This window comes from Solea senegalensis, linkage group LG2 (assembly GCF_019176455.1).
Source record: "Solea senegalensis isolate Sse05_10M linkage group LG2, IFAPA_SoseM_1, whole genome shotgun sequence".
In the NCBI taxonomy this organism is placed as follows: Eukaryota; Metazoa; Chordata; class Actinopteri; order Pleuronectiformes; family Soleidae; genus Solea; species Solea senegalensis.
In genome coordinates this window covers 22,778,907-22,846,570 of record NC_058022.1, presented here as the reverse complement: position 1 = coordinate 22,846,570, position 67,664 = coordinate 22,778,907, and the positions used below count along the sequence as shown (strand labels likewise).

The 67,664-nt window shown below is 38.3% G+C and overlaps 3 protein-coding genes across 4 annotated transcripts in view; 2 read left to right on the top strand and 1 right to left on the bottom strand.

The window, feature by feature from the left end:
* Positions 1-8,107: 8,107 nt before the first annotated feature.
* Positions 8,108-49,449, bottom strand: ccdc93 (coiled-coil domain containing 93). Of its 2 annotated transcripts, none has more exons than XM_044016081.1 (23): positions 49,318-49,449; positions 42,435-42,548; positions 40,830-40,924; positions 39,133-39,244; positions 38,596-38,694; positions 35,278-35,334; positions 33,295-33,395; positions 30,895-30,931; positions 29,604-29,702; positions 29,285-29,335; positions 28,778-28,864; positions 27,048-27,161; positions 23,527-23,589; positions 22,816-22,889; positions 18,181-18,262; positions 17,872-17,946; positions 16,454-16,525; positions 14,994-15,102; positions 14,766-14,848; positions 14,623-14,660; positions 12,042-12,126; positions 11,608-11,721; positions 8,108-9,007 (listed from the first exon to the last, which is right to left on the bottom strand). In XM_044016081.1, exons 1-23 carry the CDS (start codon positions 49,402-49,404, stop codon positions 8,951-8,953), a joined length of 1,905 nt encoding a protein of 634 aa, XP_043872016.1. In that variant the 5' UTR covers positions 49,405-49,449; the 3' UTR covers positions 8,108-8,950. The 2 variants fall into 2 exon arrangements, with proteins under 2 accessions (XP_043872016.1, XP_043872007.1); XM_044016072.1 differs by having other exon boundaries at positions 27,048-27,164; positions 49,318-49,448.
* Positions 49,450-50,410: 961 nt separating this feature from the next.
* On the top strand, positions 50,411-53,641 carry si:dkey-251i10.3 (uncharacterized protein LOC553498 homolog). Its single transcript, XM_044020022.1, has one exon. It carries the CDS (start codon positions 50,481-50,483, stop codon positions 52,932-52,934), a length of 2,454 nt encoding a protein of 817 aa, XP_043875957.1. The 5' UTR covers positions 50,411-50,480; the 3' UTR covers positions 52,935-53,641.
* A 10,890-nt stretch (positions 53,642-64,531) lies between these two features.
* insig2 (insulin induced gene 2) overlaps positions 64,532-67,664 on the top strand; it is a 12,707-nt gene continuing 9,574 nt past the window's right edge. Inside the window, exons 1-2 of the mRNA XM_044019446.1 lie at positions 64,532-64,664; positions 65,072-65,228. Coding sequence (XP_043875381.1) covers positions 65,152-65,228 — 77 coding nt within the window. The 5' untranslated portion in view covers positions 64,532-64,664; positions 65,072-65,151. The remainder of the gene's footprint in view (positions 64,665-65,071; positions 65,229-67,664) is intronic.

The window sequence follows — 67,664 nt, the reverse complement described above, 5'->3', positions numbered from 1 at the left end:
GCGAGCCACACATCCAAACCCTCCTCCAACCTACGTCCCCTGTGCCAAGCTTGACCACTGTTGCCTGGGATTTAAACTGGCTACCCTCTGGTTTACTGCCACAGGGTGTATTTTCAAATTAAAATGTATATTGTCTTGACCACTGGTGACAACAAATCGGCCTCAAACAGCTGCTGTGTGCAAAAAAAGTTAAGGCCTACCATTCCAGGCTAATAATAATAATGACAATAATAACAATAATAATATGATTGAGAGGCCATCAATAGGGTTATCACATAATAACCAACGTAATAACCTCGGGCCTCTGGACCTAGGCCCTTTTAGCAATCCATCCTAGCAACCAACATTTATCATCCTTCACTTTACCTTTCCGAAGGGATTCCCTTGTGTGCTGCTTCCAGAGGCCTCGGAGGTGAGTGCTGAAATTCTCAGGTGAAACTGCTGTTTTTTGTGCCTTCGCTCCAACTGGCCAAAGACTCACACTGAAAACCAGCAGCAGAAGGAGGGAAACATTCATAGTGAAAAAGCCGACAGCAAAGCACACACCCTACAAACAGGCATGTCCAGTGAGAAACAGCCACAGGCTCAGAAGGAGTGAATGTGTCCAGCAGGGCCAGGTGAGGCCTCTTCGTTCTCTTACTCTCACACTGAACTCACTGCCTCCTCTGTTCATCTCCTTCACACCCACTTACTCCTTTTATCTCTTTAGTGCCTCTGCCTGCTCTGACTGACAGGGACACAGTGAGATTTGCCAAACTTTCATACATAATCAGTGATCCTACCAACAACCTTGACACATGATGGTCTCTGAAGCTGCTGCTAAAAACACCACTTTAAACCTGGTTTAAGTGATCTAGGTCATAGTTTCTCTTCAAACAGTGAGCGATGGGAACACAGAATCAAACACAGTCAACCACAGTAGAACTGTTTGGGTGCAGCTTGCGTACATGATTATGTTTTATGATTCCCAATCAGACCTCTGACGGTTAAGAGCCATGGATACTGTCTGTTCAGTATCAGTGAGATTGTAGAAAGAGCTGAGCTGATAGACTCATGCATCACACACACACACACACACACACACACACACACACAGGGTCTGGGCTCTTGTGACAAGTGAACTAAACCGAAACATCCTTAATTTAATTGAACTTCACACAGTATTTTATACCTTGGCAAACACTTCAAAGTGTTAAAGTGTTAAAACCAGCAATCCTGTGCTGTCTGTCTGATGCTAAACCTAATGAAGATTGGCTCTTCAGGTTCATCTCATATACAGTGCGCTCCAAAAGTATTGGAACAGTGAGGCAATTTATTTTATTTTTGACTGAACACATTTGGGTTTGACATCAAAAGATGAATATGATCAACATTTCAGCTTTTATTTCCAGGTATTTAGAAGATAGGTCATTTAGAAGTAATTAATTTGAATACTTAAAAAAATCAATAATAATTGAATGCTGTAGTTACTATTGGATTGTGTATTTTTTTTTAATACACGTATTAAAACGTGGCGACGGAAGCCTGGCCCTCTTTCCTCTGCCGTGTGAAAAACAAAATGATTTGCTCACGTACGACCCTCGCAGAACAATAAAGTTTTCTGAATCACAACAATCTCATGTTCTGTCAGAAATGGATGACGGCAGTAAAACACCCACGAGATCACCACAGGCAAGAAAAACGTCTGTTAAATGACATGTAATGTAATGTAATGTAATGTAATGTAACATCTCGTAGGGGTCCGGTTTCAAAGACTTTATCCAAGAGCTTGAGTCAGGCTACACGATTCTGAGCCGCGTGACCATAGACGACAGAATTACCACGGAAGCACATGTGACAGTCACCGTACATTTCATAGACATAGATATAATTCTCTAAACGACCCAAGCTCAGATGAGCCGCACTGCGGAAAAAGCTCGGGAGTCGGTTCTCTCATCACTATGGACAGCACGGCTAACTATATTAACGCTGTCGAGAGGCACCTACAGGCCACCAGTGTCCCTGCATGGCCTAGTGGACAGAACGTATAACAGACACATGATATTAAGTTAAAAGGTATTAAAATTTTATTTAAAAATTCAAATATAATTCAAATAATAAAAATAATTAGTAATGCAATTTGATTCGGTGTTATAGAGGAAAATTGACAGCCCTAGTGAAGATTGACTTGGTCAGTCTAAAACCTTCCACTTATTGCCCCTGCTGAGCTCTTTGTGTGTTTGGGGTCGTTATCTTGCTGCATGATGAGGGATCTCCCAATCAGTTTGGTTGAATTTTTTCAAGAACAATTCAGTATATTGTATCACACCGTATCATAATTTGAAGGTGTTGTTGAGGTGTTATTCCTGGTTTCGAAATAAGAAAAAGCTTTGTTGTCATTGTAGGCACATATTTACTTCAATCAAATCAATAATACATCAATAAAATCTGAAACATTTGCACTTAAAAGATTGTGGGCCTTGTATATTTTCTCAAACTTGCAAAATTTCACAATTTATGATTATGGTCAGTGTTATCTGAAATATGTATTAAAGGATTGTTCTCTTTCGTAAGTTGATGCATCTTTCCCTCAACAAAAACTAATCACTGAAATGCACTGCTGCAATTTGATGCTGCTCCATTGCACATTGCACTAAATCTGTACTGGAGTCAGATGATGAGTGTTGCCTGGTTGTTCCAAACTTTTCATAGACATTACTGGGGCTGAATACATGAAGTTGTGGACATAACAGTGTTGTTTTTTTTCTATATGTGAAAGTTTTAGTCCAGTTTTAGTTGACGAAAACTCAAAAAGGTTGTAGTTTAGTGAGGTTTATTTCTGGGTTGTGCGTACTGCCTCTCGCCATTGTGAACAAGCCGTCCGTGTTCTCATTTGAGCTAACGTCCAGCGCGGCCGCCATCTTGGATGGGTCTCTTGTTCGCCCCAGTGCATTTATCTGTACTAAAGAAGGTGTCACCCATCTACATTATCTACAATAAATCCCTGAGTTTTAACCCAATTTCCACACTGTTTGGTTCGTTAGAAGCGGCAGAGAAGCAGTTATGATACAGGATGCTGTCACACATTAAAAATACATGCTTTCATGTTGACATACTTTGTATTATGCTCTTACTCACTTTTCTCAGACGTGGTGTGGCACGTGGCTATAAATATTAGATTTATATTTTAATAAATAAAACAAGTTTGACTTTTAATTTGAATTTATAGTACACACACACAGACACACACACACAAACACACACACACACACACACACACAAACGGCGTATGCATTGAACCAAAAGCTGTCAGATCATTGACATTCATCCAATGACATTGCATCCAATGACAAATTTCAAGTGTATTTTAGCACATATTGATAAAATCAAATCCTGGTTGGAACAAGGGCATGGAGTTTGCATGTTCTCTCCGTGTGTGCGTGGGTTATCTCCGGGTTCTCCGGCTTCCTCCCACATTCCAAAAACATGCAATGTGGGGATTAGGTGAATTGGACACTCTAAATTGACCGTAGGAGTGAGTGTGAGAGTGAATGGTTGTTTGTCTCTATCTGTGTGTGGCCCTGCGATGGACTGGCGAACTGTCCAGGGTGTACCCCGCCTATCGCCCGATGTAGCTGAGACCCTGTGACCCTCTGGTGGAGGATAAAGCGGTAGATGATGACTGACTGACACTATGATATACAATTTAAAAAAGCTTATTCAATTGAAAATTAAAAGCTCATTCAACCCTTTGTTGTTCAAAACACTTACTGTCAATGACAAGAAAATACATATTTCTAGCTGTATATCTAATTTTTTGAAAACAAAATTTGGACACCTTTTAAACATCTTTGATAAATAGTCTACCTGTGGATAACATCTTTGGATAAACTTCATTGAACATTAAACCAGAAAATGTTTTAAATGACAAAAAAGAATAATTTGAAACATGACAGTGAATGTGAATGTCTACATGCATCTCAATTCTTCACATATAATTATCATGCTTATACAAAATAATATCACGTTTATACAATATAATTTTCACGTTTATACAATATAATTATCACGTTTATACAATATAATATCACGTTTATACAATATAATCATCACGTTTATACAATATAATATCACGTTTATACAATATAATTATCACGTTTATATAATATAATATCACCTTTATACAATATAATTATCACGTTTATACAATATAATATCACGTTCATACAATATAATTATCACATTTATACAATATAATATCACGTTTATACAATATAAATATCACGTTTATACAATATAATATCACGTTTATACAATATAATTATCACGTTTATACAATATAATTATCACATTTATAAAATATAATATCACGTTCATACAATAAAATATCACGTTCATACAATATAATTATCACATTTATACAATATATTTATCACGTTTATACAATATAATTATCACGTTTATACAATATGACTATCACGTTTATACAATATAATTATCCGTTTATACAATATATACAATATTATCCGTTTATACAATATAATATCCGTTAATACAATATAATATCATGTTTATACAATATAATTATCCGTTAATACAATATAATATCATGTTTATACAATATAATATCATGTTTATACAATATAATTATCACGTTAATACAATATAATATCATGTTTATACAATATAATTATCACGTTTATACAATATAATATCACGTTTGTACAATATAATATCATGTTTGTAAAATATAATTATCACGTTTATAAAATACAATATCACTTTATACAATATAATTATCATGTTTATACAATATAATATCATGTTTATACAATATAATATCATGTTTATACAATATAATTATCACGTTAATACAATATAATATCATGTTAATACAATATAATATCATGTTTATACAATATAATTATCACGTTTATACAATATAATATCACGTTTGTACAATATAATATCATGTTTATACAATATAATTATCACATTTATACAATATTATATCACATTTATACAATATAATTATCACGTAGCTCCAAGTAACCCTGGTGTTAGCCTAGCCTGAGGAGACCCATCCAATATGTCGGCGACGTTGGACGTAGTGAAGCATGTAATGAGGCGTCTACGTATATTATGTCTATGGGCGCACCCATGTACAGGGAAAGGCATGATGGGACTACGCACACGGATTTCATGAATACCGATTGCACGTTTGCTTCGGGCTTTAAACCATGGATTTGTAAATGAATGTCAAAACCAATGATAATAAATACAGTAAACTGAAAAGTATGACTTAATTACAGGTTAAGATTATCAATTTAATGGTTCATTTAATTGACCGTGAATATTAGTTTATATGTGATGTAACAGGAATTTTGTTGTTTTCTTGGCCGCTTTTTGCTTGATTTTCCATTTGCTGATATACTGTATGCTAATCATCAAAATTTTGCTGTCACAAAACTCAGGGATTTGATATATTATTGTCCAATAAAATAATAATGACAACATTAAGTACTTTTATGATGATTAAAAAAACAATTCCATTGAATATTAACCATGAATATGATTTTTGGTCTCATTGCTATGCTTTGTATTTTGGTTTAAATTTCGAAGTTCAAATTTGTAACTGTTTTGTCGGTGGTCTACAAATAAAGTTAACTTATCGTTATAATAAAAATGTGTGGTTAATATTATAATCAGAAAATATTCAAATAAAGACAGGCCAGAAAACCTGCAGACTCACGATCATATTATTAGGAACAATAACAACGTGTTACACGTAATTTATAACTCCAGATTCTTTCACTGAATATCTTTATCTTCAACTCTTATTCATGTGTCAAATTTATCAGTAACTTTATGAACGATAAAGACAAGCGACGTTAAGACAAGCAGCCTCCCTGGGAATCAGTGGTGAAGTGACGGCAGGTCTCAGTGCATCACACGGTCACAGCTCCACATTCCACACCGTCATCTGCCCCGTGTTCACGAGTCAGTATGAATCCACACAGCAGCTCATTAACACATCGATAATAAATTTGAAAATAAATGCAAATGAGTCATTAATAAATAAATAAAACCTGCGTTGTCCTAATATTTTAAAAAATGTAAAAGAAAGTCTTCATTGCCTTCATTTATTCACATTTCTCATAAAGTTTTCACACCTGTGGGAAATAAGATGTTTATGGCCTTTTTATAGCATTTAGGAAGATTTTACAAATGTGAAACTCCATGAATTAAAAATATAGTATATAAAGCAGTACTACGAGTGGCCACCATGACAAAATTGTCTTCAAGGCAGAGGGGGCGGTGCTGTATCAAGTTCTTATAATATATTCATGGTGGGAGCGGCCCACGTAAATCAGGTGCCAGGGGTCGGAGGCGATGTCGCAACCCACCCGACCCGTTTTGAAACACAGACAAAGGATTTTTTAGGTTTTAAATGACAGATTACACGCATAATATGCAGAAATGTCATGCATTTTGAATGTCTGACAGACCACCCACTAACATTTACGTCCATTTTAGTCTCGTCATGTTTTAGTCATCAAAGATCCATGTTTATCTCGGCACCGACAAATAATTTCGTCATCGTTGACGAAAAACAACACTGGGACATAAGTGGGCAAAGAAATTAGTTTAACAAACCTCTGCAGCTCATCTCAGGTGTATGTTAGCAACAACTATCGTCTGTAGCTGGAGTGTGGGTAATATACAAGTCCATTCAGTTTAATTAAACACAGCTGGACTCCAATGAAGAAGCAGAACCATCTCAAGGAGGATCAGAAGAAATGGACAGCATGTGAGTTAAATATGAGTGTCACAGCAAAGGGTGTGACTACTTATGACCATGTGATATTTCAGTTTTTCATTTTTAATAAATTTGCAAACATTTCTACATTTCTGTCAAGATGGGGTGCTGAGTGTACATTAATGAGAAATAAAATTAACTTTTTTGATTTTAGAAAATGGCTGCAATGAAATAAAGAGTGAAACATTTAAAGGGGTCTGAATACTTTCCATACCCATACCGTAGGTGAGTCTTGAACACAAAGAGTGTACAGAAAAAAGGACAACATTTTCAGGGCTGTTGTTGTTGTTGTATCAACTTTGGCCTTTTTTTTCAACAGTGTGTCCATCATCAGTCTGCAAATGTCTTAGGGCACTACCAGCTTAGTTGTTTTTATGTCATATATTAGCAAACTGTCAACAAGTTTCACTCATACAACATGTGTATGTGCATGTCTTGAATAAACCTGTTTTAAAAGCAGATATTTTTTTCACTCCACTTGGATTTGGTTACATTTCCACTTAAAAATGATAATTGAGAATAAAAATTTTTCAAAGCAGTGCAATTGTATGTAAATGTTACTGTTAAAAAACAGTAAATCTTCACATGGAAATGATGTACTTCATGTATTACATGAAGAGAAATGTTCAATGTAACTGTTTGATGTGACCAGTGACCCTTTGTACTATTTTAGGACACATTTAAGGTATTGAATATATACTCAATGTTATCACTTTCTACAATGTGAGTGATTCCTGTAAATACAGAATGGCAGGGTGATAACATACCCACAGAGACAGATAAATAGACAGCGAGTCTTCACTTTGTAACAGGCCCGTGTGTGTTGCTTTGTGAATGCTCCTCTTGTACAAAATTTAACCTTTGTTTGGATGTTGAGCTGACTCCGATCTCCTCCCTCCAGTTCTAAATTATTCCAGAATTATTTGAACACGTTATCCGTATTTTCTTTATGTGTTCCAATAGTTATTGAAAAATAATGATACTGTACTGAATGGTCTTTATTACATTGCTAAAACAACATATCAAATGATAGCCAATGATTTTAGCACAGCCTGGAGAGAGTTATTTTTCTTCCCACAACTGCTGGATGTTTTGTGTTTTCTGTGTTAGAAAACATGCATCTCTTTGGCAGCTTGTTCATGAACAGCAGCACATCGGAAGTTCTTTGCTGATACACAAAATGTTTTCTTCACATATTCATCATGTGACTTTTGATTTGTCTTTTGTGATAGTTGCCGTGTCTTCAGTAAGCACACAGTGTCTGATAGCACATGACCCATCAGACATGAGTTAACACCAGAGCCAGGGTTTTATGAACTATTTAGAGTATTTATTAAGAACGGCACATAATTCAATGGTGATAGAGGCAAATAAACTGATTGGATAATTATGATAACATTAATACACAAGGAATTAAGCTGCATGAATGGTTCAAACTTCACACATGACTGTACTATGATGGAATATCTGAACTATGTCATCAACATTTGTATCAACAAACATGTTAAGGCACCCCTGGGGATGACATGGTGTTATTTTAACTACAAATGAGGTCTAGTGCACTGTAAAACAGTGATTGTCAAACACAGTTGCGTCACAGGGGATTTTCTTGGGTCCCCAAGCAGATTTATGTGTGTATTAATGTTAGAGCATGCATACAATTACGTTTTAATTAATTTACCAATCATGTGTTGGAAATAATTATTTTACCAAATAAACATTTATAACAGGTAAATGCTGTGAATGATATTGTGATTTGGGTTATGACAGTTTGCTATCTTTAAAAAGTGGGTCTCTACATAGAAAGTTTGGGAAACACTGATAAAAGTTGTTAATCAGTGTCGGAATTTGATGTGGGGACAGTTTTCAAGAGAGTAGTTAAAAAAAAGTCATCACTTCGATGATGGTTACAAAGCTCCAACTTATTGTTAATTTGAAGACCAGTTATCAGAACATGTGGCTTTGTAATCACACCATAACCAAGGCTTGTTTATTCAGGCAGCTAAATTTGGCACATGTGAATGGCTAAGTGTACATTTTACAGAAAGAAGAATGGCGACAGAGCGTGGAATGCTGAGAAGAAGAGATACATATTTCATAACATATACGTTAATCTGTGATCACCAGCTCATCACCAGAGTAGTTTCACAACTAAGATGCACCTTTAGCTCTCAGTTTTGACAGCAGCATTTCATTCTTCCGACATTCCTGGAGGGAGAAAGAGAGAGACATCTGTGTGAATCACTGTGGCCCAGGGACTGTGATTCACAAGTTCAAATAAAATAATTTCATATATACACGGTCTTTCAAAATAATCTTATATGATGCTTTTTTGCTGTATTGATTTGCTAACTATTAATCACTAAATAAATTAATGGGCAACTATTTTGTGCTCAATTTTTTTCTTTTATAAAATATCAACAAATCAATAAAGCAAACTTTATTTGTGTAGCACTTCACAGGATGACAACCTACCACCCAACAACCATCTCAACTGACATATGGCTGGTACTATGCATTAAAACAGTAATGAGGAAGTAAAGAAGTAAGGAAGAGAAGGAAGTGAAGAAAGGAAGTAAATTGAGGAAACACTATCATGGAACACATAAAACAGCCACGAGGAAATACATTGGAGACAAAAAATACAAATGGGTGATCAGAACAGGAGGTAAAAATAAAATAAAATAAAAACGTAAATAGTAATAGATACACACGGACACAATTCTTGGTACCCTTCCGTTGAAGAAAGAAAAACCCACAGTGGTCAGTGAAATAGCTTGATACTGACAAGTGATAAAACAAAATTACGATATCAAAATCAGACATTGCTTTTGAATTGTGGTTCATTAGAATTCAAAAAATGCACCCTTCAGACAGAGGTCTACATTTACATTAACGTCTGCTATTGTGTTATAATAAGGTTAATTTAAGATTGTGTTCAATCAATATATAAAATAACCCTGAATACATTTACTCACTGATTATATTTTTATTTATTTGAAATTATTGTTCAATTTAGACTGCTCCTCTCAGCTGTTAAGTATGACTGGGTATCGCAGGGTAACTCACAATACGATGCGAGATATATGACTCATGATAACTTTAAAATCATGGTTTCAGCAAGTCAAATTCAAGACCTTTTTAAGACCTTTTTAATGCCACGGTGAATTAAATTTAAGACCGAAAACACTACAAATATAGAGCATGCTCGAGCAAGAGCAAGCAAAGGACATTGCTCTCACATGGGACCACTGGACTTCTGTGAACAACGACAACTACTTGGGCGTCACAGCGCATTTCATTGATAAAGACTGGACTCGTCTTGAGTTGTTTGCACTATGAGCAAAACATTGGAGCAACATTATGGCGAGGCATGTGCTAACCAGGCTTTTAGCTATCAGGGCATCCGGGCGTCCTGGGGAAAATAATAAGAAATTAGACGCCCCAAAGACGCCCTATTTTTAACTTTGCTGAATGTGATCAAAATTCGCTGATGGGGTAAAATAACTGTCAAAAAAATGTGCACATACACTACCAGTCAAAGTTTGGACACACCTTTCCATTTACTTGAATGAGGAAGTGTGTCCAGACTTTTGACTGGTAGTGTACAACCGTCAGAATACGATTCAAAAAAGTGACGACTTAAAAAATACGAATCCACAGTTATGGATTGACGAATCTGCAGCTGTCACATAACTCTCAAAAATACGTTATGATCTTCTGCTCAATACACAACGCCTGGGGCCTCGTGTATTGAGCAGAAGATTCATCGATTCACAGCTAGCACTGAGCTTATTAAATTAGTAATAAATGAGTAAAATAAAACATTTGTTTCAGGTTGCATATTCAACGAACATTCGCACCCTCCATTTCCACCCAATGATAGCTGCATGATCACGGCTTGTTCAATGTCTGACCCATCGCTCTTTTGCTATTGCGGCCTCATTTAGGTCATGTGACCTAATGACTATTTGAAATATAGTCCATCTAATAGTATTTAATTTTAAAAAACAATCCTGTCAACAACAGGGTCTAAACTTTATGCAATGCATTTAATTTGACGTTATACCAAAAACAGAGAAGATGACGTTGTAAACATTAGATATAATAACAGAAACAGACTGGACCGAGCCAGGAGAAAGACATGGAAATAATGTTTAACTAGCAAAACTTTTTCTCCTCTCCGCCGTGTGTGTGAGGCTCACGGAGGAGAAAAGGTACTGTGAGCACTGTGCATGCGCAGCTTTCACTGCTGATTGGCTGTTATGGTGTATTTCCAGTGGCTCTACGGATTAAAAAAAAGGCAAATGCTGATTTGTGTCAAAATGCCGAATATCAGCCCGGTCGATAATTAGTCTATCCCTAGTTCACAGCATAAATTACGATGGTGATATGGGTTAAAAGAGAGTACTTTGGTTGAGTTAAGGTAAAAAAAACTACTTGGGTAGATGTGAGAAAATATCACTGACATCACCTAGTGATATTTCTTTCTTCTTTTTTTTGGCACACACACAACAATCAGTGATAGTGAATTTGACCTCTGCATTTACCCCATCAGACAAACCGAGAACACTTATCTGCACCTAGGGAGCAATGGGGGGAGGTTGGATAACTTGCTCAGGCGCACCCCAGCCCTTGACCTATCAGGGGATTTGAACCTGCTACCTTCCAGTTACAAGCCCAATTCCATTCCACTTGGTCTATGGGCTGCCTAAATGAGTCTAATGAGTCAGGATGACCAGACACATCAATCTGTTCCACCTCTACTGGAACTTGTTTCATAACTAAAGAGGCTCTGATTTTCTCACCTCCTTGAAGTCCTTCACTGTTTTGAAGTAGAGCCTCTGCTTATCGAGCAGCTCCAGGTATTCGTCATTTAGCTGATCTCTCCTCATTTTGTTCTCCTGCTTCTTCTTCTCCATCTGGAAATGTTTACAAACAGAAAGCTCTGCATCGTTCTTTTTTTTTTTTTAACTCAGTCCACTACTGGTTTTTGTTGCCAACTAGTGTGACTGTTGTTGTTTGGAAGGTTGTTTGTTTTGGGCTTCTAACCTCTGCACAAAGTCTTATCTACATTGACTTCTATGTTTTCTGTTATATAATGTGCAAATGAACAAAACTCAACTAAACTATTACGTTTCCAGATCTCAGTAAGTAACGTAAATATGAAAATAATTCAAATTAAACTTAGGTTGAAACAGAGTGATATCATTCTTTACAAGAGCCAGAGTTGGAGAGTTACCTTGATGCAGCTTTGTTTGATTCCCTCCACAATTTGCTCCATCTGTCTGAGGAACTGCTCTTTGGCTGCTGAAGATGACATGGCCCTGGACAGAAGTACAGCACAGTAGAGCTATGACGATGTGTTGACAGAGGAAACAGGTGACCCGTACTCTCCACATCACAAGCACTTCATATACAATACTGTGCAAAAATCTCAGGGCACCACCAGCTTTGATGTTTTTATATCAGTTGAATTCTGTGATCATTGACAAACCAGCTTGTAAGAGGAAAAACAAAAGAAACATAAGAAAGAGATGGCAATTTGTTACATTTATTATATATTCAACAAAGAAAGGTGTGAATTACAAAATAAACTGGCTAAGCCAAGAAAAAACTATCATACTCTGAAGAAAATCTGCCTATTCACTTATGAGAACAGCACCCCTCACCTAGTGTTGACACTAGACAAAAAAAAAAAGGCACCAACATGGTGTGTATTTGGAATCAGTTTTTTAGGGTTCGAGCAAAAAGGTTGCAAGAACCCCCTTGAAACTGGATGGATCAATCCTGGTGTAAATTTATGTCTGAAAAATGTTCGTGGGAATGTACGTCGAAAATTGGATGTGGGAGGGGCCAATACGGCAAAATCACCATGAACCACACAATTATCGCACATGCACAAAAATTGGTACACATGTGTAGAAGGTCGGCATGAAGAAAAAATTACATTATGACCATGATCCAAACCCAACAGGAAGTTCGCCATCTTAGGTTGATCTGCCATTTTTGGGCGATTTTGGCGAATTCGCAGCAATGGTATTTCAACTAACTCGTCCTAGAGCTTTTGTGCGATCACCTTCAAACTTGGTGATAGGGGGCAGCAAATTTCGCAAAGATTCTGATGTTTCGCATCAGAAAAACGCAGCTCTTATAACTCAAGTTTGAAAACAGTGCCTCCTTGTGGTGAAAGAAAATACACAAAAAAAAAATTTTATTTACGGTTTTGGGAATAACTCTTACAAAGATCATCGTATCGAACTCATTGGGGAAATTGGTGAAAACACTCAAAACACTAGGTAGAGGATGCGTGATGAATATGGCGACAAATCGCTTAACGATGCTGCCGTGGCAACGATGCAAAGTCGGATTTTTGAAAAAAAAAATGCTACAACTACACGAATCCTGATCCAATCTGAACCAAACTTGCTAGGATTGATGATAGTCCGGCCCTAAAGACGTCTATATGAAAATATTATTTTTCAAAAACAGCAGACAATATGATGTATTTCAATTAGCTCGTCCCAGAGCTTTTGTGCGATCACCTTGGCGAGGTCATTGTGGACAAGTTGAGGAGCATAAGTTATGGAAAGTTTTTTTAAATGTCGCATGGTGTACGAGATAGGGGGCGCCAAAGTTGGCGATAGTTGTGATTTTTCACAACAGACAGCGAAACTCTTATAATTTTGCGATGGAAGGTCCGATCCCTACCAAACTTGCAATGATTGATGATGGGTAGTTGCTGAAGACGACTATGTTGCTGAAACGGTACATTTTGAAAACAGCACCTCCTGGTGCTTGCTAGGATTGATGATAGTCCGACCCTGAACACGTCTATATGAAAATATTCATTTTCGAAAACAGCGCCCCCTGGTGACAGCAGACAGAATTTCATCTATAGTTTTTGATCCTGCTCTAGCAGGGATTGTTGTATCCAACTAAAACTTGGTACGTGGGACCCCAGACCCTTTCTCAACATGTCCATAAAAGGAACACCCAAAACAGGAAGTCAAGTCTTACATTGTCCGACAAAACTAGATATGTGAGTTATGGGACCTTCCCTCTACACGTTTACGGAGACGCCGTTGACCAAACAGGAAGTCGGCCATTTTAAACAGGAAGTGCCCTCTAACTTTGCCGTACGTTTTCCGATTTGCACAAAACCTTGTATGTGACACCAGGGACCTGTTCTGAATATGTGTGCAAAAGATCACCTCCCAACAGGAAGTGGAATTCCTGAAACGTAAACTCTAAGATTGTCCGATCTGCACAAAACTTGATATGTAAGACAAGGGAAGTTCCCTGAACACGTTTACAGACACGCATTTGACCTTACAGGAAGTCGGCCATTTTAAAAAGGAAGTGCCTTATAACTTTGCCATACGTTGCCCGATCCCCCTGAAATTTGGAACGACATGCACATGGACGCTGCTGAAAATAACTAGTATTGAAAATAACTAGTACCGCGCGCGGTTAATGAATTCACACATGAGGCTTGAACCCGTTCAGAACTGCGCGCGGTACTAGTTATTTTTTATTATTATTACTTGGCCCCATGGAGTGAAAGTGAAATATTGTTTTTGGTGGCTCTTGAAACACGCATTCTTCTGATCTGGAGTCAAATGCTCTACTGTTGCGGCACAGAGCCTGTTACACATATAGACCAAGATAAGCTTATTGCGTGAATGGGGCAAGTCTGCCATTAAAGCGCGCTTTAATGACCATTAAAACACCAAATCTAATGTTAGCTTAAAACATTTGCACAGAACTCTACCTGTTTTCAACATTACAGACATACAACAGACAAGCACACTTCTACTTACTGTTGGAAGTTGTCATGAATGGAATTCAGCAGATTTACCTACAGAAATGACAGCACATTCTTATGAAATATATGTTTGCGCAATACTGCAGGTGAATACAGGTGCTTGGGTTGATAATGACTGATAATTATATGGCAACTGACCTCCTTCTCTAGATAGATCTTCTTGTCATCTAATGTGTTATACAGAGTGAAGAACTGCTTGGTCTCTTTGTGTGTTGCAGAAACTGAAAGGCACAAGAGGAATCAGTCATTTGTTTTTTTAATTTTCTAAACACATTTAGTGTCACTCATTTCTAACTGGACATTCAGTGTCTCTGAACATTTATTTGGTGTAAGTCTGGGTAGAGCAGCTACAGAGGATGAACCCACCTTGGCTATAGAGTTCGATGAATCTTTTCTGGTACTGGGTCAGCTCAGCCCGGCTTGGGACCTCATCAATCTTCCTCTGCAGGATGGCAATCTCACGGTTCCTCCGAGCCTGAAAAATGTAAGTCCGGAGTGATTTAGCTACAACAGCTGAACCTCAGGAGTTCTGGGGCTGCAACTAATAGACTCATGGACAACACACACGGAAGGAGGAAAGTGATCCCCAGGTACACAACTATATCCACTTTATCTGTTTCCAGAATATCTGGAGAAAATGCACAAGAGTAAAACATAAAATACGGCCTAATTTCCTGTGTTCTGGCTATACCCTACCTGATGGAACACAACCCTAACCCATCCATCATGGATGGCTTCAATAGCTTTCAATGTGCTGTCAGTTCTAAAAAGAATCACTAGGTCAATCTGTATTTTTAAACTTATCGGTTTAATCCGTTTAAAAAACATACTATTAATGGGATATAATATAAAATTATATTTAAATTGGCCCTGCTTTTCTCTATGTTTCACTAAAACAATGTGAAATCAAGTCAATTAACGTGATGTAACTGAACCCAAACCAAGTCTGTTGATCATTTCTGGATTTAAGTTCCTGACAAGCTCAGGTTGGGTATCCATGCATATCTTTTTCCTACAAGGTGTCTCACTCAAAACAATGACAAAAGCCAGAGTCTGGACTGGGAAAATTGTGAAGCAGCGTCACTAACTGTCTTAATTCAGGGACGCTCTCCTCATTGCATTACAGATGTGGGCTGGATGCAGTACAGATCACTAATGGCATGCAATGCAATGCAATGCAACAGCTGTTTTTCCACTATTAGCTATTCAATTGTAATGTGAAAGTGCACTTTGTGAACCAATGAACTAAGAGCTGTGATGAGATCAGTGTCATAGTCTCACTTTAACAGCTAGTTCACCTCTTTAACAAATTAAAAATTATTAAAAAGAAAAAAAAGAGGAGATTACTTCTTTTTCAATTGCCAGTACTAGTTTGTTTTTCAGTTATTTCATCCAATAAGTTGCATTCGACACACAACGTTCAAGCAACATGGAGAACACCGACTATGTTATGGGGGTTACACTTTAATATCTTTCACTTTAGTCTGTCATTCAAGCTCAGCAAAAAGAAGAGAGTATCATAATGTCATGCTGACAATGGTGCAGACTGTAGACCACCCAAAAAAAGTAGCAGAAGAAATACAAGTCAGAACCAGTAACCAGCTTCTGTAGCAGAATAATTTGACCCAAGGGTAAAAGCTGATTGTGTCTCACAGTGACTAATGAGCTGGAAAAAATCATAACAAGCCAAGCTGTTCATTAGTGTATTTTGTGTGCTTTCATTTTTGAATCACTAATCAGTGTTGTAACCTGCAACACTGACCTAGTACCTCACAAAGATCACTCCAGTTTCAGCTAATCTTTGTTATGGTCATTGAAGCAATTACCATGAGCAGACGGATCTTCTGTAGTTTCTCTCTGTCTGTGTTATACTGTTTGTCTATCAGCTGGTTCCTCTCCTGAGAAAAGAGAATCAGGAGAAAACATACGTCACTGTTGGGTTTCACTTTGAGATATTTTTCTTAAGAAGGAATGGCTACTAACAAATGATAATATATGTGACCCACCATTGCAAAATCAGCAACAAGTCGGCCCAGTGCAAACCGAGTAAACAAAGAAAAAAAGTTTTTTTTTTTACAAATGTTTGTGTTTTTCAAAATTATGCAAGTTGAAGTGTCGAAAAAGCCACTACATGTTTCAAATCACAGTATTGTGGGTCTTAAAACCATACACTTTATATTTGAATTAGGGTTGTTTGATCGCCATGAATGGTGATATCACATTCCAATGCTTTTGTTGTTTTTTCGGCCAATCAGCTGCTCCTCACAGAGGAAACACACTTAATATGCAGCTGCTGCTGCGCTCCTCACTGAGACTGCTGCTTATTACTGTTACTGCTGCTTCGAGAAGCCGTGTGTGTTTTCACCGATGAATGAATGATGATGGACAAGGAAAACACATTGCAGAAGAACTGTTATTGATAAACATTGTTCAAACAAACACAATAGTTTATCAGGGCTCTCAAGTTTGAGAGTCAGTTCAGAGTGAGATTTTGTCGGGAAGGGCAGGGGTAGGTGAGGAGTGTTGGTGGCAGGGGGGTTATGATTGTCTGTTGTAGGCATTGGTGGCAGATTTTGAGGCCTTCAGGACGGGGGTAGGGAGCTGACTTCTTTGAAACAGACAAATGTAACGATTAATATGGTCAGGATATAAAATCTACTAAAACTAAAAGTAGCCTCCTGACTAAAATGGACTATGCAACGATTAAACTGTATTTGCTGCAACTGCACTGTAAACTGTTATTTCAGCAACAACAAAAATAGATGATGGAAATATGACTACACTAGTGTAAGGACAAGAAATGACAACAGAATAAGCCACACCCCTTCCTATAACAGTTTCAAGTTATTTCATTTCAAATGTTAAGAGGTTATGTCCAGTTTTTATGTGTTGTATATGTAATAGTATCTGTGCTCCAGTTTCTGTGATGAGAAGTAGCACATACAGAGAGGTGTGGTTTCACTTACAGCTAGACCAGGAGGGGGTTGGGCTATGCAAATGTGATGATTCAGTCTCTTGGCTCCCAGAAGGTGTATATCTTTGAGGCTAAAAGTATCCCTAAAGCAGTTTGAGGAGTGCCTACATTCAAATGGCCACATTTGGCTTCTTCAAATATTTTCAGATTTCCATGTGTTGGACATTGATGGAAATCACACTTTCAGAATCTGTAATAACTCAAAATGTCACTTGGCCCACTTGTTGCTGGTTTTGCTTTGGCTGGGCACATATAAGATGTGTTAGATACCTTCTCGTCCTCTGAATCCTGCCCTGATGCCATTTGCAGCTCCTTGATGTTCTGCTGCAGGCGGACCATCTCTTCCTGGACATCACATCCATGCAAGAGAAAACACCAGTGAGCTCACATTCTTCTTGTGTGCAAGACACAGATAATGCTTTCAGACAGACATGGTTCTGACTCTGGCTCCGTTCTGGCGAGTAAACACAATACTTCTTCTACTTTCCACACTGGGATTAACAAAATTAGAGGCAAAACTAGAGATGAACATGTTCACAGTTTAAGAGAGAGAGAGAGCGTGTATGTTGATATCCTTACTCTACAGTGCGTGCGGAACTCCTGCTCCTGCTGATTCAAGCTCTCATTCATTGTTACCAGAGCCCTCAGCTTCTCCAACAAGCTGTTAAACAGAATAAAACACAGTTAGCCTGTTAGCTAATCAGTTAACTGTGGGCTTTTTAGCCATCAGCACATTTATGCATGACATCACATCCAGGTTTTTTTAGGGATCGCCACAGTGGATCATCTGCTTTTTCAGTGATCTACATACTTAATTTGGCAGAGATTTTGTACACCATGTGTCCTTCCTGACACAACTTATCAGGGCTTGGGACCGGCACTAGGATTATACAGTGTCCTCCCCCGTGGCTGGGATCAAATTAGAGTGTCCAATTAACCCAATCAACGGGGATTTGATAATTTAGTAAGTACTAAGTACCACAGTGCTTGACCTGTCAGGAAGTTCCCTTTCTACTAGGTCATGGGCTGCCCCGCATACGATCCACAGAGTACATATTGACTCCTGGTCAAAAATTTTTAAGACCAGTTGAAAAATTGCAAGAATTTATATTTTGCACTGTTGGATCTTAAGAAGGTTCTAAGTAGTTCTTCAAAATGCAAAAAGAAGAAATGGGAGTGAGACAAAAAAAAAATTGAGTAAGCAATTTATTGCAAATAACAATTAAACTGAAATAGGCTGTTCATCAGCTGATCAACAGTTTAAGACCACAGCCTTTAAAAGCCTAAATCTTGGCAGAAATGTGGATTCAGTACCATTTTCTGTCAGGTATCATGACCTCCTGATGGCAAAGGCAAAAAAGCGTTCTCTCTTTGAGCGTGGTCGGATTGTTGAGCTGCATCAGCAAGGCCTCTCGCAGCGTGCTATTGCTGCTAAGGTTGGACGCAGTAAGACAGTCATTTTAAACTTCTTAAAAGATCCTGAGGGTTATGGAACAAAAAAGTCAAGTGGTAGACCCAAAAGAATTTGAGAGTGATGTTATTTCTCTGGAAGAAGTGGTGGTTGCAGCATCATGCTGTGTAGGTGTTTTTCAGCAGCCAGGACTAGGAAACTGGTCAGAGTTGAGGAAAAGATGGATGGTGCTAAATACAGGGATATATTTGAGCAAAACCTGTGCGTGATTTGAGACTAGGATGGAGGTTCACCTTCCAGCAGGACAACGACCCCAAACACACTGCTAAAGCAACACTTGAGTGGTTTAAGGGGAAACATGTAAATGTGTTGGAATGGCCTAGTCAAAACCAAGATCTCAAGCCAATAGAAAATCTGTGGTCAGACTTAAAGATTGATGTTCACAAGCACAAGCCATCCAACTTAAAGGAGCTGGAGCAGTTTTGTAAGGAGGAATGGGCAAAAATCCCAGTGGTAAAATGTGGAAAGCTCATAGAGACTTATCCAAAGCGACTTGGAGCTGTGATTGCCGCAAAAGGTGGCTCTACAAAGTATTGAATAGTTATGCACATTTACTTTTTCTGTTATTTTGTCATATTAGTTGTTTGCTTCACAATAAAAAAAACAAACAAAAAAACATTAACAATCCATGCTAATTCCAGGTTGTGAGGCAAAAAAAACACAAAAAATGAAAAGGGGGTGAATACTTTTGCAAGGCAAAGGCAAAAGTATTGGAACAGCCAATTCCTTTATTTTTGCCATAAATGTGGGGTTGACATCAAAAGATGAATATAAGACAAGAGATCACCATTTCAGCTTTTGTTTCTAGGTATTTACATCTGGATCTGACAGACAACTTAAGAAAATAGCACGGAACACAACATTTTTAGGTGAGCAAAAGTATTGGAACATGGGACTGACAGGTGTGTTGTGTTGCCCAGGTGTCCTATCGCATTGACTATTCAAAGAATACGCTCAGTTTCAGATTGGGTAGGATAGGTTTTCATGTGCAGACTGCATTTAAAAGTGGAAACAACATGAAAACCAGAGAGCTGTCTATGGGTGAAAAACAAGCAATTGTGAATTTGAGAGAAAATGGGGAATCAATCAGAGCCATTGCACAAACAATGGACATAGCCAGTACAACCATTTGGAATAACCTGAAAAAGAAAGAAACCACTGGTGTATTAAACAACAGATGTCAAACAGGTAGACCAAGGAAAACATCAGCATTTGATGACAGAAACATTGTGAGAGCTGTAACGAAAGACACTAAAACAACTGTTAGTGACATCCACAACGCCCTCCAGAGGGCAGGAGTGAAGGTCTCACAATATACTGGTCGCAGAAGATTTCATGAACAAATGTAGAGGCTACACCAGAAGATGGAAACCATGGATGTATTAATGTATTATAAGAACAGGATAGAGCACCGCCCCCTAACAATTTTGTTATGGTGGCCACTCGTGGTACTGCAAAAAAAAAACAACTTGCGGCCCAAAAAGCAATTTTCCCATTGACCACAATAGTAAAAGAGACGCCTGTAAAACTGTTCACAGGACACCTCGAGACATGGACATAGGCATGTATAGATCTTTATATTCTATATTTTTAATTCATGGAGTTTCATATTTTTAAAACCTTCCTAAAGGCCATAAAAAGCCCAGAAAAATCTTACTTGAGTGACGTCACAGCTGTGTACGAGCACAGCAAAGCACGTCATGTGGCGTCTCAGGAACGGCACTACTGTTAGGGAACCGTACGATGTGAAAACTTTATGAGAAATGTGAATAAATTAAGGCAATGAGGAGTTTTCTTTTACATGCTTTAAATATTACACCAAAGATTTTAGTTTTATTTTCAAACTTATTATCTATGTATTAATGTCCTGCTGTGTGGATTCATACTGACATCGCGAACACTGGGCAGATGACGGTGTGGAGCTTTGACCGTGTGATGCACTGAGACCTGTGGTCACTTCACCACCGATTCTCGGGGAGGCTGCTTGTCTTATCGTCACTATCGGTTCATAAAATTACTGATAAATGTGATGAACAGATGAATTAGAGTGAAAGAATCTAGAGTTATAAAATTACGTTTAACACATTGTTATTGTTCCTAAAAATATGATCATGAGTGCAGGTTTTCTGGCCTGACTTTATTTGAATATTCTATGATTATTATATTTACCATACATTGTAATTATAATGATAAGTTAGCTTTATTTGTAAACCACCTACAAAAACAGTTAGAAATGTGAACTTCGAAATTTAAACCAAATACAAAGCATAACAATGAGACCAAAATCATATTCATGGTTAATATTCAATGGAATTGTTTTTTTAATCATCATAAAAGTATTTAATGTTGTCATTATTTTCTTGGACAATAATAATATAAAATCCCTGAGTTCTGTGACAGCAACATTTTGTATTTTACAACATTTTTGATGATTAGCATACAGTATATCAGTGAATGGAAAATCAAGCAAATAGCGTCCAACAAAACAACAAAATTCCACACATATAGCCAATAGCCATGCTCAATAAAATGATTAAATTGATCATTTTAACCTCTAATTACATCATTATACTTTTCAGTTTACTGTATTCCCTATCGTTGGTTTTGACATTCATTTACAAATCCATGGTTTAAGGACCGAAGCTAACTTGCAATAGGTATTCATGAAATCCGCTTGCACACGTAAGTAGCGTACTCCCATCATGCCTTTCGCTGTTTATGGACACGCTGAGCAAGTCGAGAACACGGACGGCTCATTCACATAGCCGAAAGGCATTATGGTACTAACACTACTGTAACACTCACTTCACCGAGATTGTAACATCAATAAAACGGTTCCAACAAGATGTGAGTACACGGCGGAACAGCACCTATTCCGCTCAACCCGGAAATAAACGTGAAAGTCAGAACCTTTTTTGGCATGTGCGCTGGGTGAGCAACTCCATAGGAATGAATGGAGCCAAAGGGGCGGTGCTCTATCCAGTTCTTATAATACATCCATGGAAACCACTCAAAAAATCGGGTATAAACATCGGTTGTTAAAATCGGCGCAGTTTCACTCATTGGATCGATGCCGATATGTTAAAAAATGACGAACATCGGCCGATAACAATATTAATGCCGATATATTGTGCATCCCGAAATCAAACACTGTTTCCGCCATTCAGACAGTTCCTGCAATCAAAATGCAGAAGCCCAGCGTCCAACCACTGCTCCATTGACTCCGAGAGCAGCTGAGCTTCCCTAGAAGTGATGTTCTTGCCACATTTGTCCAATCACTGTCGAGCTCACCGCAGTGAAAAAAACCTACTCTGTGCCGTCCCAAATACAAATTGAAGCTGTGCTTCAAGTGGTTTTACGGGAAAACAAAAAATTGTGAAAGACGTTTTGTCATCCGTGATAAACAGCTGACTCTGAGCGAAATAGTGACATGTTTGAATCACTTTCTAGCACAAGTTTAGTATTGAAATGTAAATAGAACACAGCACATATTTGACAACATTTTAGAGGAAGCTGAGCTTCCCTTGCTGTTTTAGAGCAATTGTGCTTGTGCAAATTTGGTTTGGCAAAAACGTGAAATCAGGATTACATTACTAGAACAGAAAAGACAATACAAATTCTAAGTGTTTTTAAGAACTGGTTAGTTGCTCTTACAGACAACTATTTTGTCTGATTAAGAGTTTATATACAAAGCTATATAAAACTGCTAAAGAAACAAAAGATGAAGACTCTCCACCACTCACCCACTGTCAGCCTGCTCCTCCGTCTCTTCTAAAGACTTTAACTCTTTTTCCAGCTTCTTTGTTTGCTCTGTTGCCTGGAAAAGACAGACAAAGTCCTGGTCCAACCAACTTAAGCAATATTACCTCTACCTCAGAGCTTTAATAGTAATGCTAAATGTCCTAAGAGAATGAACAAATTGAAGCTGTAGCTTGTATAGTGTTTGTCCTATTACAACTTTTTATTTTCTAATGTTAATTTTTATACATAGTTTATTTATTATTTATTTATAGGTAGTTTTTATTGTTAAAGACATATTACGTGTGTATAGCCAATGTTGCACTGGCAGGATTGCATCCAATTTTGTTGTACAGCTTGATTGGGCAATGACAATAAAGGTTTTCAATTAAAATGTTCCAGGTAATGTGGAAAAATAATAATAATCTTATATATAATAATAATAAATAATCTTATAATAATCTTAAGTCTTACATTTCTGTGTTTATGGCTGTGTTTTTTGTTGTTGATATGACAGTGTATTCTGGCTCCTTAATTTTAGTTGTGTGTGAGAAAAGGATTCTTACTGAATGCTTCTTCCAAAGATTTTACAATATAATAATGTCTTATTACAATGCAATCAATGATCTGATAAAAATGTACTTGGTGGTCTTTTGTCACATTGGTGAGAAAATTATGCAATATGCAAGGACAACAACATTTTAGCTTTGTCTTACCTCCATAAGTTTCCTCTTGGCTTCATCCCAGCCTGTCTTCACCTCTGCATGCCTGGCTTGTAGCTGCCAGAAAATACAGTTAGGTACATACTGTACTGTATTACGACAAAAATACACATTTTGTCATTTTGCCTTTGTACACCACCTAAATTAATTTGAAATTAAGCAATCAAGGTGGGATTAAAGAGTGGAATCTCAACTTTAATTTGTGGGAATAACATTGCATTGAGAAATTGTAAGCATTGTTATATATTATTGTCCATTTTCAGGGGCTTGGAAATAATTGGGCAATTGACTACAAAGCAGTTTCGTGGTCAGGTGTGGCCTGTTACATCACCATTCCCTGTCAGACCAAGCAGATAAAGTTCTTCGTCTGATTGCAAGTATTGAATTTGCATTTGGTGGCTTTTCACCGAAATGAGATCCAAAGAGTTGCAAGAGAAGAAGGCCATCAATGGGCGGAGAGATAGCAAAATCTTTACGAGTGGCCAAATCAACAATTTGGTACATTCTTAAAAATAAGGAATCCAATGGTGAATTCAGAAACACAAAGTGGATGATTGCAGAATTCTTCTGAAGTGAAGGTGAAGAAAAAACCCTTAAGAACATCCAGCAAATTCAAGAACACACTTGAGGGAATATTAGGGTTTACAACAAGGTGCAAACCACTCATAACTCTCAAGAACAGAAGGCTAGATTAGAATTTGCTAGAAAATATCGAACAAAAAGTTATACCAGAATGCTGGGAAGAGAAAAGTGGAAGAGGCAGTGTTATGGCATGGGCATGTATGGCTGCCAGTGGACCAGGCTCACTTGTGTTTATTGATGATGTAACTGCTGATAGTAGCAGGATGACTTGAAATATACAGGGCTAACCTCTCTGCTCAGATTCAGCCAAATGCTGCAAAACTGATAGGACAGCATATCAGATTATAGATGGATAATGACCCAAAACATACTGCAAAAGCAACACAAGCATTGAAGGTAAAGAAATGGAATCTTCTTTAGTGACCAAGTGAGTCACCTGATCTCAACCCAATAGAGCATGTTTTTCAGTTATTGAGGGCTAAACTGAAGGCAGAAAGACCTGCAAACAAGCAGCAACTGAAGGCAGCTGCAGTAAAGGCCTGGCAAAGATTTTCCAGGGAGAAAACTCAGCATTTGATGATGTCAAAGGGTTCCAGACTTCAGGCAGTCATTGCTTGCAAAGGATTTTCAACCAAGTATTAAAACAAGCCTTTTATTATCATGATTTTGAGTCCCTGAATATGGACAACAATGTATACAAATGCTTATAATTCTTCAAACATTAATGTAACTTTTTTGTTCAATGGCTCAAATTAAAGCTTAGAGTCCACACTTTAATCACATCTTAAAGTTACAGTTTGTGGTATTTCTGGGGTTATATTAGCAAAAATCGAATTAACTATTCATACAAAGGACACACTGAGTGTATATCGAACTGAAGTTCCAGCTCAGCAACAAAGAAGAAACCAAGTCACGTGACAGAGGTGGAAGTTGCTGTGAGTGCGAGAGAGCACTGAGAGAAGTTAAATACGGCATTGTTTTTAGAGTTTTTGAGGATGGAGGGTCATATTTATTATATTGTGAAGAAAGAGCACCAGCACCTGAATCTACATCATCAAAGAAAGGAAAACAAACAATGGAAGATTCATTCAGTTTCAGAATTCAGTCAGGAGAGGTCTGGGTAAGTGTTGGACATTTGACTGTCTTTACTGCAGCATATCAACAAAAATCATAACTGAGCTGATTCAAATATGAGACATCACTGTCTTCAACAGGACCTGACTTCCAGACGGATGCTGATGTGGACTGAAAACAGCTGGAGTTCATCACACTTTTGTTTCACAACAATAAACCATGAATCATGTGCTTCTCAGACAGTTTTTTTTTCTGTTACAGCAGTGGTTCCCAAACTTTTCACAGTCCTGTACCCCTTCAGACATTTGACCTCCAACCATGTACCCCCTATTTATGCACACTTGTGTCTCTCTGTTTGGGACATCGCTCAGTAATTTAAATTTCATCTGAAGTAGAGGGACTGCAAATAACACATTGGTGTTATTGGCCCCTCATTGGTTTCACCTGTGTTCCCCTACCTCATATATAATAGTCCTCGTCTCCCTTGTCTTGTGTCAGTTCATTTTTTTGTGTCTTGATTCACAGTCCTGTCATCCAAGAACCACATCACCGAGTAAACGTTGTTTTTGAGTATTGATTTTCATCCTCCTGGTGAGCGTTTTTTGTTTGTGGAATAAATTCCTTTTTTATACTACTTTGGAGTTGAGCATTTGAGCACTCCTTGTTGTGTTTAAAGCCCAACACTATAATAACAATACAAACATGTCTTTACACGAGAACCTCATATGTTGATATGGTCACAGATGACGAGGACAACATTTGATCAGTGGAGGCTACCGAAGCGAGGGGGTGAGCAAAGGAGAATGTCTTTGTTGCAAATTTCAGCCTCTCCTCCTGTCACTAGAAACTACAAACTTCTACCACAAACAAAAGGTCAATGTGTTTCTTTGTCCAAATATGTATGTACCTTACTGTATAAAGATACTTTACATTTGTGTAAGGCTATGTGATATGGTTTATAAATAATATCTATATATCTTTAGGCTACATCCCCATATACAAGCTATATGGGGATATAAAGCAACACTCTAAATACAATCTAAATATCTATTGTTTATCATCAATATTACATGCCAAAAATACAGTTATTAACTTTAATTTCAGATAATACCTTGTTTATTTCTTTGGCTGTTTAATATTAATTATGAACGATATTGAAATTGCCGATAAATATGGTTTAATTCTGCCATACCACAAATAATTGGGCTTAAAAAGAAATGTTATTAAGTGACTTTTTCAAACCTAATTTTTCTATGTATTTTTAATCAATATACAATGTTATATGATATTTAGTGTATTTTACAAATGTATTCAATAAAATAAATTTTTAACGCAACAGCCTTTAAAACCAGGAAAAGTCATCACAGATATCTTTTCATGATATGACAATATCCAAAATCTAAGATGATATCTTGTTTCATGTCACGATATAGGTAAAATATCGATATATTCCCCAGCCTTAATGTAAAGAGTGGGCTTGGGCTGTCAAAATTCAGTAATCAGTAATACAGGTAATGATGTAAGTGACTGTGAAATAATCAAATTCTCATTAGATATTAAATAAATGCAGAGAAATATTACAAAATTGCAATTGATTTATTAATATAGTGATATTGTGTTCAGTAATGTGTCAAACCAGTTAAATGAATCCTAACTGCAAACAATAGTAAGTTCTGAATGCGTCTACTCTGCCGGAGTTTATTGTCCATGGTTTGCAAGTGCAAAATTTTTTTCAAGTTGATTTCTGTACCAACGCCATCAACATATTGCTTTATATGCATTTTGAGGATCACAGAGGAAGAAAGTAATTACACAAAATGGTTCGTGGATAGCACAGTCAACCACAGTAAAGTGCTAACCTCTTCCAGTTGTTTACTCGTCTGCTGGATCTGCTTGGTGAGAGAGGCGACTGCCCTGCGGTGTTGCTGCAGTGGGCCATAGCACTCAGAACGCTCCTCTGATGCCATCTCTGACTGCTGGAGAGAAATATATTATTCAGTACACAAAGGTTATACAGTAATGTGGCATTACAAAGATGCTAAATGGTTTAATTTTTCACTTGATTTGAAGTGAAGTTGAAGTCAGGATGACTGATTGATGTTCCACATTGATCTTGGACAGACAGGTGCGTGCTGGTCACAGTTTTTGTATGCGTCATTACAACGTCCTGTTTCAGTTGTTTGTTTCGGTGTCTTTTGGCTGAAAACCGAAAATGCCTTTGATATGTGGATATGTTTAAGTTGCTGAATTTGTGGTGCATCTCTAGTTTTTGTTTTAGATTGATTTAAAGAGAATCATAAAAAACATGGGCTGCCAGTGAAATCTGTCAGAAACTTCAATGGAGCTGACAGCTGAGTGATAAATGTAAAGCAAAAAGTGTTGTAATATTATGTATGTTTGCTGAGTAATAGTAATTTAACTACTTGTTTAAAGTCTAATGATTATTTGATATGAGTAACTTGCCAACACAGCTGTGTCTTTTAAAGGGAACATATTAGGTAAAATCAACTTTTTGAACTACTTCAATACTTATATTTTGGACTCTGGAGGCCCTACCAGTGTGGAAAAAGAATACTCAGTCCTTTTTTCGTGGTCCCCCTTAGTGTAAGTATAGGCGATAAAACACGCGATGTTGAATTCCCTGCGCTTATGACGGCAGCATGCGCATTTCACCACGAATGTTACCACCCCATCAGTGAGTTTACTTCGAGAGCTCCACCTTAGCTCCACCTTGTCCCTGCGAGAGTGCAGGCGAGGGAGGAAGAGCGGTATTATATCAATGTGGGGGGACAAGTGTGCTGTTCGTGGCTGCACAGTAGAGCACAGTGTTTTACAAAAACTTCCAGCCTCAGAAGATTTTACATATGAAGCTAATGTGCCGGATAAAGTCAGCAAACGTGTGTTTGTGTGTTCGCACCACTTTGCATCAGACTGCGGCCAGCGGTCGCCGTATTTAGTCGGCGACCGGATTACACCGACGTAGAAACACATTTTTAAGAAAAGGTCACATAGAGCTCATAACTGACCATTCTGACACGTCCTAATTAAAAATATTTGTTTAGTACGTCCTCCATGACCGGAGCACAGACTCAGTCTGATACAGTCATATACAGCGGCAATTTATGCAGCTCACCGCCAGCCGCTGGTGATCAGTGGTGCTGTCCCTAAGTCTTTTTAACTGATTTACAGTTCAGCACTGTTCGGCTTGATCCTTGTGTCGGACGTCTCTTCCTGTGACGGCACTCTGGAATGGAGCGGAGGGAACAGGAGCTGAGCGAGTGAGTGCTGTAAAGAGGACAAATCAGAAACCCCCTGGAAGAAGTGGGTGTGTGTTTGCCTGTGTCTCATTTGCATGTAAAGGGACCACGCACAAAACAGAGCGTTCTGAAAGGGGCGGGTTTAGCAGGGTTATTGAACTGCTATGGTGCTTCATCCTTATGGTATTGTCACAGACATGTTCATTAGGACACCAGGGAACTATTTTAATTGAGGAAATAGGGTATAATATGTCCCCTTTAATAAGACACTGATTCGTCTTTTAGTAACACAGCTCTTTCTGAATAAGTGACATTCATAGTCTGTTGCTCACCTTCTCAGCATACTCAGAAGCAATCTGTTTAATCTCCTCAGACTGTAGTCCCACTATCTGGCCCACTGCACTCACTGTGAGCTTCCCCTGCACAAAGACAGGGCAACAGATAAATATAGAATGTAAAATATTTTTTGCTTTCATTTTATCTTAGAAAAATTGACCAGGAGGTAGTACTCACTCAGAAATGTTGCTTTTAGGAGTTCTCATTAAGCTTAAAAATCTTTTGACAAAAAAAAACAATATCCTTGGAGACTATTGTTGCTGCAGAAACTGATGTTCTCTAAACCTTTTACTTTTTGCGAGCATATTATAATATCAAAAGCAACAGCTATTGATATCATAAACTGTCAAAATCACAATTAATATCATGTCGTATACCAGGCAAATTATTATTTTTTTAAACATTAACATGTGGCAGCAAAGGTGATGAAGAAAGTTATCAGTACATATGAGGATTTATTTCTAAATATTCCAAGAACATTAAGAAAACAAGTTTTGTTATACCTCTTCCTTTGCCATACAAGCCATGCTGGTCATCAGAGTTTTGATTCGCATCTAAGAAAAAAAAGAAAGAAGCAAGAATAGATTTTAATAAAATTCTGTGTTGATTATACTACAGTAAAGGTGGACACAAGGGGAGAAAAAAGTTAAAACATGCATTTCCTAGCATCTTACCTTAATCATCACGACTGAAAGTCTAACCCTGTTTAACACCCAACATTTGTTGTATATTATACTGTATATTCAGTTCTTACTAGGAGTAGTATATGCATATACTAATGCATTTATATTACATGCACAGTGCATAGACCAGAGTGCTCGCCTCCTCTGCTGCTTGCAGGTCTTCTTCCTCTGACACGTCTGACATCCCAGGAGGCACCAACTGAGAGTCATTGGCCAGCAAAGCCTTCCCCTCATCCACCTAGAGGAGAGAAGTGAGAATTTGATGTGATCTTTCCAGAATAAAGTCGTAATATTATGAGAATAAAGTCATAATTATTATTCAATCTCAGAGGATCAACTGCAACCGGTGTCAAGATGAGAAACACGGAGCATTTTGTGAAGTTACATTTTAATTGGGGCTTCAAAAATAAAGAAATACTTAATATTTTTGGCACAGCAGCCCTGCATTATCACACAGACTTCAAAAAATCATCTCCTTTGTGGAGTGGAGGAGGAAATGTCTGGTAGTGGTGGACAGCGACTTTATTCTCATAATGTGACTTTTTTAATATTACAACTTTATTCTCATAAAATTTTTATTCGAATAAATTATGACTTTATTCTCGAAAGATGAATTTTCTTTTCTCTTTTCAGTTTGGCTGTAAAATCAATAAGTCAATAAAATTGTTTTTCAATCCAAAAGTTCTTTTTTATTTTTTGATTACCCTTGTTAATGTATTCAAAATGTAAATTGGAAAGATGGACAGTGTTGTTCAATTCAACTGGTCACTGGAGTTACAAATTTTTTTTATCATTTAACATTATATTATATCAGATAAAAGAGAGAAAGAAAATCGGTTAAATACAAGAGCCAAAATAATACACATCAATTATTGATTGGTCTAATTTCTCAAAATCCACCTGCCATAGAAAAACCCATATCACTCAATCTCTACAACCAAGTGTCTTTGCAAACTTTAGACATACAGGGTTGTCATTTTGGTATGGCTGTGGGTCAGTGGTAGAGCAGTGGTTCATCTTCCAATCACAAGAGTACAATATTCAATATTATTGCACAGTAATGTCACAGTAACTGATCGACTTTTTAATAATTAAGTAAATAATTGACTACATACTCATCCTTCTAATTTTCAGATTTTTTTGTTAGCTTTTGTGAGACAATTTTCTACACATTTATTACTTCTCTTCAGTGTTTTTAGATTTCACAGTGGACTTGGAGTCCAATAAAACAGATCAAGAAAGCAATCTGTGCTCTCTGTGTTTTAGACCATTAGATAATGGTTAAAATAGAGCCCTAAACTTCTATTCTGGGATCTAATGCTGAGGAGAGTGTTAGTCTGGTAGGGGAGGAGAAAACATCAGTGTATAATACTGTATGTCATGTAATAAAAACATTTCTTCAGAGAAAATGTGACTTTGTAAAAACCTACCTTGCCCTCTTTTGACTGCTTGCTGAAGCCATATCGTCTGGAGAAAAGCAAAAACACATAAAACACTTTTGTGACATCAATTAGCGACAATAAAGAATGCATTTCTGTGGCCTTTGAAAATAAACACTTTACCATGCCACATTTCAACATCATCCAGAATGAAGGTAAACAGCGCCCAACTGCCTGATTAAATAAATAAATGCCAAAAAATGTGCATCAAAACAGCACCACAGTGTGCATCCATCATGCCAATAATATGTGAGAACTATGAGCATTCTCTGAACAACATTTTCTACCACAAAACAAAGCACTATCAGAAGAATTTTACAGACAAAAGCTTCACACGTCCACACATTACTTACAGAAGGAAATCTGACATTCTAGTACAGAGACAGAGGTGAACAGACATGTCAGACATAAATATGAGATGTGTGGAATATTTACAAGGAGACAGCAAATGACAGAATACTAGACAAAAAGCAGAAATATAGAACATATCCCTCAAATAAACCTCAAACATAATACAGTTCAAGACTTATTTTATAAATTTTTTTGAGGTCAGCTGCAGAAAATATATGATATTTATGTTTTTTAATGTATTCAGATTTAGCCTAGACACTAAAACTACAGTGAGATGTCATCATGCTGGTAGAATGGTATCATTTTTAACAGATCTTCTCGCTGTCTATTTTGATGGGAAATGCGCTCGACATGTGTGAAAAACTGGCAAGATGCCGAAACATTGAGTGGATGCAGATATAACCTATAACTATTCATTATTAAATATTATGCAAACAAAATACCACATGGTGACAAATGCACATCTGAAATGTTTTCCCCTAAAGCAATAGTCCAAAATCAAAAAATAACCCAATAGTCTTCACCTTAGACAAAACTGCATCAAGAGTGGCCATAGTCTAACAAAACATAAGTGAACAGCTAGCCTGGCTAATGCCAGACTGCTTATTCGAGACTAAGCATGGGTCTGGAAAGGGTGTAGTCACCTCACACTTTCAAGAAGCGTGACCAACGGACGTACAGTGCTCTCCAAAAGTAGTGGAATAATTCCTTTATGTTTGCTCTAGACTAAACACATTTGGGTTTGACATCAAAAGATGAATATGAGCTAAGTGATCAACATTTCAGCTTTTATTTCCAGGTATTTACATCTGGATCTGATACATAATTTAGAAGATAGCATTATTTGAAAAAGAACACCTAATTTTTAGGTGAGCAAAAGTATTGGAACAGACAGACTTAAAAATTATTAAAGTATATAAGACTTAATATTTATTTGCAAATACTTTGCAAAGGAGACCTTGACTCCTGCCCTCTGGAGGTCGTTGCTGATGTCACTAACAGTTGTTTTAGGGTCTTTCGTTACAGCTCTCAATGTTTCTGTCATCAACTGCTGATGTTTTCCTTGGTCTACCTGTTCGACATCTGTTGCTTAGTACACCAGTGGTTTCTTTCTTCTTTACGACATCCCAAATGGTTGTACTGGCTATGGCCAACGTTTGTGCAATGGCTCTGATTGATTTCCCATCTTTTCTCAATTTCACAATTGCTTGTTTTTCACTCATAGACAGCTCTCTGGTTTTCATGCTGGTTCCACTTCTAACTTTTGCTCATCTAAAAATGTTGTGTTCCGTTAACGGAATGCCATCTATTAATTGTTTATCAGATCCAGATGTAAATACCTGGAAATAAAAGCTGAAATGTTCATCTCTTGTCTCATATTCATCTTTTGATGTCAAACCCAATTGTTTTCAGTCCATGTCAAAAAATAAAATATTTGGCCTCACTATACTTTTGGACGGCACTGTAGATCAAAACCAATCAGAACAATGACCTGGATGAGGTTTGTAGAGTGACAGACAACAACAACAAATATCAACAAACATGCTTGTTGTAGTTTTCTAGGAGCTATGGCTAACAATTACTGGCTAACAAATTTAATCATAATATTTATGGTCTGCCATAAAGTTGCATTTATAATTTTGGTCAGTGTAGTTTTAAAGGAAGCCTCTGTTGTTTGAGGGTTTTCCACAGCACAGTGGGTATCCTGAGCCTGTAGAACAGGGGTAGTCAATTATGATTCACGGAGGTCCGGATAGAGAAAAATCCCTCATGTATGGGTCTGCAGCATCATCATGTTTAAGATGCATAATAATTTAGTTACACATTACAATAAATTTACACCTATTAGTGAACTATGCTGTAGAAACAAAGTATATATTTATCAACATTTAATTTTAATCATTATTATAAATTAACTATTTTAAATTAACCACAAAGTATGACTCTTGATAAATTAAATAAATAAAAATGTTTTGACAGTGTTCTAAAACCACACAGCCATGGGTTACAGAGCACATACACACTGATGTGGAATGTTACCTGCCGTATTCCAGCAGTGTAGAATGAACCCTGGATTCTTCGTCCAGCAGATGTCCCAAATCCTTCTGCCTCCTGTACTTTCTCTGTGGTTTGTACACTTCCTGGAAAAAAAAACACCAGTGTTCCTTCAACTTTTAATTTATATTCAGTACCAAAAAACATACAACTGTCAGAAAATGGTTACTGTAGTTGAATAATAAAAGGTAATCCTAATATTTTACACAACTGATAATTATATGTGATTTAACCCTTAATGATTGAGTAGGTGTGGCTTCAGACATGATTCACTCCACTTCATGTTTAAAACAAATCAATAAAAAAGGGAAATGTAACTTTCATTGGATAAAACTGACATTTTTCTGAATCAATCAATTTACTCTCTCATTAAATGAAAAATTAAAAAAATAACTGTAATTTACAAAAACATCCTGACTCTTATCTTATTCATCCTGGTACTCTCAAGCTCAATCAGATAGGATGAGTAGTACCTCAGGTGTAAGCGTCTATTCTTGCCACAGATGATCTGTGGGGTTTAACTTTTTTTTGGCTGAATCAATAAAAGATAGTCAGAGACTGAAGCTCTTCCAGAATTGCCTCATCTGGCTGTTTATGGTGAAAGCTAAGTCAGTTTGGAGCAGGTTTACTTTTTTCCTTTGTTTGAAAAAAAAACAACAACAAAAAACACTTCCTGTTCAGTATCATAGGAATGCAGTGTGGTTGACTGCATGCCTTGAGGTGTTGTACAGATTTGCTATGAACAGGTGTGTGTTACACTCATTTAATACTTGTGCTGATGAAGGGCAGGGATTTGGATTTCTTAAGTTTAGATTGCTCGCATTGCAGTTACAAGTGGTTCAATAAATATGGCGGGGTGGACAACTTTGTCAAGGGTCGTTCTGGAGGGTTTAGAAAAGTTTGATCATTCGTCCTGACAGTGGCACTGGGTGAACTGTATACAATTTCGGTTCAGGAAATTAATGTTTTCCCTGAATTAATGCATTGTAGTAAAAAGAAATTTCCAGTATAATCTATCAAATTATTTTTCTGCCTCTAGTGAAAAATCTGCTGCTTTAAGTTTATTGATTGTGCAGTAGTCTATTATATTAACTAGTCTGTGTGTACTATTCGTTTCGAGTGTCTGCCCTTAATGAATCCTGTCTGGTCTGGGTGAATTATGAGGGGGGGTCATTTATTCCAATCTTTTCGCTAGGGCTTTGCAGATGATTTTGAAATCTGTATTTATGAGTAAGATTGGAGGATAACTGGATGGGAGTATTTTATGCGTTTATGTTTGGGGGAATAATGTCCATTTTCCAATTTCAATTACCATTTTATAGAATTTCGGTGCCAGTATAGAGCCAAATTTCCACTGGAATCCATCTGGTCCCAGGGCTTTCCTGCTTAGAATGCCATGTAGGCTTCATGGAGTTCAGCCATTGAGATAGGGGACTCCATGGACTTTGTTTTACTTTGAGGACCTCTCAGAATTTGGATGCATTGATCATTCTTTGCTCCTCTACAACAGTAAATTAAATATTATTGGTCAGTGGACAAAGAAAAAATTTGAAGAGACTTTGTCAATTTAATAGTAGCTGGTGTCTGACCAGCAAGGTACTTGATATACCAATTTTAGACATGTACATGTATAATTTCAATACTTGAAACTAAATTGTGAAAATCTGTACCTAGATTAACAAATTAGTAGTTACCCATATCTAGCAGTTTTCATAGTGAACTTTTCTTTTCTCAAATCACAAATTTTTTCTCCCCTTATCTCCTTGTTTGCATCAACCTTATTGGCTTAGTGGTGTCACATGCAATTTGTCTGCATCTCTGCGACCTCTAGGATGTGAAAATGCATTTTGCTGCATATAATGAGATAACTTGAGGTTGATGTTAATAGCAGCCACAGTAAACAGGTGCTGATTATACCATATGGTCTCATGCCGGTTGAGTGTGTACTAGTTTGTTGTAGAAACTCACCAGGACATTCAGAAATGCCTTCACAGCCTTGTCTTTCCTCTGTAGAAATGTTTCATCCTAGAAAACAAGGGTTTCATGTGAACATGAAGGCTTGGGATACTTTGGTTACACTTACATGATTCATATGTAAAACAAAGGTGAAAGATTAGGACCACATAACTGTAAAATACTGTGAGAAACATAAAATATTGTTGAGAGCCGGACCAATGGGCTGAATTAATTCTGCTCAATATTAAAGAGGCCATAGCCAGGAAGTTCCAATTAACGCTGCGTTTGGGTGTGTATCTGCGTCATTACCTTGTCTATGAAGTCCTAAAAGTCCATAACAATCAGTTCAGCCACTGCTGAGAGCGCAGGGTTTTATTGTTTCTTGAGCTCTACAAAGTGGCAAGGCACTTCCGTTGACTAATTACGTCACTGGCGAATCTCACCACTCCTGTAAACAGCAGCGCCTCCTAGTCCGGGAACTAGAGTCCGGGCACACCCGGTGACGTACTTTCAACCATAGAAGAAGAAGAACTACTCTCGTTGTAGCTGCTGAGCCTATCAGTTGAGAACATGTTGTAAAAAGGTTCAGCGAGTGTTTGCTCTGTTTTGGGTTGTGATAAACAATACCAGACACTCCACAAGCTCCCCGCCAATGAGCAAAGAAAAGCTCAGTGGTTATCTTTCATATTTGATGGGAATATCCCTGCTACATTTCCCAAATACCTCCATGTATGCGGCAACCACGGAGGATTGTTAGACAAACTTCGGGCAATATAAAGCAGGACACAGCACCTAACTTCACCTAAAATTTATTTTTATTTTTATCTTATTTTATTTTATTCTATATTTTATGGTATTTGGTACCTGGGGTGTTTCTCTTTCCAGTCTCCTGTAGTGTGACTCTAATCTTAACAGTGCTGTGTGTGGATGTTGGAGCTGTTAATTTCCCCGAGGGAACTTCCCAAAGGGATTAATAAAGTCGTCTGTCTGTCTAAAGGAAGGAGCAGTGCCAACAATACGTATATTACAATATTTACAAACCGTAAAACTGTCTTTATATGCTTGTTCTGTCATTTAGCATTAGCGATAGTCGGCTACAGGCTAGGCTACACGCATTCGCTCATGGTGCATTTGCATATGTTTATCATCTCAGTAACCACAACGTTATCCAAGTTACAGGCGTCCTGCAGCAGTCTTTGTGATGGAGGTGGTTCACTTGATGGAGGTGGGTCAGACTGTGAAAGTGATTATTGTGAGGGGTCGTGACGTCGGCATGTTTTGATAATTGCTAGCGGTGCATCCGCCTTTCCAGAGGGGGAGCTGTCGGTCTGAGAGCTGACGTGCCAATTACGCCACTTCCTTCTAGCTAGCCAATCACAAGACAGTCCGTGTTCTGCGGGTGTGGTTTTGGTCTGAAACAGCACGGCTGACGAGAGCGTCAGTGATGAGACATTTACATCGGCTCGTTTGCAGCGACTAGGAGGTTTTTGACCATAAAAATTACTTCATGTTTGTAAGTTCACCTCCATATCTCACATATAAGTGAGATAGGACCATGCTATGGCCTCTTTAACTATAAAAAAGCAGTAAATTGTATTGTTTTGGTGTTTATTTGTGTTTATGACTGACATACCACGGGCCAGACAGGGATGCCCTGGTCTGGTCTAGATACTGTATAATTGTCATAATTTTGTAGTTTTTGATAAAATAATGGTTTTATTAATTTGGCAGCATTTTTGTTAATAAGACTTATTTGGAGTGTTATACTATCCTATTAGTTTGTATCAAAATCTATATTAGGGCTACAACTGTTGATTATTTTCTCCAGCAATCAATTAGCTTGTTCCATAAAATGTTAGAAAATGTTGAAAAAGGTTGATCTGTTTCTCAAAATGTAAAAAAATAACTAAATTAGGGATGCACCGAAATGAAAATTGTTGAGCGAACACAGAAAGAAATTATTATGCCAATTCTGTACCATTGTTTTTTTTTTTTAAATCAAATTTTGTTGCTATGGCTGGGACTGTGTGTACTTACCTCACTAAAGTCAAGGCATTGCAATTGTATAGATTAATATTCATGCTTCAAAGAATAAATCAATTAAGAAAGTATGAAAATATTTAGGAGGATCTCATCAACATATCGTGGGTGCATGCCCTTGCCCAAGGGTGCATGCCCCTCATCTGCTGCACAAAGACATACAGCGCTGTGCACTTCTCCGTCTCTAAGTGGGCTCTCCGTATCAAATGCAGCCTGGATCATTTCTCACGCGCTGCTGATCTTTATGACGAGGATTGAGTGCAGTCGTGATGAAGTGCAGGGGATCCGAGTGAACGTCGTGGGAGTTCACAATCTGTGCTGCATTTAGCCAAGTTTCACTTTTCAGCATTTAACAGGTGCTGTTCCACCATCTTGGACAGACTCTAAGCGGAATTAGGCAGCCGCCTGCTGCTGCCTGCTTCTATCCAACAGCGCCTGTTGTGATCATGTGGGCTCTGCGTGTTGGATGCATGGAGAACCCACATGATCACAAGCATATTTCAGAGGTTAAATATTTTACTTTAACCTCTGAAATCAGAGGCTACGAAGCCACAAAGGCTAGCATCACGCTAGCTCATCCTGAGGCGAGCTGCTAAAACAACATTATTTTAAAAACCAGCGCCACCTGTCGACTTTCAACAGCCTCCGTTTGTTAATTATACCCCAAAAACCAGCCATGCCAAGAGCTTTCTGTGTTTTAAATGTGTCCTGAAGCTCCAGGATTTACCTGCGGGACGACTCACCCTGTGAGTTGGGTGGGTTGGGCTAATCCAAAATAGTGAAAACAAGGGGGGTGTTCTCTGAAGACACGATGTAACCCGTGAAACGCAGGTGCTCTGAAAACACCCCCATTAGCACTTGATACTTTTCCATGAAATTAACCATAGGATCCGCTGTGCTAACATGGATCCGCTGTGCTGTGCGTCCGTCTCGCCACCAAAAAGTAAAAATAAGTAACAGAAGAGCCACAGAAACCGCACAAAACTAGCAGAGTACATGGCGCAACTGTTCCGGAAAGTGTCACTCCTGATGCGAAAATAATAAGTAAGGAAAAGGTGCTTAAATTAAAAGAAAACATTAATACACACAGGGAGCTGCTGTGTCAAGCTGCTGCTAGCACGGCGCCAATTGCCAAGGCGTGTGGCAATTAAAAAAAATCTCACACATTACAGCAGCAGCTTGAATTGTTGATACAAGGCAGGATTTTGTTGTCACATTTTGTTAAGCCAGTGCAAACTTATTTGTAGGCTTCACTACATTTATGGCTCTGTGGTCTACTTGTTTTCTTACCTCTGGGAGCCTGTGCGTCTTCTGGAACTGAGATATGGAGTACATTCTCACATAGTCACCCATCTCTTCCCTCGTTTCTATGGCACGTTTCACCAGCCACTTGCAAGAGACACGGCAAACAGCTGATCAGTTACAAGCTAGCTAAAAAATTAGACTATTGGTATTTTGGCAGACAGACTGTGATATACCCTCATCTAATTCTTGACAAAAAATCCTTGTTGCTGAATAAGAAAGTTCACAGTTTTTTAAGGTACTGACACATAGTCAGTAGCGCTTGAGCTCTGCACTCTGCTGGCTCCTCAGTTAAATGTTGAGATTTTAGACATTTCCTTGATAAATGTTGGAGATTAATGCATGTCAGGATTTTTAAAACTGATCTACAGTTCGGCATTGCTGTTTGATTACTGTGTTGGATGCCGAGCTCATGATTCTTCTAGTGAAGACACTAATCACTAATTGTAAAGCGCCATTATACAGCCACACTTCAAAAAAATCCTTGTCCCTTTTAAATACAAAGTGTGTGATATATTGTCTTACTTGTATCACTGGAAAAATGTGGATAAAATCCAGTCCTTGGATTTGATGGGGTTCCAGGCGATGAGGACACTTCATCTTGGGAAGCACAGAAACAATTTTCTCCGTCAGGGCTCTGCAACAAGACAGGACACACTGAACATTACAAACTTGGCAGCGAATGTGATCTGATGTTGAACCAATACTGTCAAAGAATGTGGTTAAGTTAACTAATTTTATCATGTTGGTGTGGTGGGATGGTGTGGGGGGTGATGGCCAGCGGAAAGTAACTGTTCCTGAGTCTGTTTGTTCTGCAGTGGATGCTGCGGAAGCCACTGGTCAGCAAGCTCTCGATGGTCCCTCTGTAGAAGGTGGAGAGGATGGGAGGGGGGAGAGACACCCTTCTCATCCGTAGCAGGAAGTGTAGGCACTGCTGGGCTTTCTTCACCAGGGAGGTGGTGTGAAGTGTCCAGCTGAGGTTGTCTGTGATGTGCACCCTCAGGAACTTGGTACAACCTCCACTGTTGTGCCATTGATGAGGAGTGGTGTGTGGCTGGGTCGGGATCTTCTCAAGTCGACGATGATCTCTTTTGTCTTGTCAACATTCAGGAGCAGGTTGTTCACCCTACACCAGTCCACCAGCCAGATGTCGCACCTCCTCTCTGTAGGCCAGCTCGCTATTCTCCTGAATGAGGCCCACAACTGTTGTGTTGTCCGCATATTTCAGGATGTGGTTGGTGTTGTACCTGGGACGACAGTCGTGGGTCATCAGGGTGAACAGCAGGGGGCTCAGGGAGGTGACACTTGAGGTGTTGTTACCCACACGGACAGACTGGGTTCTGTTAGTGAGGAAGTCCAGCAGCCTGTTGCGCAGGGGGGTGTTGAAGCCCAGGGGCCCAGTTTGTGTACCAGGTCCTGGGGGATGATCATGTTGAATGCTGAGCTGAAGTCCAGAAACAGCATCCGCATGTGGGTGTTCTTGTCCTCCAGGTGCTCCAGGCTCAGGTGGAGAGAGGTAGATATTTGATTTGGCAGAGAACAGTTGCCCTTTTTCATGATGATCACAAGACGGTGACGAGATGAACATGGATCTCTGATGACTAAAACATGATGAGACGTGTGTGAGTACATATGTCCGCGGCCCTGGGAAGTGGTGAGGTCCAGGTAAGGAGTTCGCTGTAAACCACCGCTTAACTAATGCTTGACAGTGTGTACTTATTATAAAGTTCTCCTAAAAAATAACACCATACCTAACTCAACAGGCTACCCAGCTCCTAGTACAGGCTCTGGTCATCTCCCGCCTTGACTACTGCAATGCCACCTTGGCACTCTCACCCTCCATCAGTCTGTTCCATTGAGTGGAGTTCTTTCCAAGACTTCTTCTATGTAGCTTATTCCTCTCCTGTAAGTGGCCTTAGAAAAAAGCATCTGGTATATGCGTAAGTGTAAATGTAATGTATTTATTTATTAGGTGGTGCTTTTGTTAGGTGGCTAAAATCAGTTTTTCCTGGTGACACCACCGAGTCATGTTTTCCATGACATTACAGCAGGTCTGCTGCAATCAGCACAATCAGCTAAATGTAAAACACTGAATCATTGGGTGAACAGGGCTCCAATGAACATCTCAAAGTGCCTTTGAAATGATGACCGAACACCAATAGGACAATTCAACTAACACACAGCATAATTGAGCCTTATCAAACAGCCTGTCAGCAACTTACATTTTCTGGCCAATGGTTGCGTTTTCTTGGAAAAGAAGATCCACATCAATGTCAAAGTTGCATGTGGTAATGCACCAGGTCATACCCCCAACCACCTGAAATGTGGAAGAGGAGATAAAGTGAATGAGGGTGGTGGTTCATGGTGGTGATAAAAAGTATTACAGAGTACAATATCAAATAACAATATTTGATATATAATACATTTAATACAATATCAAATATCATTATTAGATCTTTAGATGGCCAATATAGGTTTTTCTATGGCTAATGTCAATTTTTAGAAATCAGGGCAGCAATGGCCGACAATAGATGTGTTTTATCCAATTTTCTTATATATATACATATATATATGTATATATATAGATATTGTGTGTATATATATATATATATATATATACACATATATACACATATACATATATATATATATATATATATATATGTATGTATGTATGTATGTGTATATATACAGTTGTGCTCATAAGTTTACATACCCTGGGAGAATTTATGATTTATTGGCCATTCTTCAGAGAATATGAATGATAACACAAAAACCTTTCTTCCACTCATGGTTAATGGTGGGGTGAAGCTATTTATTGCCAAACAACTGTGTTTACTATTTTTAAATCAAAATGACAAAAGAAAGTACCCAAATTACCCTGATCAAAAGTTTACATACCCCAGTGACTTTGACCTGATAACATGCACAAAAGTTGACACAAACAGGTTTGAATGGCTAATCAAGGTTCCCATCCTATCCTGTGACCTGTTTGTTTGTAATTAGTGTGTGTGTATAAAAAGGTCAGTGAGTTTCATGGAGTTTCATCCATGTTTCTGGATTCTTAGTCATGGGGAAAGCAAAGGAATTGTCAAAGGATATATATATATATATACATATATATATATATATACATATATATATACATATATATATATATATATATATATATATATATATATATATATATATATATACATACATATATATACACATACACATACACATATACATATATATATATATATATATATATATATATATATATATATATGTACATATATAATACATGAAACAGATTAATCAATTAGTATTTTGGTTAATGATTTCTTCATTAAAGAGCAAGGAAAACCAGGAAATACTGACATTCTAAAAAGCTGAAAAATGTGAAAAATAATTTTGATCATTAAAAAAAACCCACTGAAACAATTAATCATTGATCAAAATAGTTTGTTTGATTAACTTTGTAATCGATTAATCAATTTATCAAGTTTCAGAGAGAATTTATAAATTTTTAATAATTTGGCTTATTGCTAACTACGTCAACTATCGCTCTGTTGCATGGAGTCACTTGGAGTGCTAATTCCAGTCTCTTTCCAAACTTGGAGAGATGTAAGAAGTGTTAAGTACTGATAAAAATTAAAAGCGTTTTAAGTTTTGTGGTGGAGTTTGTAAAATTCAAACCTTTTACTGTAAATGCACATCAGTTACAAATATTGGTTATCGGCCTCTTTACTAGTTTAAAAATCTATATCAGTTGACCCCTAACTGTGACTGTCATTGTCTTACAACTATGACCTTCACGAAATGAATGAGGGACTTTGTACCTTATCAAAAGGTGAGAGTCCTTTGATTCTGGCTCTGAAGTAACCAGCTGCCAGCAGGAGCTCTAGGATCTCAGCCAACTTGATGCTTTGCTCTTCATCTTCTCTGGTTTCCACCTGAGACACAGACAATCATTATCATCATCAGCAATGTCAACATCATCACCGAAAACTGCTTCAGAGCTTTTGACCAAACTTCACAGAGATATAGCGAAATTTTGATTATGCCTTTTTCTTGGTGCCAACATCTACAGGTAGGGATGCACCGATCTGCGGATGATCTATTCAGTCTAATTATATGCTGTGCACTGTGAGTGACGTTGTACGCAAGCAACACGCCTTGCAGAATATTTGTCCGAGACGGCTCTACCTGAACTGCATGGTAAAGTACAATCACATGTTAGAGAAGATAAAAGATGTCAAAGCTCTGAGCTTCACTACATATACAGTGGGTACGGAAAGTATTCAGACCCCTTTAAATTTTTCACTCTTTGTTTCATTGCAGTCATTTTCTAAAATCAAAAAAGGTCATTTTATTTCTCATTAATGTACACTCAGCACCCCATCTTGACAGAAAAAAAACAGAACTGTAGAAATGTTTGCAAATTTATTAAAAAAGAAAAACTGAAATATCACATGGTCATAAGTATTCAGACCATTTGCTCAGTATTGAGTAGAAGCACCCTTTTGAGCTAGTACAGCCATGAGTCTTCTTGGGAATGATGCAACAAGTTTTTCACACCTGGATTTGGGGATCCTCTGCCATTCTTCCTTGCAGATCCTCTCCAGTTCTGTCAGGTTGGATGGTGAACGTTGGTGGACAGACATTTTCAGGTCTCTCCAGAGATGCTCAATTGCTTTAGGTCAGGGCTCTGGCTGGGCCAGTCAAGAATGGTCACAGAGTTGATCTGAAGCCACTCCTTCATTATTTTAGCTGTGTGCTTAGGGTCATTGTCTTGTTGGAAGGTGAACCTTCGGCCCAGTCTGAGGTCCTGAGCACTCTGGAAGAGGTTTTTTTCCAGGATATCTCTGTACTTGGCCACATTCATCTTTTCTTCAATTGCATCGACTGTCCCTGCAGCTGAAAAACACCCCCATAGCATGACGCTGCCACCACCATGTTTCACTGTTGGGATAGTATTGGGCAGGTGATGAGCAGTGCCTGGTTTTCTCCACACATACCGCTTAGAATTAACGCCAAAAAGTTCAGTCTTGGTCTCATCAGACCAGAGAATCTTATTACTCAGGGAGTCCTTCATGTGTTTTTTGGCATATATATCATATGTCTTGCACTGAGGAGAGGCTTCCGTCAGGTCACTCTGCCATAAAGCCCCGACTGGTGGAGGGCTGCAGTGATAGTTGACTTTGTGGAACTTTCTCCCATCTCCCTACTGCATCTCTGGAGCTCAGTCACAGTGATCTTTGGGTTCTTCTTTACCTCTCTCACCAAGGCTCTTCTCCCACGATTGCTCAGTTTGGCTGGACGGCCAGGTCTAGGAAGAGTTCTGGTCGTCCCAAACTTCTTCCATTTAAGGATTATGGAGGCCACTGTGCTCTTAGGAACCTTGAGTGCTGCAGAAATTATTTTGTAACCTTGGCCTGATCTGTGCCTTGACAGCATGTGAGTTAAATATGGGTGTCACAACAAAGGGTCTGAATACTTATGACCATGTGACATTTTTGTGACAGTTTTTTTTCTGTCAAGATGGGGTACTGAGTGTACATTAATGAGAAATAAAATGAACTTTTTTGATTTTAGCAAATGGCTGCAATGAAACAAAAAGTGAAACATTTAAAGGGGTCTGAATACTTTCCGTACCCACTGTATGTGGAGCTCTGACGTTTCCCCCTTGTCACTTTTAAGTTAAACGGCACACTGGCTGGATAAGAGTTACGTGCCACACAGTGCAATGTTAAACGCAACAAACTTCCGTGGGTCCCACACCGGTGATGTGATTGCAGCTACACCTAACGGAAATGTTTGACAAGTGGCAAATTCCTTTGCGCAAAGTCCATGTGATTCTGAGGGACAACGCCAGCAACATCTGAAAGGCGATGGAGAACATGAGAGTGCGTAGTCTAGGCTGCGTTGCACATACAATGCATCTTGTTGTGAATGAGGGACTTCTAGAAGCTATTGGTTTATTATTATTATTATTATTATTATTACATGTCATTTAGCAGACGCTTTTATCCAAAGCGACTTACAAAAGTGCATTTAAACATTTGGGTACAAATAAGAGCTAGAAGTAAGTAAGAGCTTCAAGTAGAACAAACTATTAAGTGCTAGTCATAAGTGCGATGTACAAGTTTTTTTTTGTTTTTTTTTTGTCGTCTTAGTCGAGGTAGAGTCGGAAGAAATGTGTTTTTAGTCGGCGTCGGAAGATGTGGAGGCTTTCAGCTGTCCGGATGTCGATGGGGAGATCGTTCCACCATTTGGGAGTGAGGACAGTGAACAGTCTCGAGTTCTGCGAGTGCCTCTGCGATCTTATTCAGATGCGATCCTATTCAGATGCTTTTTAGTTGGATGTTGATATCCTTTCTTTACTAAACTAAACCATTAACAAAGAACTGACTGTATATGTTGAATCAAGCTTGTGAAGCTACTGATGTATTTAAGATTGCTGTACTGGTGCACATTTATTAAATAAATAAGTAATTCAGTACATTTGTATCTGTTTATGCTTTTAAAAACAGGAAAGAAATGTTTAAGATGAAGTCTGATGTTGCCTTGCACAAAAGAATGATCCCAGTCTCTTCCACACAATGAGACATTCCATTTGTTACCGAAATTCCACGCTGTTTTTCTGTATCGGTATCAGATCGGCTGATTCTAAACCTCAGATACTGATATTGGTATCAGAGGAGAAAAAAGCAGATCGTGCATCCCTATCTTCAGGTGCAGGACTTAAGCTGGTAATGGATTACTTTTTTTGTTGAGTTGAAAGTCATCACTGACACAGTGTGACACAATAGTATGAAACTGCACGCCTGCAGAATTAGGCCCCTTCTTTTTTCACAACAGCGCCACTTAGTGACTGGGCAGTGTGTTACGGTTAGGCCTAGGGGAAAACCTGATCGCAACAAGAATAAGGAGACTCTTCCCAGCACCCAAATTAATTTAATTAATTATAAATAAACACAGATCCAGGCCTGCATATCCTACTGAATAAAAAAGGTTGATGCACATAACCTTTGCCTTGTTGGAATAAACCTCCTCACATTGTATTACCCAGATTTCAATAATGGTCACACATTTGCATATTAAAGGTGACATCGAATGCTCGTATCGCACATATATGTTAGTTATGGAGGTCTACTTGCATATATTAACTTGTTTTCATGGTCAAAAAAACCCTAGTTGCTGCAAACAATCCGATCGAATATCTCCTCACTGAAGCTCTTGTCAGCCGCGCTGTTTCAGACCGAAATCACACACATTGGCCAGCCAACGAGAGCTTTCCCACTGTCCTGTGATTGGCCAGGTACCTGGAAGTGACGTAATTAGCCCGTCAGCTCTCAGATAAGCAGCTCCCCCTCTGGCACAAGAGTAGTTCTTCTTCTGTGGTTGAATGTACGCAACTGGATGTGCCCGGACTAGCGCCCGCACCAGGAGGAGCTACGGTGGTGAGAGGAGTGATGAGGTTTACTGATGACATGATCAGCTAAGGGAAGTGCCTTTCCTCTTTGCAGAGCCCAGGAAAACAATAAAACCCTATTTTCTCAGCAGTGGCTGAACTGTTTGTTCTGAAACTTTAGGGTTTCATAAACGAGGTATTGACACACATACACACGCAAAAGCAGTGTTATTTGGAGCTTTCGGTCTATGTGGCCTTTAATACATTTATTTTAATAAGATGAGTTATTTGAATTTAGAAGTGCCTCTCCAAAACTATAGGATACTGTACAATATCAAATATAATATTATAGATAACATTGTTAAGCTAGTAAAAAAACACAGACAAGTATTACATTAAGGACAGTGACTGTTTATATAACGTAACACATCCACACCGCGGCAGTTTAGGCTTACTATTTCATTTTCAACATTCTTTAATCTTTGGAAATGTATGTACTGGATAGAATTAACCTAATTAGCCTTACAGCTATTAAATCAACAATTAATATACAATTAATATAGTTGGACAAAATCGAGCAATGTTTTAACTGAACAACTTCATACAAATGATAGGCTAACAGTTTGCTGCAAGGTAAGCTCACGTTTCCACTGAGTAGAGTGCCCTTAATACCAGTAATGTCATTGTTAGCTTATCAATAATGTTGGATTCTCCAAAATGTATATCTAATTTTAAACAATTTTAAAGTACAGTGATTGCCCATCTTTGGTGACACTCATGCAAAAGTGAAATAAAAAAATAAGTCAAACATAATTAAACAAAGAACTTTGTGTTCATCCAATCCGCTGAGTGGTGCTGTTGCAAAAAATTAATGGGCTTAATTCTGCAGGCCTGAAACTGTAGGATGCCTGATCTGTACCCTGAAGTGCGATCAGTTCTGTGCATGTGCCAAAGTGTTTCATGACAGGGCCTTATATGTTCCATCCATGTGCGAGACTTATGTCAAACGACTGTGAAAGTTAAATGTCGCAAACAAATTTGTTCCGCTTTCTTTTTTTGAACATTTTATCATAAAATATGCTCATATTTAGTCATAACTAAGTGAGGTTGTTAATAAAGCTGAACAATATACTCTCCCAAAAAAGCTGGACAATAAGAGAAATGAAAAATTACATGAATAATAAAAAAAACAATTTAAATAATTCGGTAAAATCTAAGATGTGGCTCATTTGATGTGGTGTCCCTAATTGAAGAAAAAGTTAAAAGACAAGAAAATAAAAACAAATAAACATCAAATGGAAAGAATTAAGACACATAGATTCAGATTTTAAAATTAAAATCAGAGACCTCGACCAAGCTATTATTTTACTAACATCTGCTTGCAATAACATCTACAGCACACAAATGAAAGCTGCCACATCAGTATTTAGCAAACACAGTGTGAGCATGAAAAACAACGGTACCTGAAAATAATTAATATTAGGGATGCAAAAAAAATTGTTGGCCAAAATTGTATGGAATTAGATTTGTGTCAATATTTTCAAACGACACTTTTCATGATTCAAACAACACTTATATTTTCAAACAACACTTTTCATGATTCAAACAACACTTATATTTTCAAACAACACTTTTCATGATTCAAACAACACTTTTCACGATTCAAACAACACTTATTACTAAGCAAGCAACACTTATTACGAAGCAAGCAACACTTTTTCAGAAGCAAAAAAAAATATTGATTTAATCATTCAAAAATATGCTATTTTATTGTTTAAAAATACATTTGTTCTCTGCGCTCCCTAACTTGTTCTTTGCGATCCCTAACATGTTGTTTGCACTCCCTGACTTGATGTTTGCGCTCCCTGAAGTATTCTTTACGCCGTGGATTTTTGTTTGCGGACAGGCCTTAGGAAGCTGTCTGCTGATTCGTCAAAATTTGGCTCGTCTGAGCTTTGGCGATGCGGAGGGAGGCAAAAAATACGTAATTCTTGCCTGCTCTGACTTAAAAAGTGGTGACCTCCGTGGGTGTTTTATCGTCATCCATTTCTGACTGAATGTGAGATTGTTAAGATTTGTGTCCTTGGCACTGTGATAAGCCACTGCCTCAGTTCTGTCTTTGTAACGTTTAGATTTTTTATCATACGGCACTGATGCAGAGGACCACAACAGGGCAGTCTGCGTATCTCCACATGTAGTGGCAGATGATGTGATTGCCGTGCTGTGCAGCGTGTGTTATCCAGGTGGTGTGAGCGAAAAAGATGGTAGAATAGGTTTGTTGATAATAAGTAATAAGCTCTTGGTGGGTACAGTCGTCTGGCATAATTTGTAGGCGACATTGGCTAGCATGACTGTGGATGGATTTTAGGTAACCAAAAAAACTGCCATACTCAAGCTCATTCTCGCTTCTGCTCACTCGACGTTCACATACTGTTGTACTGTTGTACTTAAACATCTTCGTTACTCAAAATAAAAGCCGAGTTGGTGACGTAATGACGGTTTGTTGTCGCTAGGTTGTTTTTAGCGGCACCTGCTGTTCGCTGCTGCCTGTTAGCCGCAGATATCGGCTCCAAGTGGAAGAAGCTCCACAAGTTTCAAAACATACAATCAGGGAATACAGGGAAATTGAGAGAGAGATAGCCTGTCACCATTCATGAGAGAAGGTTAATTTTAATGTTGTTATAAGTTGTTCGTCTGTACCTATTATGCTTTTATTGCTAAGAAGCCATAATAAATGATAAGATACTTGGTAAGATACTTGTACTTTTACTCAAGTATTGCTTTCACGTACTTTATACAAGACTGGTCATTAACCACACTGCACGTGACTACTCTACAATGCTGTAATATATCTATTTTTTCACATGGTACTGTATACTAAAAATATACATTCAATTAAGTTAACAATTAAAATGTGAAAATAATAACAATAATAAATATATGCATTTTTACGTGTTCATTTATCAACACTCTGTAGGTGGCGGTAATGAGGCTTAAGCACTTGGCGCCACCCGCCATTCAAACGGTAGAACAAGAAAGCTGCCGTTCCAATCTCAACGATCGTACTTATGTACTACCGTAACTGGCGAGTATTTACTCCCGTCGTACTTCCCAATACTTGGGTTTTGAGAAACGGCCCGAGATCTCCCTTGGTTCGCGTTGCTCAGCAGGCACTCTAATTAAGCTAGCTGTTCACTTTCAACAGTTGAATGATGAGTTTCAGGAGCGCTAACCCCTGCAGTAGCTTTCCACTGTTAGCTTAACAAACCAGCGCCATATTATTCGCATTATGAAAAGCTGTTGTTTACCTGAATAAGGTTGCCTTCTTGGTCATACTGGGCGCCTATTTTCGATCCAGTTCTCACTCTGTGGAAGACAGACGTCGCTGTCGCCATGTTGAACTGAACTGTTGTGAATGACAGATGAAGTGGTCACATGACCGCAACATATGATCCGTGACGTGTGCACAAGTGACGTATAAACACCACATGATTACTGATACAGAAATTGAACGCATTGTGGCAAAATTGTATTGCTCCTGTTTGTGCTCTTTGTCTGTTCACTTATGCAGTATGACTCTTTGATCACTTCTGTACTGTAACCTTTTTGCAATAAAGATGTTTAAAAAAATTGAACGCATTGTTTTATTTATTTATTTTTGTTGTTATCTGACAAAAGCACCACCTAATAAATTGCATCAACCTAAGTATAAAACATCACATTTCAAAAATGAGGTTGTGCAAATAATTGTGCAAGACAGACAATATAAAAACAAGATGAATGGCTATAGCTCCACTATGTACAGTATATATCTACAATACATTTTACTCACAATAGGGTAGAGGTGGAGGAGGTGGAGGAGAGGTGGGGGCCAAGTCTCACAGTCTAGGGCAGTACTTCTCAAATTTCACATTTGGACATGTTTAGTCTTAAACCTGAAGTGTTAGAATTGGTTAATTGGGTTCACAGAATTAGAAAAGTTGACAGACTGAATATATCTGACCCTTATAATGCTCCTGGATGCTTTTCACGAGTATGGAAACAGCTGTAGCAAACATTTTTAAAGACCTGCAGCTTTGGACAATGCTTACACATCACAAGTGAGCAAGATGAACACAATTCAATTTAGTAAGCGGATCCTGTACATGATATGATATGATATGATATGATATGATATGATATGACATGACATGACATGACATATGATTTTAAGAAAGAAAGAAACAAACAAACAAACAACGACCATGTTCAGGTTTCTTTTTAAACGTGGTAATGACAGGTAATAACTTTAAAGTAACAGTTTGATTCCAGTAGGTGGCAGCACTGCATCAAGTCATCACTGCCTTGAAAAAACAGGCAGAAGAAGTAAGTTTTACGCCATGTCGTATAGCTAAGTCGTTTACGTCAGCGGCTCGATTGACGGCACACGTGTGACCATTCCAGTGTGGTAGTTGTTATCGAGGTGGTGTTTATGATAGACATGGCGAAAGTCTCTAAGAAGAACATGAAGAAGGAAACGATTGTTAAAAAGAGCCGCGGTATGACGGAGAGCAGCGCAGCGACGGAGCCTCGTGTTGTTTACGACGATGGAGACGACGAAGAAGAGCATTTAAATGAGGAAAACATCAGTAGTGAGGAAGAGCAGGAGGGGGAGGACGGAGTCAGCGATGAACGCAAACGGCAGAAGCTGCTGGAGGCCATCAGCGCTCTAGGGGGTAAGAGGAAGAATAAACTGGGGGAGAGATCTGAGGCAGCCGTGCATATGTCCGAGTTCACTGTCAACGCGGACGGAGGGGGCGACAAAGTTGACCTGTCAGACCTCATAGGGAACATAGACAAAACCGAAGCAGTTCCAAACAAGACCAAGAACCAGCTGAAGACCTTACAGCAAAATGAGAAAACCATAGAAACTCCCCTGAGCAAGCAGGAGAGTGAGAGGATCCAGAGAAATGTTGCTTTTCGTAAAGCAGCCACAGAAGTCACCCAGTGGAAAGGGATAATCCAACAGAACCAGAGAGCGGAGCAACTCATATTCCCGCTCAACCAGGAGCCCTCTGGCCCCAGAGCGATGGAGACGGTGGTAACGTGCTGGAAGGCTCAAACCCCGCTGGAGCAGGAAATATTTTCCCTCCTCTCTGCCAACAAGCAGCCCGTCCATAACCCCATCCTGACCCCTGTTGAGGAAGCTACACTGAAGGCCATGAGCTTTGAGGAGGCCAAGGTCCGCCGTGCTGAGCTGCAGAAGGCCAGAGCTCTGCAATCCTACTATGAGGCCAAGTCCCGCAGAGAGAGGAAGATCAAGAGTAAAAAGTACCACAAAGTGCTCAATAAGGCCAAGCGCAAAGACTTCCTAAAGCAGTTTGAGAAGATGGTGAAGACTGACCCGGCTGCTGCCTTAGAGGAGCTGAATAAGATGGAGCTGGCTCGGATGAAGGAGAGGATGTCACTGAAACACCAGAACAGTGGCAAGTGGGCCAAATCCAAGGCCATCATGGCCAAATATGATGAGGGTGCTCGCAAAGCAATGCAACAGCAGCTGGAGGTGAACAAAGACCTGACCCAGAAGCTGGTGACTTCTCTGAATAACGACCAGGAGGAAGAGGAGGAGGAGGAAGAAGGAGGTAATCCAGAAGTGATACCTGAATTTGTGAACGATGCAGAGCAAAGTGTTGATTCTTCAAATCCCTGGATGAGAGGAAAGCTTTTTGAGCCTCCCACAGAGAGAGAGGTGAGAGACACAGTGGATTTTACAGAAGAGGGGCCTACAGCTGTAAATACAGCTGTAGAAGATGACGATGAGGAGGGAACGGAGGAGGAAAGGCTGCTCAGAGAGTTTGACCACAGGAGGAGACTGCGTCAGGCAGAGGAGGCTGACATAGTAGCTGTAATAACTGTGGAGCATGAGGAGGAGAATAAAGCTGCAGGAGCCTGTGTTTCAGTGCTGGAGGAGGATGAGGAGGAGAATAAAGCTTCAGCAGCCTGTGTTTCAGTCCTGGAGGAGGAGGAGGAGGAGGAACAGGAACTATCCAAGTTGAATAGTGTTTTCCAGGGAATAGCAAACACCCATCTGGATGCTGAAGTAGAAATGGCTGAGGCAACAGCTGACACCAACCACGTGGACACCCATCTTGAAGAAGGGCTGATGAGAATCAGAACTCTAGAGGATGTGGCGCTCCTCAGTCAGATGGAGTCAGTGGCAGATCAAACACCTGTTCAGCCTCTGACATCACCCACCACAGAAAACATGCTGTCTACATCTAAGATGGTGGGAAAAAACAGCAAAAGGAAAAGAGGGATTGAGCTGAAACAAGTTCTGACCAAAGAGTCAAAAATCATTCAAGTGCCACTTGCTCTAACAGTGGAGGACAAGGAGGACTCGGATGAAATGCTGGATCAGAGAGGGCTCATCAAAGAGGCCTTCGCTGGTGACGATGTAATCTCTGACTTTTTAAAGGACAAGAGGAAGCAGGAAGATGTAGGCAAGCCTAAGGTGGTGGACCTGACCCTGCCGGGATGGGGAGAGTGGGGGGGTATGGGCTCCAAGCCATCCCGCAACAAACGCAGGAAATTTAGGATCAGGACTGTGCCGCGTCCTCCCAGGAAAGATCAGCATCTACCTAGTGTCATCATCTCAGAGAAGAGAAACAGCTCCATCAGCTTACACCAGGTGAACTCATTGCCCTCTCCCTTTGTGAACCACACACAGTTCGAGAGCACCATCCGCTCTCCCATCGGTCGCATGTGGAATACAGAGCAGACTGTCAACAAGATCACTAATCCTAAGGTGGTCACTCAGCTGGGGGCCATAATAGAGCCAATGGCTAAAGAGGAGCTTATGAAGAACAAGAAGCAAGTGTCCACTGGGAACAGCAGTGGTGTGGAACCAATAAAAACAAAACGAATGAAACAAACTCAAAAGAAATGACAAGTATTTCTGTGTTATATTATATGAGGGTATGTATGTGATAATAATCAGAATAAATTTTGCAGCTAAAATGATTTTCACAAATTCTGTAACTTTTGATCTGGAGCTGTAAATCTGTGAAATGGTAAACTCAAGCCTTTATTTGTTCACCTTGTAATTTAGTGTCTTATACAGAAGTGTATTGTTACCACATCAGCTAAATAAAAACAGATCACAATCGCATTATAACGTGACAGGGTTATTGTTAAAACAATATATGTTTCATGTTCTTACACCAAACCTGTGTTATAATAACAATATACATAATTTGTTCCAACAATAAACTTTCACATTATAAAAAATGTTTTTGCCAGTGTGGCACCAATACACAATCTGTAGTCTTACACTGTGAGGTGCACTAATTTATTCTACAGTACACACGCCACATTTATACCCTGTTATCTCATAACTTTAAAAATGGTTGAGTGCAACTCCCATGATTGGTTAGTAACTAATTCCTCTCACTATTCGTAAACTGCAAAGGTCAAATCTTAACAGCTCTTTGTTTGATAACTATTAGTCAAATAAAAAGCAATTCTTAAATTCAAGTTAGAAATGTGTTAATATATTGAAGTTCTCATTCTTAAACTTGCATTAGAATATGCTGTAGATTTGTTCAGTGTGCAGGATTTAGGGGGATCTTGATTAAATTACCTGAAAATTGTGAACAGTTGTATTTCTTTTCTCTCCTCTGTCCTTTGTCTTTTATTCTAGCAGTGTACAGTTGGCTGTTCCTTGCAACATCAGTCCTAGATGCCACAAGTCCTGTACACTGGTCCTTAAATGTTTTGATTGTGTTGTGAGGTAGTGCAACCATCACATTTCAAATCTATTAAACAATGGACATAGTGAAGTGAAGCTGACTCAAAAACAAATACTACTTACCAAATCACAGTCAACATACCTGTTCAAAAAATAGCAATTAGATATTATCAACAAATAGTTACAGTAGTAACTGCTGCTTTATTACAGCACACATTTTTATTTAGTGCCCTTGATGGGCAATGTACCAGACCACATCTGTGGAGCAGACCAGACTGTAAGCTGATCAGATTTGAGACCTTGATTAAGCCTTAGAGTGGAGACATCTTGTCCGTTTATTTTCCTTTATGCTAGAAAAATTAATTCACAGTATTAATTAATAGTCTGATTTAAACTATTGAAATTCTCTGATCAGATGTACTGACTTACAGTTACAAAGACAATATATTAGTCTCTAAGTAGATTGAAACTACTGACATGACAACTACTTTAAACTGTCATATACAGTTATATTTTCAGTTTTTAATAATTATGTGATGAAAAACCACACATTTGGAATACCAGTTCAACAGCAATTGTAAAGACCAAACTAAAATAACTGTCAGATTATAACATAATATTATTAATTATTATAATAATTATTATTCATTTAAAAAAAATATATATATATATAATATCATCAATTCTGTCCAACTACAGGCCAACTAAATATTTGTAACTTGGAACTGATCTGCTGCCATTCATATTTACTTTTTTGCCTTTCATTCTGAGTAGAGAAGTAGTAATGGTGGCGGAGCTGAAGATTATAAATTAGCATATTTAAGGGGACAGCTTAGGTTAAATGGTTTGGTAATAAAGTAAGAGAGGCAAGGTTGAGATGGTTTGGTCACATGCAGAGGAAGGATGGTGATTATATTGGACAAAGGATGTTGAAGCTGCTGGCCATGAGGAAAAGAGGAAGACCACAGATTCATGGATGTTGTGAAAGAGGGCATGAGGACAGCTGGTGCAACAAAAGAGGACGCACAACAGAGAGGCAAAGATGGAGATAGATGATCCGATTTCAGCCTAAAGGGAGAAGCTGAAAGAAGTAGTAGTAGATTCTTAGTGGATGTTTTCCTGCTGTCAACCAAAAATCATCTCAAAACATCCTTATTAATACTATGTCATTGAAACCTGCTGATGTGAAATGCTGCAGCCCACTGACCAGAAGGTTTGCAGACATGCTATGAACACTTACTTTAGCACCGGTCAGTGTGAAACTTCCAGTGTGAGGAGAAGAAGAAGAAGAGAAGAAGCATCATTTTACAGATGCAAGCTTGACTTTTCCTGTCTCTCTGTCTGTGTTGATTTTAAGCACATTTGCACGACCATGCAGCAGTGTCTCAAATAAAAGCCATTACAGTTGGGCTAAACCTTCACACTTGGGTAAAAGTGCATGCTTTGGCATCTGACATCTCTGTATTTCATATGATAGACAATCTATTACAGTTGGGGGATGCTGTAATGGACTATGCATCAGTTCAGGTAATGGTTGTCAGCTTTAGTACCTGAGAGGCAGTGGAAAATTCCATTAGAAAGGCTATAGTTACTAAATCAGTAATTCTCTTCCTCTGTATTGAAGCATCTTTTGTGGGGGCAATTACTACAGCTTCATACGGATTTCAACAATGAAAAGAGACCTAGTCCTTGGACTTATGCCTGCCCGCTGGACTGCAACAAGATCAGACAGTGATTCTCAGATGTATGAAGGTTGTTGTGGCTATAAATCAGTGAGCTGGGAGTATGATTGGCCATGATTGAACATATTTTACTGCATATTACCATTTGTGAGATATGCTTAAATATTTGTTGACAGTGAAGGAGCATTTATGCACACCTTATTGTAAGGTCTGAGAAAAAGTTGAGATGTAATGCTGTTTTTTTATGGTTGTAAGATGTGATACAGTAGAGAAGACAAGGGTTATGTTATCATCATGCAGATGAAAAAGTGATCTATGCACCATAATCCATGAATGGAGTTAAATGTCTACACTCAGCCCCCCTGCTTGACTGCAGTCAGAGGTTTGCGCATGAAATCAACTGATAGAGGACTCTTTTCTATTTCCTCCTGCAATCTAATGCCCAACACCATACCCTCCTGACAGGTGTAAGATTAACTTAGTTAGGTGGAGAGCTGCTCATGCGTGCCAAATTAAATTAATGGAACAAATTTACCTCCTAATTAAGATGAAAATACGTGTCAGTTGTAACCTTGCTGAGCCCTAATTATGTACAAATGATTTATCATCTGTTTCGTCCTGAATAGCAATAGGCTCACCTCTCAGATAGCCCTGGCTGACTGTTAAGAGATGGCCACTGATTAACAGTGACAGGTTGTTCTGCGGGGAAGCTGCACATTGCTGAGCAGCCAATCAGAGGCAGATTCAACTGAGACTCTCCTCCCTTCCATTAACCTACATGGAGTGTGCAGCTGAGCATCACTGTGCCTCAGCTTGCCTTTTGTGTTTCTCACCCCAAAATGAAGTACATTCAAAAGAAGACACTAGTGTGTGGGTATATGTGTATGTGTGTGTAATTGTATTTGTCCCTATAATTATATTATTAAATTTTAACATGTAGAAATGTTGTATGGTTAGGATGAGGTTAGGGTTAGTTTAAGGCTAGGGTTCGAGTTAGGGTTAGGCCAGTAGTAGTTATGGTTAAGCTTAGAGTAAGTCTCTATGAAATTAATGTAAATGTGTTTTGTGTTTTGACACGGGGATTAGCTCATGTGTGTATGATCCATATAACAGAGGGAGCATTTTTAAGACACTTTCTATCTCAAAGAACAATTGAATAATACCGAATACATTCAAACTCATACATCAGTATTTCACAGCAGATAATTGCTACAAACTGTAACGCTGGTACCAGTCTGCAACCAGCAGGTGGTGCTATAGGTTAAGATGAACAGAGCAACTGTTTACATTAACATAAAAAAAATAAACAGGTTCTAGTCATACTGTTACACCCTGCAATATTCCTTCACATTTCCCCCTTCCTTGCAAGAACAGATATGTTTCAATATGCAGTAGCATTGATTAGCATTAGAATCAGAGTCCCCTGTGTTACTGAGGACACACTGGCCAATCTGTAATCATTGTTCCGCAGGCTTGCTCACAAGGGATACAGCCCACTTTGTCATTATCATTCAGTATGCCACACACATGCCAGCATAGCTTTTATAGTGCTACAAGCAACAGGGCATTTGCATTTACTTCACAAGAATTTGCTCAGACAATGAGACAACACAAATTACTCCTCTCTCTTTCTAGTGCCTGAAGATGAGAGATGCCTTTTCTCCTTGGGGGCTGCGAGATACACAGACATGCTCCCTCATTCTATGTCTCATTTTCTCTTTGGTTGTTTATTCTACAATTGTCGTTGTTGTTCAAAATGACATTATGTACAAGTGTAAGCTCCAGCCATTAAGGATCATTTAACTCTCTATAGCATTTAGCCAACACCTACCACTGCCACAATTTGCTGGCTGGATTAAACATTGATGTGTAAAATGTCAGTTCCTATGTTTCCAGCTCATTCCAGCTCTCTCTTCTTTTGTTTTCTTAGCTTGAAGCACACCTTGTCTGTTCAAACATAGCTATTCCCCTGCTGCTGGAGAAATGGCAGAGCTATGGTTGCTACAGATTCAGAAAACACATTGTACAGGATCTCCACATTTCTTTTGTGTGCTGTGCACAACTGAAATAAAATTTTATAAATTTTATTTATTTTAATATTTTTTTGAGAATATTGTAAATTTACCACTTTATGTATCTTCAAGTGAACTGAGCAGGTGTGTGGTGATAAGCGAATGTGTTGCAATGTCAGCAGTTTGGAAATACTTGTAAAACGATAAAACGATAATGACAAAGGTAGAGCAGACTGTTACCTGTGCTCTACTAGACTGTCAAGAGAAGGATGTGAAAATGTTGCTAATTAGTAAGTAATTCGATAAAACATCTAAAGAACCAACATGATGCACAGCATCAACTAAAAATGTAGTGTTTCATTTCTAATGAGGATTTACATATCTTGGAATACCTGGAAATAGAAGCTGAGACTGTTTAAAAGAAACTGTTTGAAAATATTGTATTTTGTCCACCGCTCTCTCTCCCATTGTTGAGTTTGATCCACTGAGAGGGTATTTTCCCTGCAAACGTGCTATCATATAAATTAGGTAATTTCAAGCATGCGACTCATTAACTCTTTTGTTGCTCCCACACCCTTATGCCGTTTTATGCCTTTTCTTTTTACAGAGAGAATGCAGGGCTGAGGTTTCAGCGGCTTGGCAAACAGTATCTCCCACATCTACAGGGGATTGGTGGATAAGGCAGAGAAGAGCAGGTTAGAGGTTAATTATAGACAACAGAGAGGTCGTGGGGACTATTATTTTGGAGCCAGGACCTGCAATGGTCCAATGGGGATGACATTTATGATGAGATCCTGGCCCCTCACCATCCCCCACCCCACACACACACACACACACACACACACACACACACATAGTCCAACCTATGTATGCCATCACTCACATTTATACTGAAGGAAGCGACAGTCGGACTCATTCGTCTGTAATGAAAAGGCCCATAGGCAGGATGATGAACTGTACCCCTGGCTGTTCTCCGGCTGTGTCAGGGGGCTTCCAAGTGGCTCTTGACAGCTAATTGAAAGCCCCCATACCCTCCTGTTACCTACCAGACTTCCTTTATCACTCTAATTATTGGGGTTAAGTGAATATCCCATGGGACTGTAAATAGTATAGGTTGGTTGGAGATAAAACATATATGGCAAAAGCTTAAATGATTGACTGTAGCTGTCCTGAATCTGATCATTTACATTAGATTAAATTAGATTATAGTTCCTGTCCCTGATTGTTCACAGTGTTTGTACCAAATGAATATGTAAATGTATATGTACGACAGTGCCCAATAACTGCAGTGCTTGATGACCAGTTTACATTGTTATACATTGTCAATATTTGTATTATATCATTCACAACAGCATTAATGTTTTGCTGAATTAAAAAGGCAGAACAGCACAGTGGCTTTACATACACATTTGTATTTATTTTCCAGATATGACAATGCAAAGGCAGATTACAGTTTTCAAAGTGAATTAAAAACAATTGCACCCTCCCCACCAACAATGAGGTGATTCTGAGCCAAATTATTTTTCTTCTTTATTCCTTTTGTTTCATTTACAAGAAAAACACATCAGTGAGCTGAACTACTGCAGGGACACAGCTGTTTTACAAAATTACTGATTTGCATTCAGTTTTATTTTGACATGATTTAATTATTATTATTATTTATTATTATAATGGATGAATCTTAAGTATATTCTATTTTTTAATAGTAATGTAATTTAATTAATGTAATTAAAATTATAGTCAGCAAGAAATTCTGTACATATACATCAATAATTCCTAAAAGTCTCCCTTTTCTTTCTGTCTTTGCTTCAGACTCTTATTTTTCTTGTTCTTTGTAGGTTTTTTGTATCAGGCAGTAACAACAACTTGCTCTGCTTTTTCAGCTAAGATTTCAAATCATAACCTTTAACTAACATTAACTGAGGTAAAATTACTGAGCTATAATGGAATGAGACTGTGACAGTCCACTGATGTTCAAACCATTGTGTAGCACGATATAATCCCTGAAAGCCCTTCATGGGCAGCAGGCCTCACTATGCTGAATTCAATTTAGTTATAAATAAGGAAGAGGATTAAGTGATCTGCTCTGCACTGTGATTTCTCACCTCTGTATCTCTGTAAGCCTATTTGACCACAAGAGCATATCAAATATGCTGGGGGGAAGAAGAAGAAAAACGTATGTGTACTTGAACAATGGCTAGCACTCCTGTGGGGAAAAGCTCAAATGCTGCACTGTATAGTTATATCAATTCTAGCAACATTTAAAAAAAAAAAATATATATATATAATAATAATTTTTACTCAGAAAGAAAAGTTAAAAGATTAAAAAGTTTTCAAAAGGTCTCCTCTGCAATGGAATTCTTCTTTCGCAATGGCACTGCCTGATCACTAAATCTAAAAAAAAAGCTTTATAATAAGAATATGAATAAGATAAATAGAATAAGAAGAAATAGAAATATACAACTAACAGAAAGGAAATAAAATAAAATACAATACACAATAATCAGTGTGTATACTATATAAACAAAAATTACAAATAATAAAAATACATAATAAAAATGTTTGAAAAATACATCACAATAATTAAATGTTATTTTTTTAATCTTTAAATAATGTGTATTACAACATATAATCCATCCATTTTCTACAGCTTTATCCTCATGAGGGTCGCCATCCGGTTATTATTAATCACCTCAGATTTGTGATAATACACCTTGAGACATGGACAAAGGCTTCTATAGATCTTTATATTCTACATTTTTAATTCATGGAGTTTCATATTTGTAAAAGCTTCCTAAAGGCCATAAAAATATGGCGGTCTCTAAATACACCAGACTCCTCTGTTAAATATTGAGATTTTAGACATTTCCCTGGTAGTTGTTGGATATTAAGCCACGTTTTAGGGATTGTTAAATATTTTTAACTGATCTACAGTTTGGCATTGTTCAGTTTGATTTTTGTGTCAGATGTCGCTTCCTGTCACTTGTAGTCAAGACCCCCTAAACCGAGACCAAGACAATAGGGTCCATAGGGACCAGAGGGTATCGAGACCAAGACAAGACTGAGACCAGAGGGTATCGAGACTAAGACAAGACTGAAACCAGAGGGTATCAAGACCAAGACAAGACCAGTCTTGAGGTGTCCTGTGGACTTTTACAGGCGTCTCTTTTACTATTCAATGGGTCAATGGGAAAATTGCTTTTTGGGCCGCATGAGTATTTTTTTGTTGCAGTACCCAGACAAAGTGGCCACCGGACAAAATTGGCATCAAGGCAGAGGGGGCGGTGCTCTATCCAGTTCTTATATTACATCCATGGGTTTAATGGACTTTGATCTCGGATTGAGTGAGAGAAGCTGTGTCGAAGTGTTGTTTGCAGGCAGATGGAGACCCGGATGAGATGGACTGAGTTTCTAATGGCAATGTCTGATTTTTTGCTTTTTGGTGGTTGGCATAAACTGGTTTGTGACTGGATCGAGATGGCATGGCAGGTAGATGAAGAGAAGGATTATATGGAGTTTGGTGGCTGGACACCAGTTCCTAGTAGGAGCCAAAACAAACGGCAGAAAATAAATCAAGGCAATAAAAGAGGGTGGAGAGAGGACAGTTTGGATAAAGAAAGAAGATTTAATCTTAAAAAGGAAATTCAAACTAATTCTAACATTTGAATGGAAGATGAGCATATCAATTTAGGACCAATTACTGTCACAGGAATTAAAAAAGAAGGTAGGGGATGTGGAAATGGCTAAGATCTTGAGAGATGAAAACATGTTAATAACCTGTAAATCAGAAGAGCAGAAAAATAAAGCACTACACATCAAAGATTTTTGCAAAAAAGGGATAAGCGAAAGAAGGATTCTTGGAGCAAACCAGGTTTCACAGGGAAAACAGGAATGCCCTGTTGGTGAAGATCCAGAGAAACTCCTATTAATGGAGTTAAAATAGGCAGGATTAAAAGATTGCTAAGAAATGTCAATGGAGAGTGGATTAACAGCATGTCTGTGCTTCTAGAATTTCAGCAGTACACACTTCCTCATAGAATAAGAATTGGATGAATGAGTTTTTTCCGGTCAGACTCTATGTTCCTCCCCCACTTCACTGTTACAGATGTCAGAGATATGGTCACATTGCAGCGGTTTGTAAAGGAAAGAAGATGCTTCCCAAATGTGGAGGTGAACATAGACTTGAAGAATGCGGTGAAATGTCATTTCATTAATTGTACCCATCGAGCCAAACACAAAACTGAGAAAATTAAAATAATCACGATGGAGAGCAGATAAGTTGTTGGGTATAAAACATGTTCTGGGAAGAAATCAATAAAAAATTTAAAATGGAAGGGACACTTGGAAACTTAGGGGTCAGAATATCAAACTGATTATTATACAATTGAATGCCAGGAGTTTAATTGCTAATGGCCAGGAGTTTAAAAGATTCATTGACAAATATTTAGACAAGCTAGATATCATATGTATACAAGAGACATGGTTAAAACCTGAATTAGAATTTGTAATTCTTATGATGGTTAGGTTATGATGGTATCCATGGAGACAGAGGTGGAGGCAGTGGAGGGGGATGTGTAATATTTGTGAATTAAGTTGGAATATATAGTATTTGAAATAAGAACAAGAAAAGGAACAGGAAACATGAGAGTAGTCAATTTTTACAATCCATGTAAGAAACTTTCAGTAGAAGCAATGGACACATTTACAGCATTAGATCTTACACTTACACTGGTGTCAGACTCTCTAGCAGGTGTGTGAAGTGATCAGAGAAACAACTATAGGAAGCGATCATTACCCCATAGAGACGAAAGTATAGGGCTTGACTTTGAAAAGGGGATATGGACAAGAATCTTTACTAATAAAGAAATGCAAGCGACACATGTTAACAGAAGCATGGATGAGCTAAATGAGTGTGTGTGTAAAAAAAAAATCCTATTAATTATAAAAGGATACAAGCAACTGTGAGAAGAACCATAAAAAGTGCAAAGAAAGAACATTGGAGATCATTTTGTAACTCAATTGGAAGGGAAACAAGAATCGATCAAATCTGGAAAATGATAAAAAGAATGAATGGGATTAAGGTAGAATACGGATATCCAGTTTTAACTGAAGGTGAAATAAGAGCAACTATGAATGAAGAGAAAGCAGAAATGCTAGCAAAACACTTGTTAAAGTGCACAGCTCAGACAATATTTCTAATGAACGGAAAAGAAGAAGACAAAATACAATAGCAGAAAATAAAGAGGTTTTACAACAGTAAGTCCTTTATTGTTTTCCTTATTTGTTGTCATGATAAATGACATTTATAATGGAATGGAAAAGGATTCGGGATTGTCTTTATTTGCAGATGATGGGGCAATTTGGAAGAGGGGAAGAAACGTGGATTTCTTTGTAAAAAAGGTACAAAGAGCAATTATGAAAATTGAAGAATGGGCATATAAATGGGGCCTTAAATTGCAGTTAATAAGACAAAGATGATGATATTTACAAATAAACAAACAATTAATGATGGAGTAAAACTGAAATGATACAATCAGGAGTTGGAGGGAGTGAAATGCTTTTATCTTTTAGGGATATGGTTTGATGAAAAAGTCACATGGAAGGTACATATTCAGAAATGAATGGACAAATGTAAGAAAATATTGAACATACTGAGATGTTTAGTTGGTAGGGAAAGGGGAGCAGATAGAAATGCTTGAAGGGATACTGAGATTAGTGTTAGATTATGGTTGTGTGGTGTATGGATCTGCAGCAAGCACACATCTCAAAAAACTTGACACACTACAATATCAGGCTCTAAGATTATGCACAGGAATCTTTAAGACAACCCCGACAGAACTCATTGAATTACTGGACCAGACTACAGGTTCATAATCAGAATCATCCAACACAAGATACATTAAAACCATGTTGGGAAAAGGAGAAAGGGAACAAAAAATGCTTTTGATGGACAATCAATCAAATAGTATCAGAATTTACAGTAGACCAATACAGCATTTGCCCAACAGAACCACTGTCAACAATGCCGCCATGGATACTTCCAGATGCCCCCATAGACCTTATGCTGTTAGAGAAGAAAAACAAAGAAATGTTGAGCCAGAATCCATATTCAGTACAAGCTTATATAGACAGTTACCATTGTTATATTCAAGTATACGCAGGTGCGTTGTACCAGAATTTCAAATTAAAACACAGAAACAGATAAGTGATAAAGTGTCAGTATACATGGGAGAACTTATTGCTATTTTATTAACAGTCCAATGGATGAAGGAAATACAACCACAAAGAACAACCATCTGCTCAGACTCAAGTTCATCACTCACAAGCCTACAGTTCAGTCACTCAGAAAGCAGACAAGACATCATAATAGAAATACAGAAAACACTATACAGAATTCAGATGATGGGACTCACAGTTCCATTCGTATGGATACCAGCACACATTGGGGTTACAGGAAATTAAATAGCAGACAAGGTGGCAAAGGCAGCAACAGGACACAATAATATAGATTTAGCAATAATATTCCAAAGGAACGTGGGAGAGGTAAGATACATGTAAATAAGCAGGAAAGAGGAAAGTATCTTATCAAGGATCAGATTTTGGTCATACAGGAAACAGTACACTATTCAGAATCAATAAACATAATACAGGCAGATGTGATCACTGTGGGTAGGAGGAAATAGTTCAGCATGTTATAACGCAATGTCATAAATATCAAATAGAAATTATTGATCAAAAGTTGAGAGACATTGAAGTGGAGTTTGATTTGGTAAACATATTACAGAAGAACCTGAGTTACTGTTACAAAATATTATCTAATTTTCTTAAAACCATTTTGATTGGGAGGATACAGGATGGAATGTAAGGTGTATAAGTTATACATATTTCAATCTGTGTGTGCATATGCATATGCATGTATGCATGTATGTATGTATGTATGTATATATGTATATATATATATATATATATATATATATATATATATCAATATAATCATAACCTCCATACCAGATGGTGGCGGTAATGCGCCAACTCGCATGGGCCGTTACCTCCAATCACGTGACACGTCATGGTTTTAGGTGCAGATTCGTTGTTCATTCAGCTCGCATAGCCGGAAGTAGACTTACCAGTGAAGGGGGGGACATATTTAAGTAATGTTAAAGCGAGTGAGTTAATAACGTAATGAGACCAATGAGATGTATAATTGCAATTGTGGAAGGTCTGGATATCATAAGGTAAGAGTAGTTGTTGACGTCTGCCAATGTGCTCCAAAGGATAGTTGTTATTACAGGCCTTTAGCGTGTAATCGGGCTAAACAACTACCTGTAAGCTAGTTTAGCAAAGCCGCTACCATAACAGCTGTTTGTTTATTACGTATTGGCGAGGAACAGAAGGCACATGATGTTATACGGTGGCGTGAGGTGTTTTGATGTACAGTTTTGAATGACGATGAAAACTACGACTCAAACTGAGTATTTAATCTAGCTGGATATCGACGAACAAACTGACAACAGAGTGACATAATAATAGTCTGATTCCTAACCTGATATGCATGTATATTTGTCTTTCCCTCAGTGACTGAAATAGCCAAACATATAATCTTTTCAATTGTATTTTTCTCATATCTGCCCTTGTTTTTCAGCTTTGTTTAGGATGTCAAAAGAGGACACTGAACTAACTACTGAATAAAGGCATCTCACATCCCATATTTCCTGCTTATGAATGTCCTTGACATTGCCAGCTATGAGTGACAGCAGAGTGGCCTCCAAAGGCCCCTATATTTCAGTCATCACCAACAGGTAAGTTCTGTAACTGCTCCACATTACTTCACTTTAAGGAGACCACCTTATTCATCCAGTCTAGAAGTATAAGGACAGTTTTAATTATTCTGGTTCAGCATCTGATATGTGAGTGCCACATCTTTGTGGCACACCACCATATTGAAATAATTATCTGTGATATTGATAGGTTCAATGTAGTGAGTCCCGGAACCCACAGTTTGTGGTTTTATGGGTCCCCCCCGATAAAACAATTTCTTGAGATTCTATGTAGTGTTAGATTCCTGACTGATATTATGGTTGTAATTAACTAATATATTCATGCACACTTTCTTTCTTCTAGGATTTTTTGCAGATTGCAGATGTTATACAATGTGTAACTTCATAAATGCGATAGGACGTGACTTTTTATGTGGCTACTAACAGTAGAATTGTGCAAATTTAGAGAAACAAGTATAAAAGCAAATTAATAAAACATTAATCTTGTATAAACTAGTTTGATTTCAACCAGGTTGTTCAATCAGTTATGCTATTAAATGTAGTGTATTATTATTATATATGTAGTCTGACATCATTTTGGTTTTGTATGACCCAAAAAAAACCAAAAAGCTTGTGGTGATTAGAATTCTTAAATCCAGTTGGGTTTGCTAGTTCAGTGCACTGCTATTAATGAAAGTATATTGTTGATCTGCATTAAAGAGATCAACAGATAAAATAGAGCACTTGTTTTGGTCTTGTTTCAGTCTACCCATCTTTGGTCTTATAGTCTTCATTAGGTCTCGGTTAGTGTGGTCTTGATTACAACACTGCTCGGCAGTCAGCGACAGTCTCTGACACATTCTGCCTGACCCTGTTTCCTCCCTGGTGATTCTCTCCCAGAGCTTCACTGCCACACATTTGGGTAAAATTATTTTTAAATACAGAAAAAAAGTGTGATGCCCTGACATGAATGTTGAGTTGTTGAGGAATATTTGTGGCATTATTTGAAAATGTCAGAGCATTGGAAGGGTTCTCAGAGGCCGGGTATGAAACCAGTGTACTGTTCTTGAGGATCAGTAATGACATGATGAAATCGGTTCCTCTGCCCCAACAAACCATGCTGCCTAAAGATCTAGCCCTCCATCTTTGACCACTCCACAGGAGGGTCACGGGGGTGCTGTGCCAATCTCAGCTTACATAGGGCGATAGGCAGGGTACAACCTGGCAGGGCCACATATAGAAACAAACAACCATTTAACCATTCACTTTCTCACACTAATTTAGAGTGTCCAATTTCCCTTATCCCCATATTGCATGTTTTTGGACTGTGGGAGTAAGCCCAAGAACCTATAGAAAACCCACACCAACACGGGGAGAACATTTAAACTCCATGCAGAAAGGCCCTTGTTCCAACTGGGGCTCGAACGCAGGTCTTGCTGCAAAGGCAAGAATGCTTACCACTACACCAACTGTGTGGCCAAGGTCTTGACTTTTCTATTTAAAGTGTCTTGATAATATATGTTATGAACAGAATTGGTACAATATATTAAATAAAATTAAATTGAAATGAAAATAAGGCAGCATAAGGTAAGATCATCCCAGTACTGTCAGTGGATGCACAAAAAAAATCACAATTCATTCATCATCATCACTGACCTGCAGATCTGACTGTTCTCTGAACCTTCTGTTTGTCTGATCTTCTAACAGAGACAATTCAACTATTTTGCATCATTGTAAAATCTGATTGAATCAGATGTGATGCTACTTGCGGTCGGCGGTGCTGTCCCTAAATACACCAGACTCCTCTGTTAACTATAGAGAGTTCCCTGGTAGTTGTTGGAGATTAACCCATGTTTTTAGAATTGTTAAGTAGTTCTAACTGATCTGCAGTTTGGCAGTCAGTGGCTGGTAGTCGGACCAATCATCGCATAGTACTCGGCACGCTTCTGGAATCACGCCTAAGCAGGTACTAAAAATAGTACCTGGTACCAGGTACTATGCTATTGGAAAAGCTACTTAAACCGTGCCATGGACTTAAACCGAGCTGGTGGAAATACGGCATATGGGTCTAACTTTAGCAAATTTAGCCTGCTGGGAAAAGACAACTTCGACCAGTCATTGCACTCGTTTCCATCCTGGTGTCAAACACAAGTGAAGAGATGCCAAATTGCAAGTGATGAAATCGATTTTATCCCTCTCAGTCCATTTTAATAGTATCACTAGTTTTCCTTGCGAGGGTGGCACTGAATGCCGTTCCAACTCTAAATAGACCGGGTGTGTGTGTGTGTGCATGCCTGCAGTTAATAAACATGACGTCCAGCAAACATGTGCCCCTCAGAAGTCTGCTTAAGAGACATTTATCAGTTATTTCTGTCATGCTTAAGTCCTGTTGGATGGACATAACATAGCCCTTTGTGATTGTCAGTTAGCTTATGTTAAATCTATTGCCTACATTTATGAAAGCTCTGATTTTAAAGT

Coding starts and splice junctions, on each gene's coding strand:
- ccdc93 (XM_044016072.1), bottom strand. CDS start 49,404: ATGGCGACAGCGACGTCTGTCTTCCACAGAGTGAGAACTGGATCGAAA. Junction 29,703..30,894: donor AGCAGTCAAAAGAGGGCAAG/GTAGGTTTTTAC, acceptor TCTCTCCTCTAG/GTGGATGAGGGGAAGGCTTT. Junction 16,526..17,871: donor AGGATTCAGAGGACGAGAAG/GTATCTAACACA, acceptor CTCTTTTCTCAG/GAGAGGAACCAGCTGATAGA.
- si:dkey-251i10.3 (XM_044020022.1), top strand. CDS start 50,481: ATGATAGACATGGCGAAAGTCTCTAAGAAGAACATGAAGAAGGAAACG.